The sequence below is a fragment of the Lygodium microphyllum genome, chromosome 5 (assembly GCF_053477565.2).
Source record: "Lygodium microphyllum isolate KBCC chromosome 5, Lygodium_microphyllum_v1.1.10, whole genome shotgun sequence".
In the NCBI taxonomy this organism is placed as follows: domain Eukaryota; kingdom Viridiplantae; phylum Streptophyta; class Polypodiopsida; order Schizaeales; family Lygodiaceae; genus Lygodium; species Lygodium microphyllum.
The window spans coordinates 22088741-22160829 of record NC_141139.1 but is presented as its reverse complement, the minus strand read 5'-3'; positions in this window follow the sequence as shown (position 1 = coordinate 22160829).

Sequence of the window (72089 nt, the reverse complement as noted above, 5' to 3'; positions counted from 1 at the left end):
ACAACCAATGGGACCGCAAACCAAGGGACTGCAACAATGGGAAATGCATCTCTTATGAATCAAGTGCACCCCATTGTATTAGGGAAAAGAAATTTGGAGAAAAGAACATTTACATTAATTATCGCAACTTAATTAAGCATGTTTCCAGATAATGAGCATACTAGAAGAATTTTGTTCATTGCATTCATCTTAGGTGATCAATTAAAATTACACTTATAAGCTGTTAAATTGCACATAAATTGCATGGAAATTTCATGCTAATATAGATATGAAAAGTTTTAAGAATACCCATTAAACTGCAATTAAGTCATATAGATTTTATGCACACGTATCTATTTGCTTGGTTGAAATAATAGGAAATCCTATTACATCTCACAAAACATAGATTGAACTTGTGATAGAATACATAGGATTCCTAGGAAGTTGAAAGAATTTTAAACCCTAAAGAGTTGAAAGGATTCTTTTCAAGGCCCATCTTGCTTGAAGCTGAAAGGAATTCAAAGTCCTTAAGTAACTATATGAATTACGTGACAAAACCTAGTTAAAATGAATACATAGGGTTTCTTTATAGGGAAGCCAATGTCCCAAATTGCAATCAACATTGCAAGGATACTCCTTCATTCAAAAGAATGAGGAAATTAAATTAGGTTATCTCTGGAAATCTCAAACAATAATGGGGATAAAGCCGAGACTAGATGCTATTGCGTCAAATTGGAATTTTCTTCGGCAAAAAGAACAAAGAATTGTCTAGTACATATTGTGCACTTCTGTTTGTGTTTGTACTTAGGAATACCTATTTGGAAAAGGAGTCATCTAACAAAGGAATTGATAAGAAGAAAATATCTCAAATTGGATTTAGGTTGAAACACGTGGGAAAGGTGTGTTGAGCACCCCCAGCTAGCCGCCAACCCTATCCAAGGGGTTTTTTTTTGATAGCCACATCGGGAATGTGGGTTGAACCCATCATAAGAGATCTCTTTGTAGAAACGTCTGTTCGTAGGAGAATGCTCGAGTTCTAGGGGGCTCTGGCTATAAATCCCCTACCTCTGAGTACTATTCAGATGGTCTATGTGACTCGGGAAGGAATCTTGAGGTCCTATTGCTAGTGCAAGGGCCAAAACTTGGAGGAAAATAAGACACATCCTTACGGATTGTGGGAACCATCCCATGGATAGGATTTGTATCTCAGTTTAAATTTTAACATAAAGTTTACTTTCAAGGAATTTGTCTGCTCTGTTTTTGTGTTAGTGCATAAAAATTACATAAAGGAACATGTGACTAACGGGTTAATTAAAGAAGCTACTTGTATGTGTTACCACTAATGTGCCCTTAGGTAAGTAGAAAACTAAAGCCATCAAGGAAAGCGGGTGGGTGGAACCCTCGACGACGGGTCCATCCCATACAGTAGGGTGGTCTTAGAGAATTGTGAGACTTCTCAACATTCAAATCATGATGACGTATTGACCTTAGATAATGTAGGATAGAACCCTGACCCATATCGTTTTAGGGGATTGAAATGGGACTTTACCCTATGGGTAGAGAGATTGAGCGATGCATCCCTCTCGTTTCCCATTCTCTTTGAGCCAAGTGCGATATGAGGCCGCTTCGGTTCAGATACTCTGTGCAAAGTGAATCATTTGAAGACCGATGCTAGAAGGCTATAGAGTGACTTGACCAACAGAGACCCATAAGGATTTAGGTCGATCCTAACAGGGTTGGCTAATATGTTCCATTGCGGAGTAGACTCGAAAGTCACTAACCGACAAACCCTATGACAGTCCGTGGGAGTGCCAGACAACATCTTTTAGACTTAACTCCCGATGGACTACTAAAACATGTTGAGACCTAGGTAGATTACAAATGCTAAAGAGATTTAGCACCCATGGCTTATAGTGTGCAAAGCTTGGAGTTGGGTACAACAATATTTTACCTCAATTTTTTGCATTGGTAGCTAAAGTCACACCCATACATATCTAAAGAGTAAACTAATCAATCCCACATAACTACCAATAAATTGATTAATTTTGGGTAACTACCATTTGTATTTTCTACATTGAATAAATGAATCATATAATTACGTTTACATTTCTAATGATGCAAATCATAGATGTGGGATTTCGATGATGGTAGTGCAACATCCTCCAAGCTTGATGCTAGAATATTGAGAATAGACAAGGCATATTTGATGTATTGGAAATGGAATATGGAATAGTGAGAATAGACAAGGCATATTTGATGTATTGGGAATGGAATATGAAGTAGAAGAACGAAAGAGGTAATGTACATAACCTATATACGCAAAAGCATAAAACTATACAAGAATGGGAATCCACACTAAGAATCAAGAAACAAGATATAGTGTTGACTTGCATTCTCCACACCACTAAAGAAGAAGGGGAATCCACACTAAGAATCAAGAAACAAGATATAGTGTTGACTTGCATTCTCCACACCACTATACAAGAATGGGAATCCACACTAAGAATCAAGAAACAAGATATAGTGTTGACATGAATTATCCACACCACTTAAATAGGAGGAGTTGAAATTCTTTTTGTCAAAGTTCAAGTAAAAAAATATAACTTCAACATCATCACAATGCAAAGAAACTGAATTAAGTTATGTTAGGAATTTGTAGTTTTCTAAGAGGTCATAAGGCCGGCATATCTTGATGGAATTGGGGACACTTGTTGTTGCTATAAAAATACAAAAAGGGGCATTGACACATCACAATCAAGCATATTCCACTCTTGCAAAGGGCCATAGCTAGTTTTCATCCCATCTATAATAAAACCCCCTATCCGTGTCCCATAGAACCCCCCTAAAAATAATTAAAATTATTTGAAATGGTTTTACTTCCCCCCGTTGATGCCACCTTTTTGGGAGGGAGGGGAAGTTGAAGAGTATGACGACGACAATAATGAAGATGATGATGATGAGGGGGGAGGCCCCATGGCCTCCCCCCTAGCCCTCTTGACCAGTCCTCGAGCCACTTGGGGAACCTGAGAACCCCCGCCGCCATGTAAACAGAAAGGTGGTGGGTGGGATGTGATATCACCACCACCACTCCATACCACTTCCTCCCCCCTCCCATTATAAACTCTCCCCCCATCAAAATGAAAAAGGAAGGAGAAGACGCTCGGCCTACTGCTGACACACAGAGAGAGAGAGAGAGAGAGAGAGAGAGAGAGAGAGAGAGAGAGAGAGAGAGAGAGAGAGAGAGAGAGAGAGAGAGAGAGAGAGAGAGAGAGAGAGAGAGAGAGAGAGAGAGAGAGAGAGAGAGAGAGAGAGAGAGAGAGAGAGAGAGAGAGAGAGAGAGAGAGAGAGAGAGAGAGAGAGAGAGTTATATTAACATCTTCTAAAGACCAAAACTGGCCTATGAGACAAACTGTGATACAACTGATGAGGTCCAGCTATCCAATATAAAAGTGCTGAATGAAAAGCCAAAAACTGGAAACTGAAAATATGGTGCTGTGAGTGTGATAAGTGTCGTGTATGTGTATGTGTGTATGTAGCTCTGGTACTCCAGATAATGGCTACAAAAGGGGAACAAATGTGTGTGTGTGTGTGTGTGTGTGTGTGTGTGTGTGTGTGTGTGTGTGTGAGAGAAGGTTTTAGAAGGGTCTTTTTTCCTCCTCCTTAGAGGGAGATCACACACACCTCCCCTTCCCAACCTTTTCCCCCATTTGCCCCTCTATTGAGCAAGAGGCCATTGAAGTCCTTGTGAGGGGGGGGGGGGGGTTGCACTTAAAGAGAGGAAGATTGAGAATGGCCCTCGATCAGAGAATGTCACATGTGGATGGCAATCCCACAATCAGCAACAAAGCTTCGAGTGTGGGCATCACTGTTAATACAACTACAATACCATATATAAGTAATACATTTCCAAAATTTTAGATGCTTGCTTTGATTTCCGCATGAGATACATTAGGCCCCGTACTATACCACATGAGAATAGTTCATTGAAAAGGATAATTCATCTCAAATATTTGAAAGATCGAGTTTTCAAAATGCACGTATCAAGAGAAGTTAATTGCACCTAGATGCTATGCAATGAACTCATGCATAGCATAGGCAACATATGAGGTTTCAAAGTATTGTAGACTCCCCTTTCTTGCAAATAGTAGGTATGCTTTCACCACATTGAAGGTATATGTTGTAGCTTGCACACCTGATGGATTGAACGGTAAGCAACCTAGTCTAAAAGAAATTTATCTTAGAAACTCTAGGTCTTTTCCCAAGCTCTTGCTAACATCAAGCAATAATAGCTCAAGTTTGATAGTTTGGGATCTTGATGATGTGCATACTTAGTACAAACAATGACCATAAGGATTAAAACTAAGATGCCTTGAGATCCGTCAGCTAATTACTAGTTTCATCAATCCAATTTGGAGTGAAGCTAGATACAAACAACAACTCGAGGCCTCAAAGGCAAGTGGAGAGCTCAAGGATTAGGAAATCCTAAGTCAAAGGAAAGACTAGACCTTAACATATGCCTTAGCCAAAGGAAGGGAGTGTTAAGTGAAATTTTGCATAGTATTGCTCTTAGATCCCAAGGGGGGGAGAGTGAATATGTGGATGGAAATGTAATCGTGTCTATTCTTGCATTGTTTGGAAAACTACGATTGGTTTTGTTGGTTGATCAAACAACATCCTAAATGCTTTTACATTCAACTAATTGTTGGATCTTTGTTTGGATGATTATTCCAAGTGCTTATGATTGATGGTAAATTCATGGCAGGGGTTTGTGATGACAAATTGCCATGGGGATAACGGAATGTTTTCCTGGAAGATGATATTAGGGCTGACTGCCCTTATTGTGCCTAATTCTTTAATGAATTAATTAAGGAAATGTTCTATGCACTGGTGGATCACCTGCATGATCGCACCGCGGATCAACCCGAAAAGGGCATTGCTCGATTCATGGGCCGAAGGTCGAGTAGTGAAAAATGCCAACCATAAAAAATAATGTTTCACTCCTAGACAGCTTGCAGGTCAGGGGAGCTCTAGATACCCCTTGCCAAGTATGGAATGGAGTTGAAAGACCTAAGTGGCCCCAACGTTTGTGGTGTTGGAAGATCTTATTCTTGATAAAGGATGAAAATTGTGGTGCCATGTGATTTGGACCAGCTACTTTTGCATGGCAAAAGGGACATGTAATCTCTCTTGTATGGGCAGGAGACAAATATTAAATTGAAGATAAGCTCGTAATATTCCATGGGAGTGCCAGGCAGCAACACTTAGGTTAAGATAAGCCCGTAATATTCCATGGGAGTGCCAAACACTTTGTATTAGAGTAAAACTTCATAATGGTATGTGATTGCTTAATGTATGGATCATAGACATATCCTAAACAGAATAACCTAAGTGGTATGGCTTGATTGTTAGGCACCTTCTGCATCGATGAATACTGACATGTAGGAGAAGAAATTCCTTCTCAAGAAAATTAAGGCACTCGAGTTTGGTGGAAAAGGGATAGACATCGTAGGAGGTGGAAACATGGATTGAGTCGATGAATGATTATTTCTCTGCTATGGAAACTGCTTTTGCCAATCAAGCAATGATAGCCAAACTTAAGTTAGTTGGCTAGGCTTGGATATGGTGGAAGCAATGGTGCAAAGATCAAGGTATTTTTGAAACTGTTGTCACTTGGGTTCAGCTGAAAGATGCTGTACGCAGACGATACCTTCTGCCAACCTACCAGACTTTGAGGATGAATGGATTCTTCAAGTTAAAGCAGCTAGAATTAACAAAGTTTGTAACCCATCACCTATGGATATTGTGCAGCAAGTATCCAAGTTTTGCCATGGCTTGAACACTCCTCTAAACCACCGTTTTGAAGCAGTGCATCCAACAGACTTGCAAAATGCATTACTTCAAGCAAAGCCAATCATCCAAGAAGTTAAATTAGGTAATTGTGACAAAGATGATTCCTGAGATCAGGACAAGAGATGCCACATGTACGGAGACATAGGGCACGTCCGTAAGAGATGATGTCCCAACCATCAATGCTTCCACTACAATGAGCTAGGGCACGTCCAAGCACATTGCTGTGACTTAAGTCTAGAAGATATTGTGCCTCCAAGAAAACAAAGCTACACAAGTGCAGTCTTTGGGTATATAGAGGAATCAGATGAAGACGAAGACCTAGAACCCACTATACCTCTTCAGGATGATTAGAAACCCTAGAAATTTTAATGACATGTAATACAACTTGTATTAGAATAAACCTTACTCTTGTAACTATAGTTAACCTGAGTAATATGAGTTGCATCAAATTTGAGATTAGAACTTATAAGTAATCAGAGATACTTTAGCAAGGTATGATAGTTATAACTTACAATGAAAATTTCTTAAGTTGTTTCTTCTCAACTAATATAGATTGGGTCTTACCAGAATGTTAAAGTTTGGGAGTATTCTTTAGTATTACAAGAAAATTTGATTGTCCATGGATCTCAGTCTAGATCTAAGAAGAGGAAATTCAGTCTACTAAAAGGATCCCAGGGAAATTTGTTCTAAAGAAGAAAATCCTGCCAAAGACAACCAAGAATCTTGTGACCCCAAGTGATAAAGCTCTGCATTGTTTCTATTGCAAGGAGCTAGGACATTTCAAAAGGGAATGTCCAAAGCACCCTAAACATCGATGCTTATAGTGCCACAACATTGGACATATCCATGTCAATTGTCCCAAAGAGAACTTGAACTTACAAGAAATGAAGTTGTATAAGCTTCAGGGATTTAGAACCTACCAGGAAATTATTAGATACTTAGGAAAAAACCTAGAGGATATTCATGAGATGTAACTACAATAGACTTTTCTCTTGTAATCCAGACTCGGATATATCAAATATAATAAGTTGTTCATGAGATGTAGCTATAACAAACTTTTCTCTTGTAATCCAGACTCGGATATATCAAATAATGTTTATGAGTGGTCAAAGTGTCGCAATGAATGCGTGATGGGTCCTACCGCACATGTTTCAAAATGAAGCCCCTATTTTCTTTTGAGATGAGGACATCTCAAGTTCTCTAAGGGGGAGAGGATGTAATGAACCCCCCTATCCGCGTCCCATAGGACCCCCCACCCCCCCCCAAAAAAAAAAGTTTTTTACTTTCCCCTGTTGATGCCGCCAGCTCTGGCAAGAGGGAGGGTAAGTTGAAGAGGACGAAGATGGCGATAATGAAGATCACGATGATGAAGGGGGAGGCCACATGGCCTACCACCCCCCTGGCCCTCTCGATAGGGGGGCTGAGAACCCCTGCCACCATGCAAACGGACAGGTGGTGGGTGGAGTGTGACACCACCACACCACTCCATACCACTTCATCCCCCCTCCTTCCATCATAAAATCCCCCCCCCCCCCCCCCCCCCCATCAAAATGAAAAAGGAAGGAGAAGACCCTCAGCCTGCTGCTGAGAGAGAGAGAGAGAGAGAGAGAGAGAGAGAGAGAGAGAGAGAGAGAGAGAGAGAGAGAGAGAGAGAGAGAGAGAGAGAGAGAGAGAGAGAGAGAGAGAGAGAGAGAGAGAGAGAGAGAGAGTTTTAGAAGGTCTTTTTCCCCCTTCCCTTCTATCCCACGAACCTTTTCCCACATTTACCCCTCTATTGAGCAAGAGGCTAGTAAAGTCCATGTGGGGGGGAGGGGGGTTGCACTTAAAGAGAGGAAGATCGAGAATGGCCCCCAAGTAGAGAATATCACGTGTAGATCGCAATCCCACAACCATCAACGAAGCTTCTAGTGTGGGCATCACTGTTAATACAACTACATTAGCAGATATAAGTAATACATTTCCAAATTGTTAGATGCTTGCTTTGATTCCCGCATGAGATACATTAGGCCCTGTACTATACCACATGAGAATAGTTCATTGAAAAGGATAAATTTCATCTCAAATATTTGAAAGATTGAGTTTTCAAAATGCATGTTTCAAGAGAAGTTAATTGCACCTAGATGCTATGCAATGAACTCATGCATAGCATAGGCAGCATATAAGGTTTCAAAGTATTGTAGACTCCCCTTTCTTGCAAATAGTAGGTATGCTTTCACCACATTGAAGGTATATGTTGTAGCTTGCACACCTGATGGATTGCACGGTAAGCAACCTAGTCTAAAAGAAATTCATCTTAAAAACTCTAGGTCTTTGCCCAAGCTCTTGCTAACATTAGGAACTAATAGCTCAAGTTTGATAGTTTGGGATCTTGACACATCATACTTAGTACAAACAATGACCATAAGGATTAAAACTAAGATGCCTTGAGATCTGTCAGCTAATTACTAGTTTCATCAATTCAATTTGGAGTAAAGCTAGATACAAACAACAACTCGAGACCTCAAAGGCAAGTGGAGAGCTCAAGGATTAGGAAACCCTAAGTCAAAGGAAAGATAAATAATTTTATACTTTTTGGGAAGAGGGTTGGGTTGTCGATCAATGTAAGTGATCAATAGACTTACATCTTGTATAGTTGTATGAGACCTTAACATATGCCTTAGCCGAAGGAAGGGAGTGTTAGATAAAATTTTGCATATTATCACTCTTAGATCCCAAGGGAGAGAGCGAATATGTGGAAATGTTATCGCATCTATTCTTGCATTGTTTGGAAAAATATGATTGGTTTTGTTTGTTGATCAAACAACATCCTAAATGCTTTTACATTCAACTGATTATTGGATTGTTGTTTGGATGATTATTCCAAGTGCTTGTGATTGCATGGCAGGGGTCTGTGATGACAAATTAACATGGGGATAAATGAATGTTTTCTTGGAAGATGATATTAGGCCTGACTGCCTTGACTGTGCCCAATTATTAAATGAATTATTAAGGAAAGGTTCTATGCATGGGTGGATCACCTCCATGATCGCACCATGGATCAACCCGAAAAGGGCAATACTCGATTCACGGGCCAAAGGTCGAGTGGTGAGAAGGCCAACCACAGAAAATAATGTTTCACTCCTAGGTAGCTTGCAGGTTAGGGGAGCTTTGGACACCCCTTGCAAAGTCTAAAATGGAGTTGAAAGACCTATGTGGCCCCAATGTCTTTGGCATTGGAAGATCCTATTCTAGATAAAGGATGGAAATTGTGGTGCCATGTGATTTGGACCAGCTACTTCTGCAGGGCAGAAGGGACATGTAATTTCTCCTGTGTGGGCAGGAGACAAATATTAACTTGAAGATAAGTTAAGAAACCTATTATTCAAAAGGACTTCTTGCTCAGTTTTCGTGTTGGTGCTATAAATTACACGAATGAACCATGCTCCCTAAAAGGCTTAATTAAGGAAGCTAACTTTAAATGTCACACATAATTGTGGTAGGACCTAATAAAATAACTAAAGAATGCCTATTGAGGAAAGTAGGTGGGTGGAACCCCCGACGGGTCAAGGTGGTCCCAGAAAACTAGGAGGGTTCTCACAAGGTTTTACCAATGATGGACCTTTAGTAATTGTTAGGTTAGAACCCTAATTCATGGCATTTTAGGGGATCAGAATGGGACTATGCCCTATGGGTAGAGAGATTGAGTGGCGCATCCCTCTCGTTTCCCATTCTCTTTTAACCAAATGCGGCATGGATCTACTTCGGTTTAGATATCTCTGTGTAAAGTAGGATATCTAGGACTCGACACTAGAATGTTGTCAAGAGACCTTGACCATTAGGAACCCAAATTTCAAGTCGATCCCAGTGGGTTCAGCCACGAACGTTCCATTGTGCGGCAACCCTAGGTGACAAACCCATAACATTCCATGGGAGTGCTAGTTAATGACGCTTAGATTCCTCTCGATGGACAGCTAAAAACATGCTTAGATAGTCGATCAGGCATGTTACACCATCTACTCTACTCTTTTCAATCATAGGATGATAGCATCTTAGATATGAAGAACCACCTAGCCCCAAGCTTGCCCATGATCCAAATTGTCTCAAAATTATGTGTTCGTGAATGCCTTATTTGGTGAAGGTTACCCAATGAATTAGAGCTCACTTTTCTTAACAAGTCTATATTGTCTATTACAGGTATGCTTTGCATGTGTAGTTTGAGTTACCAAAAACATCAGTGAAATTTGGCTTGTTTCAATAATTCTCTAATGTATTTGATTTCCATGAAAAACTACAATAATTTTCTATTATTATCAATTTTATTTCAAGATTTACATTCTTGAACTATATCATACATTTCTTTTGTAGAATTAGGCATATGTATAAAGTATCCCATCTATATTGAAGCTTAGAGAGTTGGAAATTTTCATTGCCAAATCCACTTTTTACAAGAAGTTCATCCCTCAATGGTGGAGACACATCACTATCTTAATGTGGACTCTTTGACAGACTTTTCCCACTATCTTTTGAAGCTATAAAGAGCTATATCATTCTAGCCAACTATCTTCTAGAAAACCGAAGAAGGAAAAATAGAGAGAATGATCATCAATGGAAGATTTGGCTTTCATTGAGGAGTTTCTACACATTATTAAAAGGGAAATTGTGAAGAAGCCCTAGGATTCATGGTCAATAGAGATCCATATAGAAATTAGAAAGAAAAGAGCTGGGACTTGTTGGGGGGCGCACAATAGTAAGACACATGGGATGCTTGGTTCACTGACAATCTTCTGTTTGTCCAATTGGCAACCCACTGGTCCCCTTCTTCCTAGCCACATCCGTTCTGAAAATATTGATGGTGACAAGCTAGAAAATATAGTCACGTTGCCAATTTTCAAGGGAAAATACAATGAAGACCATGATCTTTATGTGGCGGAGTTGATGGTAGCCTATGTAGCCAACAACACAAGAACCTAGAGCATTAGTTGGCAATATTACCTACCACATTCAAAGGTGTAGTATTTCAATGGTATAAGAGACAAGCAATAGGAACTTTCAACACATGGAAATATTGATGGTGACAAGCTAGCAAATATAGTCCCTATTGCCAATTTTCAAGGGAAAATACAATGAAGACCATGATCTTTATGTAGTTGAGTGGATGATAGCCTATGTAGCCAACAACGAAAGAACCCAGAGCATTAGTTGGCAATATCACCTACCACATTCAAAGGTGTAGTATTTCAGTGGTATAAGAGACAAGCAATATGAACTTTCAACACATGGGACAAACTAGGCCTTTCTCATCACCAAATTGAGGTATGAAGGTTTTGAAGAGTAGATACGGGAGGAGTTCATGAATTCAAATTAATCCTTTGGAGAATGAATGTAATCATATGTCTCTAGAATGGAATCCATACTTAAGAGATAGAGCAACCATAACTTGGATGAATGTCAAGATTGTGGGAGAGAAGGAAGGAGTCTCGCTTGAAGCTTTCTTGCTTGCACAATGGGGGAAGACACACAAGGGTGGAGGCTGAAAACTGTTTTTCTCTTCTTAGTTGTGTAAGCCAAAAGAACTCTAGTACAAAGAAATAGAAGAACCCTAGATATGGGTCTCAAACCAAACTCAACTAACTAAGGTGGCATACTAACCAAGCCACGAACTAGAGTAGATAAGGATAGCTATCATGTAGCTATTATTCATGGGCGGTATACCAACCGCATCTGCAACTAACACATCGGTGACATAAATGCACAACGGTCACCCTGGCATATCACGAGTGGAGCTCGATATCTCAACACTCCCCCTCGAGCTCAATCCCAATTCCTGCACACCAAGCAGGTCTCTGAACTTGCGCAGCTTCTCTGCGCCCAATGCCTTCGTGAATATGTCAGCTACCTGATCCTCTGTGCTGACATAAACTAGATCAATAAGACCTAGTAAAACCCTCTCTCGCACATAGTGATAATGCACCTCAATGTGCTTTGTTCTAGCATGATAGACTGGGTTATTTGCCAAGTGTATACTACTCATGTTGTCACAATAAATGACAACTGGCCCATCTGTAGACTGATGCATATCATAAAGTAGCTTATGCAACCAAGCTACCTCACATGCAGCCATTGCTGCACCCCTGTACTCAGCCTCTGTGCTCGACAAGGCAACTGTAGGCTGTTTCTTGCTGCTCCAAGTGACTGCAGCACTCCCAAAAGAGAACACATATCCAGTGGTAGATCGTCTATCAGAAATACTACCAGCCCAATCAGCATCAGTGTATCCATGCAACTGTATCTGAACCCCAGTCTCATAAAATAGTCCATACTGCAATGTGGACTTCACATACCTGAGTATGCGTCTAGCCGCATCCAAATGTGGTTTCCTTGGAGCCTGCATAAACTGACTTACCAATCCAACAGCATAGCTCAAATCTGGCCTGGTAATAGTCATATAAATCAAGCTTCCTACTATGCGTCTGTACATAGTAGGGTCTTCCAGAAGCTCACCTGCATCTGCGCTCAGCTTCACATTCTGCTCCAAAGGAACTGAAATAGGCTTACAGCCTGTCATCCCATATTTGGACAGCATGTCCAATCCATACTGCCTCTGCAAGAGCTGTATCCCACTTGGTGATCTAATCACCTCAATGCCCAAGAAATAACGCAGCTCTCCCAAATCCTTCATCTCAAACTTTTGCTTCAATAGCATTTTCACATGAAGGATATCTTCATCACTGTCACCTGTCATAATCAAATCATCAACATAAATGACAAGTAGCATAATACCTTTCTCTGTTTTTCTCACATAAAGTGAGAAATCTGCCTTGGAAATCTGAAAGCCAATAGTGACAAGATACTGTCCTATCTTGTCAGACCATGCTCTAGGTGCTTGCTTCAAGCCATACAAGGCTTTCTTCAACCTGCAAACAAACTCAGGATGAACAGCATGCACATAACCTGGTGGCTGCTCCATATAGACCTCTTCTTGCAAATCACCATGCAAGAAGGCATTCTTTACATCCATCTGATGTAAAGACCATCCCTTTGATGCAGCCATAGCAATGACTGCTCTTACGGTTGCCATCCTTGCAACCGGACTGAATGTTTCTTCATAGTCAATGCCATATGTTTGTGCATACCCCTTGACCACTAATCTTGCCTTGTATCTGTTCACAGAACCATCTGCATTGTGCTTCACCTTATAAACCCACTTACAGCCAATTGCATTCTTACCTTTAGGAAAAGGTACCAATTCCCATGTAGCATTTGCTTCCAAGGCATCCATTTCTTCATCCATGGCTTTCTCCCATTTTTCTTTTCCCATGGCTTGCTCAAAAGAAGTGGGTTCTGGTTCCTGTATCACCTTGACCATATATGCATAGTGAATGGCTGTAAATCCATCATATTTCAGCCTATCCACAGGATACCTAACTCTGGTAGACCTGCGCAAAGTGGGTTCACTCCCAGGTTCTCTCAAAACATCCCTGGTCTTCCTTACTCCAGGTGTAACAATAGAAGGAATACCCAACTCATCATCAATGCTCTGTTCTGAGCCACTGGATTCACCATCCACATAAGAGTGACCTGCATTCACATCAAACATGGGCTGATCTACCTTCTCTTTTCCTTTTCGTGATACCTGCATACCACTATCTGCATTGCTTTGAGAAGAATCTCCTGATCTCAATCTGCCTGTCCATGGCGAAGAATGTGAACCACTGCTAGAGGACGCTCCAGGTCCACTAATATTTTGTGACTGCTGTTGTGAATTCTGTGCAGCATTACCATTTTGTGCATCTACATCATCAATCACATTTACTGGTTTATACCAGCTACTCATCTCATCAAAAACAACATCTCTGCTCACTGTAAACTTACGAGTAGAAGGGTTATAGCATCTATACCCTTTTTGCTGCAGAGAGTAACCAATAAAGATGCACTTCTCAGCTTTTGGATCCAACTTGGATCTCAACTCATCTGGCACATGTACATAGGCAATGCAACCAAAAATTTTCAAATGAGAAATATCTGGTTTCCTACCAGTATACCTCTCCTCTGGAGTCATTCCATGTATTGCTGCAGTGGGAGTCCTGTTCATTATGTAGACTGCTGTAGCAACTGCTTCAGCCCAATAAAAATCTGGCAGGTCTTTTTCATTAAGCATGGCACGAGATACCTCTCCAATATGCCTGTTTTTTCTTTCTGCAATTCCATTTTGCTGTGGGGTATGACTGCATGAATATTGCTGCTTTATGCCATGCTCCTGCAGGAACCTTGCAAACTCATTTGAGAGGTACTCTCCCCCTCCATCTGACCTTAGGCATTTTACTTGCAGGCCTGTTTCTTTTTCAACCATAGCTTTAAGAGTTTTGAAATGCCCAAAAACTTCACTTTTCTTTTTCATAAAATACACCCAAACTTTTCTGCTATAGTCATCAATAAAACTGACAAAATAATGACAGCCTCCAAGAGATGCAGCTTTAGTTGTCCACACATCAGAGTGGATTAATTCCAATGGCTTCTCACTCTCTTGAACATGTCTAGGAAATGGTTTCCTTGCCTGTTTTCCAAACTGACAGGCTTCACATACCTTATGCATTTCTGCAACCTTGAATTTCGGCAAACCTGCAACAATATTTTGGGCCTGCATTGATTTAAGTCGCTGTACATTAACATGACCAATGCGTTTATGCCAGATATCAATATCTGCAACTACACCGGTCCCATGTGCAAACATTGCTGCACTCAATTCAGACATGTCTGCATCCAACGTAAACATTCTGCCCTTCTTCTTTCCTTTTGCTATCAAGCGACCTTTATTTTTCATATCCTCAACAAAGCATCCATGAGGATTAAATCTGACCTGCAAGCCCTGCTCAACCATTTGACCAACAGAAACCAGATTCTTGGTGATATTCGGGACATGAAATACATCGGATAGGTATTTCTTTTTCCCATCCTGCATAGACAAAGGAATTTTTCCAATCTGCACAATAGGATGTGCAGTATCATCACCAGTCTCCACAAATCCTGGTTTTTCCATTTTCCTTGCATCCTCCATCCATTCTGCATGACCTGTCATGTGGTTTGATGCACCTGAGTCAACATACCATACATCGTTGCTTTCTTCTGCACTTGTCACAGAATTGTTCATGTGCTGCACCATGAACAAATGCTCATTTCTGTCATCACCCTGTCTGCTAGAAGATGCATAATTCCCTTGTTGCAGTTTTCCATTTATGATGTCATTCTACTTTTTATAGCAGTCTTTAGCCATATGACCCATTTTACCACAGTAGTAGCATTCAACATTACTGTTTGCATTTTGGCCTCTTTGCCATCCACCACGACCTCTTTGGCTCCCCCTGCCTCTAGAGTTACCACGTCCTCCTCCATAGGACTGGTTTTCTTGAGTTTGCTGCATATTCTGATTTCTGCCACGGCCTCCAAATCGGCCTCCTCTACCTCTGCCTCTACCTCTTCCAGCATTTGAGTAGAAGACAGCTTCTTTTGAAGTTCCTCCTGAAGAAGATGCACCACCATTTCTTTGCTCCTCAGAAATTAGAAGAGCAATCAACTCCTCAAAATCAGGAAATCTTTCACGAACTGAAATGGATGTCCGAAACTGTGCATAATCCTTTCCTAGACCATTCAAGGTCACAGAAACTAAATCATCATCTTCCACTGGCGACCCAATGGAAGCAAGTGCATCTGCAATCTTCTTCACCTTCATGTGGTAGTCGTTGATGCTCATATTTTCTCTTTGCACATTATGCAACTCTTGCTTGAGCTGCATTTTCCTGGCTTGAGTATTTGTGCTGTACATTTTTGACAAAGTATCCCATGCCTCCTTTGGCGTACTTGCATCCTGAATATGCACAATCATAGAGTCTGAAATGCTGATAGACAGCCAATACATAACTTTCCTGGCTCTCTCATGCCATGCTTTGAATGCCTGCATTTGCTGTTGATTGGGAACATCAGGAAGAACTGGTTCTTCTTCATTTCCTGCAACAAATTCCCAATATCCTTTTCCCATAAGGAAATTCGTCATTCTAAACTTCCATGCCTGGAAGTTGTTCTTGTCAAGCTTTTCAGTGACAATCTGTGAGAGAGAATCAGACGCCATTACAGAACACTGTGAAAAATTCTGTCACTGCAAAAACTCAGCTTCACCCTCACAAGGGCAAATCTGCAAAACTGGCGAAAGTGGTATTTAACCACACAGTCACTTCCTAGTGGCGATTTTGCATCAACAAGCAACAGGGATGATTCTGTAACTCCCAATGTCTCTGCGCACAAGCATACGATGCGATTTCTACAGTAACTTTTCACTGACCTGTAGAACAGTGGTTGCACAGCATAAAACTGGGCCTTTTTCTGAGTGCGTGCAGAGAACTTCCGCCTCCAAAACAGGCCCCGAAATGGCCTCAAATCAAAAAAACAAGGTCGCCAAGAGCTAAAGCTCTTTCCCGTAGCATATACTGCCCTCTTGCTTCACCGCGAAGGGCGTCTCAACCTGAGACAATGCACTATTGCAATTTCCGGCTGTGCTACCTGGAGAGATCTGCTCCCAAAACAGAAAATGAAAGCAACACTGCTCCTCTTACCAGAACACCGCGAGCTTGGCTTGCTTTCTTGAGCTCCTTACCACGAACAAGGCTCTGATACCATGTCAAGATTGTGGGAGAGAAGGAAGGAGTCTCGCTTGAAGCTTTCTTGCTTGCACAATGGGGGAAGACACACAAGGGTGGAGGCTGAAAACTGTTTTTCTCTTCTTAGTTGTGTAAGCCAAAAGAACTCTAGTACAAAGAAATAGAAGAACCCTAGATATGGGTCTCAAACCAAACTCAACTAACTAAGGTGGCATACTAACCAAGCCACGAACTAGAGTAGATAAGGATAGCTATCATGTAGCTATTATTCATGGGCGGTATACCAACCGCATCTGCAACTAACACATCGGTGACATAAATGCACAACGGTCACCCTGGCATATCACGAGTGGAGCTCGATATCTCAACAATGAAGGCATATGGAAGGGACTCTTTCTCAGATATCTACAACTAGAGGCTCGTTAGCTCATGGAATTGAGAAGAATAGCTAATCTAGAAGCCACAGTGAAAGGTGCAAGACTATATGATAAAGTTAAGACATGTAACGTGTCCCCCTTGTCCATTTGTAGGACACATCTTAGCAGCCCATCGAGAAGAGAGTCTAGAAAGCGCCGCCCGACACTCCCAAGGAATGTCACAGGGTTTGTGATCTAGGTCTTCCCGAATCTTCCACGAAACCAGAAGCATTCTGGCCATTCCCACATAGGACTATCAGGGTTTTCCTAATTGTCAAGTTCCTACAAGGTAGCTAGCGTCGAGCCCCAGATGAACTACTTTGCGCAAAAACATCAGGGTCGAAGCAGATTTATACTGCACTTGGTTCAAGGAGAATGGGAAACGAGAGGGATGCGAAGCTTGACCTCTCTGCCCGTAAGGCATAGTCCCATTCCGTTCCCCTAAAATAGCACAAATGGGGACTCTAGCTCTATAGATTCTAGGTCATTGTTACCTCGCTGTCAAATCCTTTGAGAAAAGTTCCTAGCCAATCGGGACCACCCTTTCGTAGGACAGACCCAGAGTCACATCCACCGCACTTTCCTCGGGTTGCTTTAGTTATCTAATTATCTATCACATTTAGTTTGACAAGTAAAAACAACTTCCTTAATTAACCAAATTAATCACTCGTTCCTTCACGTAACTTAAGCACTGACATAGAAAAACAATGTCAAGCAAGTTCATTTTCAACATTTGATCTTTATTTATCAGTCTTTGGAATACATCAGATAAACTTGCTCGAAGGCTATCCCAGCAATCCTCAAGGATCGCTATTCCAAGTTCTGTCCCTTGACTAGTATGCGGGCCTCGAGATCCCATCTCGAGTCACATCGGCCTCTTGTGCACGATCCAGAGGCAAGGGATTTACGGCCAGAGCCTCCCCTGGCACCCAAGCGTCCTCCTGCTCCAAGTAGCACCCACGGAGAGACCTCTCATGGCGGGTTTGGTCCACGTACCCGGCGGGCTAGCAACCCCCTTTGATAGGGTTGGACAGACAGTCGGAGGTAACTGGTACTGCCTCTCCCTCCAGGCTTTCAACCTGAAGCATTAGTTAGTTTTCCTGAATTAGTTCCTTGAGCAAAGAAGTACAAACAATGCATCTAAATGTACAATCATGAGCATTCCAGTGGTTGTTTGTATGGCCAACTGCTAAGGTATAATTCCTTCTCCTCGAATGCTTCTAGCATTTGATCATGGATCAATCGCGACTTGGCAAGATCCCAAGGGTTTCGTAAGCTGAGTTGCTTGTTTTCCCTCTTTCCTTGGGTTAGGGTTTATATCTTGTTGACCCAAATTGTCAATACCTTAGGTTTCCTTATATTAAGGTCAATAAATCCTGGGCAATCTTGTCGCCCTAACTTAGTTGGTTAGTTGCTTCATTGCCAATTCATTACTACCCTGGCTTCACAAATCAGTCTTCAAGGAAGAGTGTCGAAGCAGGACAACTACTCAATTTCTAGAAAAATTAGACTTGTAATTGAACTCGTCATACTTGATCTAAGGTGTAGCCATGCTATTTCATGATTTAGACGCAAGAGCATATATCATTGTAGCTTGTGCACAAGATAGGTGTCAATATCTAACTTGTGGGGATCATATCTTTCTTTGTACCGTATTACTTGATCAAGAATACCTTTGATCAAGATGTAGGGTTTGGGAGTCCTATTGACCCAATCCAAATCCCTAACCCTACTAGATTTGATAAATGATTTGGCCCTAGGGTCCCTAAATTCCTTGCAAGAGTCTAGCATTTGGTCAACCGATCGGTGAGAAAAGAGGAGGAGAAAATGAAGAGAGATTTCAGCGTTTGGCCCTAGCGTCCTCAGTGTGGTGGGAAGTAGTGGGATAGATGATGCTATTGCTAGGTGTAACAGGTGGGTAGAGGACACTGAGGCTTGTGAATCTCTCTTCATCTTCTCCTCCTCTTTTCTCTTCTCTTGTCTCGTACGTGGCTATGGAGGATGAAGCTCATGGGAGAGGGATTGAGGTTGCTTGAGCTTGCCTCAAGGATCGTGGAGCTGCAGGGGTGCAAGAGAGAGGAAGGTACTCAATCGAGCATCAAGGTAAGCTCACTACACCCGTAAGGTAGGCATTGCGTGACGGCTATGTGAGAGGTAGCCATGGCTGCTCGGTTCAAAACACTTGAGCAATAAGTGGTCCGTAGGTCTCGGGGTAGAGCTCGAAGGGCTCCCACAATAACCATAGAAGCCCATTAAATAATGTCCAAATAGTCACAATGTTTGGAAGGGTTTATGTACTTTGCAAATTGCATGCGATGATAGTTACATTTTAGGTTGGGTTAAGTGCTAAAGGAAGGATTAAATCAATTATGGACTCATGGCATTCGCTCATGCATGGAGTTCTTTGATCAAAGTTTGAATGCATCTTCATTAAAAATATTAAAGCTTTGATTTCATTGCATCAATGTTAGGGCTTATAAGAGTTAGCTCTGAATGCCAATCATTATAGTATAGGGCAAGGGAAAGAAAGATCTCTGTAGATCCTTTAGTTGCATAAAGGCAAAAAGGTCTTTGGTCTTGAAATTGCATGGAATGATACATCTCTCGTCTTGCAGTTACTTACACCTTTTAGAAAGTATTTACATCTTTAAAAGGGAAGATCATCTTAATTCATGGATTGGTTAGATCAACTAAGTAATTCGCATATAATTGAGTAGCTTACATGAGAATCCTAAAGGTATGATTAGTTAACATATGACGATCACCTCAATGAGGGAGATGGGCTTCCTCTGCAGCAGGTTTCTGGAGCAGCAGGAATTTGAGAAGTTGGAGGTAATTACAAGTGGTTAAGAATGCTGGATCGGGGCAGGAAGAGAAATCTACAAGGAAACGATTTATGGAGGGAAGCAGATCTTCTATTCTAAATACTAAGCACTCCTCTGGTCTTCTAGCATTTACATTATAGATTCTCGGGAAGTCAAAATCCCCATGCAAATCTCTATTGTAATCCACTCCATGCCTACGGGGGTAGGGCATGTAGATGGGATCATTGCGCTCTTCGAGGAGGGAGCTACAAAATGTGGTCCAGGCATCAAAATTGGTGTCCCAAATCCTTCTCCGCCATTTCGGCTGTGCCTCGTAGCCTTGGATGGATTTGGGAACCAAACTGACCTTGTCTTCCCAGTATTCTCGTGGCTCTTGTCTCCACCTGGTTATTATCATGCTTCTCTCTTCCATCCATCTGTTTGCGAGTTCATTAGCCAGATCTTTGATCTTGGCTACGACTCCTAGAGGTAGGTCCCGGTCCAGGGAGCGTGGAAAAGTGAATGAAAGCTCAAATGGCCTCTTATGTAGCTCTCTCTGGTGCCATATGATCAACTCCTGGGGCCAATCTACAGGATGTGTATCATTTTGCAGTGGCATGGGCTCCTCAGGAAGTTGTTGTGGAAGTATGCGTGCTCGGCGTTGGGCCTCCTCTGCTAACTCTTGCCTCCTTCTCCTCGCTGCAATTATGCGTTCAGGGAGCTCGGCATCGGCAGGTTCCTCCTGTGGGATCTCTGGTTGAGGCGGACTCGACATCCTTTGTGGCTCTTCATCCTCATCTTGCTCGAAGTCCGGGCCCTCTTCGACATTTCACTCCACCACAAGAGGAACGACTGGTGGTGGTGGAGGTGGCTGCTCCTGCTCCTGAAAACCCAACTCCTTGAGCTCCGCAGTGGAAAGGCCTGTACAGCGCAGGTAGTAGAACTGTTGCTCTTTAGTTATTCCTATACTTGTTGGAAGCTCCCGCTCTTGAAGGCCATATCGTAGCGCCCGGGTGCTTAGCTCCAACTTTCTTTTTACCTGTTCCACTGTATCATCGCCCTCGGCTTGCGTCACGTGGAGCACCGTGTTGAGAAAGGCCTATCGCTAGGTCTTAGTGGTTATCTTTGCAGCCTCGGCCAGCATTCTTTCACACTTTGCCATCGCAAGCCATTCTGTTAAATCCCTCACCCTGTCAAAGTTCTTTCTTTCCCACTTTATGGCTCTCTTCTCCATCTTTTGCCTTTGTTCCTCTAGCTGGCCCGCAAGGGTGGTTACCACCTGTTGCAGCTCATTTGATAAGAACCATAACTAGTTTCTTTCTTTTAGTTTCTGAGCAAGCTGTTCTTCAGCGATCCCTCTTGCTTGATCAACAATGTTGAGCCTGTGGTGCGCTTTAGTCAGGATTTTAGATTTCTCTTGGACCAATTGTTCTAGGCTCTGGATCTTAGCGCGGAGCAGCCTCTTCTGATTAAAGGTCATGGCCATGAGGGCTTCCACGTCTTCTTGGGAGGTCTCTAGCGCATCTTGCAATCTCTGCACTTCATCTTATAGTCGTTTTGCTTCAGCTCTGCTAAGACCCCCGGCCCTTCATTTTTCAAGAATTCGATTTCCCTGATTAGCCTGTCCTATTCTTCTTGCTCGTGCCATGATTAGGGCTCCGCTGCATGTTCTTGTGGAATAGTGGCTTCGCCTTCCTGAATCTCCCGGTAGAGCTTTTCCACTTGGGCCACCCTTTGCTGGAGATCACTGTATTGCTGCATCAAAAGTTTTATGTTCCTTTGTTCCGCCACCAGGCTCTGCTCCTCATCCTCCAGCCTTTGCCTAAGGCGGCTTTCATTGGTTTGGGCTTGCTTCGTTTTCTCTTCTAGCTGGTCTTGCAGGGCCTTTATCTCTCTCCGTTTGTCAGCTTCTTGCCTTGAGACCTCTAGCATGAGGGCCGCTGACGTCTCCTTTTCTTTCTCTAGTTCTAATAGGGCCACCTTCTTTTCTTCTTTTGCCTTGTCCAGTTGAGTCAGTAACTCGGCCACATATGTGTCATAGTCTGCGGCAGGTATGGGAGTATTGGGCGTGGTGGTCAATGCCTCCAGCCTCTATCATTTGGGATCTTGCCGTGACTCTGCATCTGCGGTGGCAGGCCTTTTCAATTGAGTTTCAGGGACAATTTTGGCCACCTTGCTCATGAGCATCTGCATCATGGTCATGAGCTGTGCCGTGTCGAGAGGAGGCGTGGGTTGTGCAGCAGTTGCGGTCGTAATTTGAGCTGTTGTTGGCACAAAGGAGGGAGGGAGTTTATGTAGGAGGGACTTGCCCTTGCCTACGACCACCGGTGCTGCTTCCACACTTGCGTTGGCTTTGGCTTTATGGCCAGGGCTTGCAGGTTTGAGTTTTCCACCCCCATGGGTCTCTTCCACTGACCTTCGCGTGGCTTCTGCCAGTTTGGCCAGTTCCTTGAGTCGCTGCTCCTCGGCTTCTTCCTCTACCCTCCTTTTCCTATCCTCTTCCGCCTTCTTTGACTCCTCTCCTATTCTGGCGAGGTTCTCCTCCTCTTTCCTCCTCCTTTCTTCCTCGGCCCTTCGAGACTCTTTCTTAGCCTTTTTGATGTTAGCCCGTTCTTCCTTACTTAATTTCTCTTTTTTCTCCTTCTGTCTCCTATCACTTTTGCTTTGTTCTGCGGGTTTGGTTGCCTCTTGGAGGCGGCACTTCCTGCTCTCCCTTGTCGCTTACTATTCTTTCGCTCGATTCCCCTCCGCCGTGGTGAGCTGAGCTTTGATGCGCCACTTCCTCCTCCATGACGCCCTCATTATTTATTGCTTCGTCTATGATGGCTATCAGGATGCCCCCGTATCTGATTGTTGCCACTTTCGACGCAGGTTTCTTCCTTGCGGAGTGCGCTGTTGAGGCAGGGGACTCTCCTTCTGCTGGTGCTTCTGCTGGAGTGAGGAGGGCAGCTGAACTTTGAATGGTCTTCTGTACGAATCCATTCCAGTCTATTTCTTCAGGGGTTCCTGTTGCTATGCTTTCCAATAGTGGGACCCTGATCCTGTTCATCAACGCATTGTAACGTTGGCTCGAGAAGAGGGTATGGATCATTTTTGCTTGTAGTTTCACCGCTGGGTCCGGGATGTCAGCCAAGTTGATTCCATCCACAGTATGCACTGCTTCTTTCTTGACCCCTAGCATGGTGTAAACATCTCGCCTCGGCCTTCTCAACAAGTCCCAGGGCCTTTTCTATGATCGTTGCATTGAGGGGCACTTCGATTCTCCTTTCTTACTCCCCTGTCCTTACTGTGATGGTGCCACAGTTCCTGGTTTTGTCGAAATTCCTTAGGAAATCCGTGCACATACTGTAATCCACCGCTTGCCCCACCTTCTCCACGTACTTGTGGAGATGACATCTGTCCACTAAGTCTTTGATTGTGGGTTCCTCCATGATGGCTTCGTCCAGATTCAGTGTGTGCTTGAAAGTGAAGTGACTGAATCCGTGCGTCTCGATGGCGATGCTAAATTTGGTCATTTCCTCTTCTGAGAATGGTAGTTTGCCTCCTTTGTCATGTCCTGCCATGGTGGTGACCTATCAACACACCATGCCAACATTTAATGCCTAACAATCGGCGCATTTCTAATTAGAACTAAGTTTGAGAGAAAAATAGATGGGCTTAAAGTGGGCACACTTGCTTAGAGGCTTGACCATTGCTATTGTGTTATTCTGCAATATTCTTCCATAGAAACTTTCTTAATTATAACAATCTGCTAGCTAGATAACATAACTTTTCATCTTTGCTCTGCTCTTGGTCACCTTGCTCCCCCCTCCGTCAAGAATCTTTCAAAGAATCCTTCCTAGGATTAGCACAGGAAGGGCGAGGTAAGCACTTGTTCACGTGGGTTGACTTACCTAGCCAATAGCCAATCATAGAAGTTTGGGTTGTATTCGAGTTGGGCATGACAATCCAGAGTGGATGGTTGGATGGAGACTTGGGAAATGTAGGTCAAAACGTCGTGGAAGAGATCTCTGGTACTGAGGCGACTGGCAACATGTAATTCCTCTTGGGTGAGGAATTGGTCAATGCAGGGGTGGGCAAGCACATGGTCGTCCAAATGCTGATCACGGGTGATGGTCAAGACCCTAAACGAGATAGGTGCCACGTACATGGGGTCATATTCGATAGTTTTGATTGCCCTGCGTTGCTCAGCATTGGTCATTATGCGACAACCTTTTTTCTCCCATTGGATCCTTAGCGTAAACCACTGCTGCAAGAATGTGGAAGGTGAGCTTGCCATCTACGTGAGCTCTTGCAGCTCCTGTTCAGGAGCAGAACACAGAGGCTTTCGATAAGAAGTGATAAGCCTTATGAGTACAGCTTGATCCTTCGAGATTTCATCGTTTGCTATCAGTTCGACAGCAATTTTGGGAACGTTAGTGGTCATAAGTTCGTATTCCTCCCAAGTGCATGGTAATGCACGAACATTCGAAGCAAGCGTTTCGTTAAGAAGACCTAGGTCTAGCCTCTCGTAGCTTCTAGCAAATGTAGTGAAAGTTTCATTTAACATTTTAATGCAGGTTATTAAATCGTCCCTAGAAGTTGCGGCAAGGTCCTTAGCCAAAGAGAGGAAAGGTCGTATTGCGTATGAAGGTTTAAGACCCTCTCGTGGGGTTGGTGCAAGTGGACTAGATAGTTGCGACTTCCTCATCGGTGTCACCGGTCAGGCCTCACAATGGGAAGCCCTTTGAGATGCTGTAGGAAGCTCTAGAGGCATGGGGGCTGTACTTGGTTCTGAGTGAGCAGTCATTGTGGTTTGTAAGTTCTCAAGATTAGGTAGGTTTAGGGTCTGGGGCATTTTCTTTGGTCGATAGATGAGCTGAGGCTTGTTAGCTACCACTGGCCTTGGCCTGTTAATTGTGTTCTGGGTGCCACTTGTGCAAACCTTTCTGATTAGGGTGAGATTTCTTGTAGATGAGCTTCCCAGCTGGCCCTTTTTAGGCACCCAAATCCAGGGATTGCCCTCGTGGTATCCTTGTGCCCGCAAGAGGGCTTTGGGAATCTAGCGCGGCGATTGTGCATCTACAATGATAGCGCCTAGACTGCCTCTTGGTTCGGGACGGTTGATAATTTGGACGTTTAGGATCATACTTGGGTGGTTTACCCGGATATGGTTTTTGCCGTTTCGGCACCCATAGAAACTTGGACTCTTTGGCCTTGTGACCACTCGTGGTGGGCATGGGTTTGGGGTTGAGAACTCGGTACGAGGCCGTAGTTTCCATTTGTTTAGACTCAGGCTGAAGCGTGGTCGTAGGGGTTTCTATCGGCGGCTTCGTAAAAGTGGGGGAGTTAGGGCAACCCTTGCTAAAAGTCGTCACTATGCGCACATTTCCGATGGCAAGATGTATGTGATTTAGGTTGTAATCCACATTACAGTTGGTTTGTTTCTTGAAAGTGCGACCTAATAGTGATACATTACCAGCGTCCTTAGTGTCAGGCAACACATGGAAGAAGGCCAGTAAACTTTCAGACTCGATGGAAACGACCACCTTGCATTTCCCTAGGAGTGGGTAAGCGGTACCCCCAAACGGGGTGAGTTGAGCGTTAGTGGGCTGTAGTTGCGGTTGACCAATGCGTGTCCAATGGTCATGTGTTAGGATGTTGTAGTCAGCACCTTCATCAATCAAGGCGTCAAAAGAATACACCGCTCCTGCTACAACTGTGATCTGCAGGTATGCCGATGCCACTACGTCTTCGTCCTAAACTGTCAGGTCAGTTACAGTAGCAATGTGGACATTTAGTGGGGGTTCTAGCATGGGTGGCTCGTGTAACGGATGTGAAGGAGGATAGTACTTCTTAATGCGGCTGCCATTAAAAAAGCCTATTCCCTCACCGTCAAGTGTCTCCAACTCGACATTTCCGGTCCTACCGATTACGCGTACCCTGAAAGGCCCTAGCCTCCGAAACTTCATCTTCTGTTTATGTCCTTTTACCAAGTACAGCAGAACAAGGTCCCCTTGTTCGAAGTCTCGCTGCGTGACATGCTTGTCAAACCACATCTTTCGTCGAGCCTTTTCACAAATCAGAGAGTGAGTGGCGAGGAGTTGGGTCTCCGTTAAGTGCTCAAGTTCTACTAAGCAGTTGGTCCAAGCCTCTCTTCCCTCCCAACGTTCCTGGACTGCTAGCCTCAAACTAGGGATGAAGAATTCTATGGGCAAAATGGCTTCAGTTCCATAACTCAGCCTAAAGGGTGTCTATCCTATAGTCGTTTTATAAGCTGTGTGATAGGCCCACAAGGCCGCCATTAGCTTGTTATTCCAGTCACTTCTCAAAGTAGACAGACTTTTGTAAGCACATTGACTAGAATTTTGTTTGTGGATTCAGCTTGGCCATTAGCTTGAGGGTAATAGGGAGAGGACTTCCGATGAATTATTAGGAAGGAAGAGAGCAAGTGGGCAATCACTTCATTAATGAAGTGCGTGCCTTGGTCACTTACAAGTTTGATTGGACAACCAAACCGTGAAATGACCTTCTCCCACAAGAATTTTGCGGTGGTCCTAGCATCGTTCTTCCTCGTGGCTCGTGCCTCTGCCCATTTCGTTAAATAGTCGGTTGCCACTATGATGTATCGAGCTTGGGAATATTGTGCTGCAGGACTCACAGGCCCAATAAAATTGATGCCCCATTTTTCAAAGGGTTGTCAGGCTATGACAGGGGTCATCTCCATCTTGTCCTTTCGCACAGGCACTTTGGTCCTTTGGCACTCATCGCAGTGCTTTACAAATTTAGCTGCATCGCAGAATAGGGTGGGCTACCATAGCTGGGATTGTAGCACCTTTCGGACTGTTGTGTCCCCACTAAAATGCCTGCCAGCGATTCCGCCATGTGCTTCGTTTAATGTGTCGTGCATCTCGTGCTCACACACACATCTGCGCAATAAATCGTCTTGTTCCATCCTGTAGAGTTGGCCAGCTATCAGTTGGTAGGGCTGAATTTTTAGATAAGTCTCTTCAGCCTGGCCTTCTCAATGGGTCGCTCTAGTAGTCCATTTTCTAGCACTTGCACTGTGTCATCGGCCCAATATGGCATCAGATCCGCTCTAAACAATTCTCGTTCACTAGACAAGTTAAAAAGATGGGCGTCTGGTAAATCATCAGGTACGCCTTGTCCAGTGGCTTCTCCTCTGGGTATGCGGGACATGTGGTCAGCCATGTAGTGCTGCTTTCCTTTGCGTACAACCACAGAGAAGTCAAACTCCAGTAAAAGGAGTAACCATCTAGCTATGCACCCCGTAGCGCAAGGCTTGTTCACAAGATACAATAGGGCTTGATGGTCAACAAAGAAGACAAAGGGAGTGGCCAACAGGTAATGCCTAAATTTCTTTACCGCAAAGACCATGGCCAACCCCTCCCTTTTTGTCGTGGAATAGTTCATCTCGGTTTGTGTGAGCTGCATGCTGGCAAAACTCACCGAGTAATCCAAGTTATGCTCACCAGGCTGGCATAGCATGGCTCCAATAGCGAACTTAGAGGCGTCTATGTGTACATGGAACATTACGTTCCAGTCTGGGGCTCGCAAGATTGGTGCAGTCGTAAGAGCCTTTTTCAATTCTTCATATGCACGTTGGCATTCCTCCGTCCACTCAAACACTATCAATAGCTTGTACAAAGGTCTAGCTATTAATGCATAATTTAGCACGAATCGTCGATAGTATCCAGTGTGTCCCAAGAAGCACTGAACTCCCTTGTAGTTGTCAGGTGGCGGTAGGTCAACAATGACTTTGACTTTGGAAAAGTCAGTGGCAATGCCGTTTCTTGACACTATGTGCCCCAAGATGCATCCGTGTTTTACCCAGAACTGGCACTTTAAGGGGTTTAGCGAGAGGTGGTACAGCCTACACCTTTCAAAGACAGCTCGCAATTTCTTCAAGTGTTTGTCCCAACTAGATTGTAAACATAGGTCATCTACGAACACTTCCAGTTCGCGCCTAAGCATGTCTTTAAAGATAGTGCACACTAGGTGCTAGAAAGTTGCGGGTGCATTCATTAGCCCAAAAGGCATGACAATGTAGGCGAATACGCCCCATTCCGTGGCAAAGGCAGTCTTGTGCGTGTCGTCGGGGTGCACTTACACCTAATTGTAACCCAAGAAGCCATCCAGAAAACTATAGGCTTCCTTCCCTGCTACCCTCTCCAGCATGTGCTCGGTATAAGGTAAAGGATAATTATCCCTTTTCGTAGCGGCATTCACTTTTTTGTAGTTTAGGCACACTCAAATTTTTCTATTTTTCTTCATGACAATCACGATAGGTGACACCCAGTCCGTGTGCTCAATCTCATATATGAAACCTACCCTCATGAGTTTTTCAATCTCCTCCTTCACTGCATGGGCATGTTTAGGATTCATGGGGTAAGGTCTTTGTTTTGTTGGCACTGCATCTGGAATCATTGGGATGTTATGAGTCACGACCCTAGGGTCGACTCCCTTAAGTGGCAAACACGCCGATGTACTCTTGCAAGAGCGCAACAAGTTTGGTCTCTTCCTCTTCCGCCAAGTCGTCTGCGATGAATACCGGTCTTGGTTTTTCACCTTTCCCAGCCAAGTTAACCTCTTTGACTTTGGCAGGTCCCTCTATCGGTTCACTAGTCTGACCTTGTCTTTTTGCACCTAGCAGGACCACCACTCTGTCACCCTTTTTAAATTTTGTAAACCGTTTGGGTAGATTCTGTGGTTTCCTCTGCCTTTCCGCTTCCGAGCCCCTTGCTTTCTTCTTGGCCTCCTCTTTTAGCCTCCAGCCCCTCAGGTGGACTGGCAAGCCTCCCTTGGTGCGTTTGACCTCAGAGGGTTGCGGTATCTCGGGATCACTCTTAGTAATAACTTCCGACTCTGAGTTGAACTCGCATCCTTCACTTGAGGAAGGTGTTTCCCTAGGGGGTCTTAGTTCCGTAGGTGAATCTGTCTTGAGCACTGGGATTACCATCGTTGTGCTACTCCAACTTGCTCGTAATCTACGGCTTCTATTCGTTCCAGCCAGGATCTGTCACACTCCATTAGTATGACTCCTTTTTCATTTCGACTGAGCCCTTCTTTCCTAGGCCTTAAGTCTGCCCTGATTTGCTCTATCGCTTTTCCCTCCGTGTTGTACTCTATCGTGTCTACCTCTTCTTCACTCTCTTCTCCCGCAGAGCGACAGTCCTCATACTCCTCATTGTCCAGATCCTGTTCTTCTGACTGCTCATCATCCCCTAAGCTTCCCTGTTCACTCTCCTTGTCGTCAGTAACTAAAGCCCAATTATATAACAAGTTCAGGTCATGGACTTTGTTCCATTTCCATTCTGGTTTAGCTAAAAGGTCACGTAGATGCTTTAAGTTAGGGGCCAAATTTCCGTTCAATTTATGGGTCAGATACTCTACGATCTCCTGAAGCTCTAGTTTGTTGTTGGGGATGCAAGACGAGGCCGGTTCGCCTGGGTTGAGCGAGCTTCCTACCATCATGCAAAGCGGCACAACTAGCTCCTCAGTTGGCATGGTGGCGGTTTTAGCAGTCTGCTGATGTGGTCCTTCCTCATTCGGAAATGGTAGGTCAATGGTTGCTAGCACGTGCATTCAATCCATCTCATCCTCAGGGCAAGGAATATATCTAGCTAGCGATCCATAGGGCTTGGTCGGTTGAGTATTGCCTTTTAGCATGGCTGAGATGGCAGCTAGGTCAACATATATCGTCGTCCAAGTGTCCATCTCTACCTTCACTGCACTAGTTCTGCTCCCTAGGAAAATCAATCCATTGCCCCAATCCTCTATGACTTGTGCATTCCTCATCCAAGGTCGGCCTAATAGTATGTCGTAATCCACTCCCTTCATGACAATGAAGTTTACCGAGAATTGCACACCGGCAATCTTTACCGGCCAATTCTTTAAGACCCCAAATGGTCTTACCTTCATTCCGTTTGCTAGCATGACATTGAATCTAGCGGTCTCTATGGGAGGGTTTCCCCATGCCTCTAGGACCACATGGTTTAGCACACTAACACCGGCGCCTGTGTCTACAATTCCCTTCTGAGTCATGTCTCCTAAGGCTAGGACGGGCAAAACTGCGTGCATTTCAGTGCCCTCCCAAAAAGCATTGATGTGCAAAGACTTAGGATCTGCATGTAGAGTTAGACTTGGGATCCGTGTAACTACGTCGTGATCTTGCGGATCAATGCCCACAAGTTCCGTGTGTCCCTTGATTGAGTCTTTTAACTCCTGCCACAAGGAGTGATTTTGCCTAAGCAGATCCTCCAGGCTTAGAGTTACTGGGGTGGACAGCAAAGTCGTGAGGAGGCTATTGGACCCTTGTCTTCCTCTGAGGCTGACAGTTCTAGGCCATGCATCTTGTCTGCCCTAGTAAGCTTCCCCCCGGCCCTGCTGCTGAGCCGCTTTTAGTGGTGCATGCATGTTCCCAGCCTGAGGATGTGAGGGTAAGACTGGTGTGCTAACACTGAAGAAGTCATCCATAGGGTCTTCCAATATGGGTTCAGCATCTTCAAGGTGCTTTTGGGCGTCCTTGACCCACTCCTTGACCTTGGCTATAGCTTCAAGTTGTCGTTTGGGATGGGGATATTCCCCCACCTTGGCACTCCCTAGCTCTGCTGTCTTAGGAGCCGAGGTCTCTGCCTTTGCGTCTATGACCCTCTTTCCCGTTACCAGCGTAGTCATTTCCTTGGTTTTAAGGGTTGTCTTCGCATCAGTTCTCTTTTTCCGTCTCCTCCGGCTTTTCTTCCCTATTGAGGTTGCATCAAGGTTACTTGGCCCTGGTAAGGAGATGCCTGCTTGTTTCGTTTGAGCTCGTGTCATAGCATGTAGTGGGATGGGCATATCCTCACTATCGAAAGTTTAAACTCCAAAGAGCCCCAAGGGCACCAATGGCATGTTGGCAGCTCTCGTTGATGGCTTCCACCTAGGACAGTCAGGAAACAGATGTGTGATTCCACACTCTGTGCATCGGAGATCTGCTTTGTCCTTGTTAGCTTGTTCTCGCTCTGGGTAGCGTGATGAAATGTGGCCTGGGTGGCCGCAAGTCCAGCATGTGACCGGATCTTGGCTTGGCCCTCCAAAGCCTCTGCCTCGTCCTCTTCCTAAGGCCATCACTGGTACTGGCCGATAGTCCATCAGGACTGGGTTGCCCTCCTCGTCGTAGGATACATAAGGATTGACATATGCCTCTTCCTCATTGGGCTCCTCCACAAAGTGAATAGGAGCATCGCTATGTGGGTGAGTCACAAAAGGCCCTGGTGGCCTAGGTATACCAGTTGGGTTCATCTCCAGCCTAGGCACGCAGGTCTTGGGTCAGTTGGTGCTGGAAGAGCTAACTGGGTTCCTCTGCCAAAGAAATTAGGTGGCCTATTACCTAAGTATGGAGGGTTGTACTACTGCATATATGGGAGTCTCCTCGGCATTCTGCAATGCATTGCATCATGTTCGAATCTACCGTAATTTGAGCACGGCCGAGATCTAGGATCTTGGCACTCCACTGGGAGGTGATTGCCACCGCAGTACACACATTGTACATGCGATCTCATAGGCTTTCTAACGAGCTCTTGCAATCGTGCAATCTCCAGTTTCATCTCTGCCATCCCTCGGTCGTGGTCTACACTCTTTCCCTTGTCCTACGCACTAGTAGTTACTTTTTTCCCTGAGATGGCTAATCTCTCAGGGTCCCTCTGGCTCACACGATCTCGGTTGGTAATCCTCATGCTACGTTCCCTGAGTTGATCATCTACGCGTATTTCCTCCTCGAAGACTCGAGCTAGCATGTCTCGTTGTAAGGTGGAGTTACTTGCCAAAGCCTTGTAGAGCTCCTCACTTCGAATCCCGTTCATGAACACTGTAGATATTGCCCTCTCGGTGGGTCGCTCATTGGCAGGGATTCTCTTATAGAGACTGCGCACCTGGGTAATGTAATCCATAACGTCCTCCTTCTCCCTTTGACTGATATTCATCAACCTAACAATGAGGTTGTCCGAGTACCCTGCCTCCAAAAACCTCTTGATGAAGAGGCCCTTAAGAGGAGCGAAGTTTGTACATTTTGCATCATCCAGACTAGAGTACCAGGTCCTCCCCTTGTTGCCTAAGCACAGGCTAAAAGCTTGAGCTCGCTGTGCAGGGTCAGTAAGACCGTTCGCCTCACATACTTGCTCGAACTGCTCCATGAAGCTGTACGGGTCACTGCTAGGTTCGTATCGAGCTAGTTGTTTCGCTACTATGGGGATTCTAGCCTGCCCTTTAGCTCCTTGCATGACTCCCAATCCTGACAGTAGCGACAACATCATGCCAGCCTCTGCTGTCCATTCCCTCTCTACATTCGGTCCGGACTTGGCTGTCCCAGCTAGGTTTAGCATTCGTCTAGCCTCGTACATATCCACGTCTTGCTGTAGCCTTCTAGCCCTTTGCTCATGGTTGTAGGCAATTATGCCTTCCAATGCTCTCTTGATAGCTCTTCTCTCTTCTTCTAGGTTAGCCACCACTTCTTCTACAGGTCTACCTTGGATCTCAGTCCTGGTGAGTAGATCGTAGTCGTGTACCAGTTCTTGGACCGAAGTTGGAAATTCTCCTAAGTCTAATTGGTCTTCCCCTTGATCGCCTCTTGATCCCGACATTGTTTCTGCTTCCAGCTCCATGAGGTTGTCGATGAATCCAATCAGCTCCGATATCTTCCACTCCTCTATCTTGTTGCTTCCCGTGTCTTTGTGTTTTCTCCAGGCACTACTAGTAGGGCGCTCAGGCACCTGTCTAAGTCTTGGGGTCTCCTCCTACTAGTGGGTTCCTTAATGTTATTAGGTATCCAGATGTGTTCCTTGTTATTTGAAAGCAGCGTCGATCCTTACTCACACATTGTGCTTAGTGCTTTCGTGGTGCTTGGTGCAAAAACAGGCTTTTCTCTTTTCTTGCTGTGCAGGTTTAGTGGAGCACAAAAGTGAAATGACGATGCAAAAAGAGTTTAATGCAAACTCCACCTTGTTTATACCCACGTTCTGAGCCTAATTTGAGTTTTCAACTCGGTTCCCGGCTATTCTATGGTCCTTTCGCACCCTGAGTTCGATAAACCTCTGAGGTTCTAATGGCCAAATTGGGTTCTGGGGGTGTTCAGGGTTGCGTCCTGGGGTCAGGTCTGTGGTTATGTCCGCAAAAGATCCTTATCTTTGTGTTTTGGCAAGATGGTCCGATTTTGGGAATCGGATCGGGATGGTCCGACTCTGAGAGTCGGACGGTCCGATTCTGGACTGGTCCGAGTCAAATAGGGGTGGGTCCGATTTCTTTGATTGGATGAGGTGTCTGATCGGACAGGCTGGTCCGAGTGGTTCGATCGGACAGGATGGTCCGATCGGACAGTTGAGTGTCCGATTATAAGGGGCAGTCCGAGTGCCATGTGGCATGTCGAATTGGGCTGGTCCGATTTTGGTAATCGCACAAGACTGGTCCGACTCACTCTTAGTCGGACAGTTCGATTCTGGAAGTCGGACAGTCCGACTCCAGAACTCGGGTGGTCCGATTCTGGAAATCGGACCACTGTAGGTTGGTCCGACTGCGTCTGCGGCGGGCACGATTCCGGGGCGTTTGAATCCTTCCTAATGCCCATTGCACTCAATCATCACAAAACATCCCATAGCTGATCGGAGCGCTACTGGAACACACTGGACTCACCTGAAGTAGCACGAATCGAATGCACCTAGAATCGGGGTTGTGTTTCCTTGTCCTGTGAACCAGAAACTCTCTCTCTCTCACACAAACAAAGCCAACTAAGAAAATGAGGTCTGTCCTGGCCTCCCAGGCCTCTTAAGGTTCTTTCCCAGCACTGCAACACCTTATAGCCAGTTCCCTGTCCCTGTTTCACCCAGAAGCTTGAATCTGGTCCCTTGTCTTCCTGTTTCTAGCATCAGCCAGAACCTCTGTTTTCTCTGGTTTTACCCTAATCTAACCTCAATCTAGTGCAGCCAATATGAAAAATAGAAATGCAGAACAATAGTCCTAATCTAATGCTTCCAACAAACCCAAATACTTACCTATTCCTCAGATTAAAACCTCTTAAGTCTCCTAGTTATCGCGAGCACTGGTTCAGGCTACAAACCCTACTTCCATGCTCGATCTGATGCACGCGGCGCTCAAAGCTTGATTCCGTAGGTCCCGGCAATGGAACCAAAATGTGGGAGCCCTTCGAGCTCTACCCCGAGACCTACCGACCACTTATTGCTCAAGTGTTTCGAACCGAGCAGCCATGGCTACCTCTCACATAGCCATCGCACAATGCCTACCTTACGGGTGTAGTGAGCTTACCTTGATGCTCGATCGAGTACCTTCCTCTCCCTTGCACCCCTGCAGCTCCACGATCCTTGAGCCAAGCTCAAGCAACCTCAATTCCTCTCCCATGAGCTTCATCCTCCATAGCCACGTACGAGACAAGAGAAGAGAAGAGAGGAGGAGAAGATGAAGAGAGAAGATGGAGAGCTTCTTCTCCAAGATCCCTCACCCTCACACGATCACTCCCTCACTCCCTCACACTCTCTCAATCCCTCTCTCAAGCACAAGCAAGGAGGCAAGAAGGCAAGAAACAAGAGGAGAAGAAGAAGACGCTGTCTGCCACACACGAGAATGAGCTTCTCATTCACTTTTTAACTTTATATACATGCCCTATTTTCCATGGGCGATCATCCCCCCTTTTTTTAGATGGCCAGCCATTAGCCTAGGCCCCTTTTCTCATTGTCCATCTATCCTCCCAGCTTCCTTTCCACCGCCTAGCTACATTTACAAATTGCATGGGTGAGAGCCCGGCGCTCTTTTACAAGATTTCAGGGTGTGCCTTTTCCATTTTAAAATGCGCCTTTCCCCTTCGGCATTTTCCTTGGACTTTTAAGGTTTCCCTTGCGATTTTGGTCTTTTTTCCTCTTCTTTCTTCAGTTGGGCTACCTTTTTTCCGCCTTTGCCCTGTGTTTTTTCCGCTTTCTTTTGCTTTTTTTGTGTTGGGGTTAACAGTTATCTTATACATGAGTCATAACTAGGGAATTATTACATAAGTGTATTATGTGTTATATGTCTTGTCCTTTGCGCAATGCAATAGGGATGCCTTTGCACAATTTTGTATTTTTACTTATGCTTCATACGTTCAGAATTGCAACTACCCTTGACTACGGAAGTGCAAGCAATTGCAAATACACAACATGGAACTAAACTTTATAGATCGAATGAGTACATAAATTTCCCAATGCATTTAAACTTCCCTACTAGAATTAAAACATGCTTTATGCAACTATTCCATGCGGGTCTATTTTCGGAACCTGGGCATTCATTATCGGGGCGTTGTCCACTCTCGTACTTTGGGTGGAAGCTCCTGCGTGTGTGCTCCTCTCGCCTTTTGCTTAAGAGCCATTGACGCAACAGATTTCGATTCAGCAAACTTCCCCTTGGCTCTCTTATGCGTTACGAAGTCACTTCTGCCCGAGATTACTTCCCTACATAGAAATTGGGCCTTGCAAGACACAGTTTTAAGAAAATCGGAGGCACGGGGTGAACTAGGCCTATGGAGGCTTCAATTAGAACCTTCCAATAGAAGCTTCCAAGCTTCTGGAAGAAGTAGGAAGATGATGTGGATGGGGAGATGATTGTGAAGATGACGATGAGGGAGGTGATGACAATGATGATGATGATGGTGGCGATGATGAAGATGGTAGCCTGGCGGCGTGACCAGGGTGGCGGCAGCAACGACAGCACACGATCAATCAATCCCCCCCTCAAGCTTGGGGAGGGTAGTTCATATAGGGTGAAGATTGGGGGGGTAGCCACACAAGTGGCGGGTTGCATGCTTCCTCTCCCCATGCCCTTCCACCACTCAAGCTCATACTCCCTCTCCCCGCCATGAAACGGTTGAAGGGGAGGGAGTTAATACATAACACTTTTTTTGCAAAAATTATCCCTTTTTCCTTTTTCCCTTGAAGGGGTGTTCCCGCGGTGAACTATGGATTTGGAGCCACAGCTTCCTATACATGACGTGGGGCTAGTGTTTGTTGATGCACGCGGAAGGAGCACTTAGCCCAAGGTTTTTTTGTTGTGGGAGATTACTTTGAACCACTTTTACGCGAGATCAAGAATCGTTAATATTTCGTTGCAAAAATATTACAAAACAAGATTTTTTATGACCTTAGGAAGAGGAGTCATGCCTTCTCCAATGCTAAGAATGGTGTATCCACCAAATGCAGACCTAGGGACTGTTCCCTACCTCTACCCATAGATACCAACATTGTTGTAGTACAATGTATCAAATCCATGGTAGCTATAGATAGTGCCTCCAATGATGGTCCAATCACAATAACAATGTCCTCAAATAGTTTTCCCAATGGCAAATCACCAATAATAGTGGAACCCTACCAGCTAGAATCAATAATTAATAGTCCAAACAAGAGCTTTGAATTATAATTAGAATAGAGACTCCTTTGCATCAACCCAACCAACCTATGTATTGGTTATAGAGACCCTCTAAAAAACTATTGCAAGTGCTCCAAGATGAGAAAATATGAAGGATTACTTGTCCAACTCAATTGCAAATATCAAGAAGGAGTTGATGGATGTGATTACAAAATAGTTTATATACACTAAAAGCAAATACCGCCAGCCTATCAAACATTGCAAGAGAAGGAAGAAATATCATGCTATCAAAACTTGGTTAGGAAAATGGCATCAAGTAAGACATTTAGCCACTAAATGTACCTAAAAGCCAACCATCCTTAAAGTCGTGTGTTCTTATTACCTAAGAAAGAACCACACAAAGGATATCTGCTCTCTAAAGAGATGCATGAAAAAAGGAAGAAATATGAAGAAGCAAGGTCTAACTTGCTAGAATCCAAGATGACAACCCAAGATATTGGTCCAAAGCCTAAAGATTTTGGTCCTAATTTTGATCCAAAGAGATTCTTCTCCCAAAGTTAGAGAGGAAGACAATCTGGTGGTGGACATAGATATGAAATGGAATGCTATAGATGAGGAGAGAAGGGTTAGATCTCCCCAATCTATACAAACCCTAGAAGATCCATGGATTACAAGCCCCTTTTTTAGTTGATGCAAAGGATAAGACCACACTGCTAAAGATTATCCCTATCTACCAACCCATGTCAAGGCTAATGATATAGATAGTCAATAGAAGAATAAAAAACCTACCCTTTTAAGGGCTAATGCTAGAGATAGTCAATAGATGAATCAAAAACCTACCTCCAATCTAGTAGAATTGGCAATAACAATAAATAACATGAGTCAAGAAAAGAGAACCTACTATTCCAAAAGAAAATGTTTCACCTACAAAAAGCTGTGAAGTTCAAGCTCCCAACAAAGCCACATAATACCACAATACATGACAATTTAGTGCAAAGAACTTTGCTATCAAAGAAGAATACAAAGGCATCCCAAGACAAAGAACTAGAAGTCCGAGATGAAAGAGGTGGATGTACAAATAGAAGAAGTAGTGATGCAACCACTAATTGAAAAAAGATGAAAAATCAAAGTGAGTATTGTCCCATTTCCTAACCACTTGGAGAAACCAGTGGATCCCATAAAAGAGTATAACTTGGTGAAATACCTAGATATCTTCCATCACAATTTAAGATTTCGGCAACTATTGATGTTGTCTCCCAATTGTAGAAAGAGGTTTAAAAGCATTCTCATATGAAGACATGGCCTAAGGATTTCCCACCTTGCAATTGCTACCAAAACCAATAAGGCCCTAGAGAATGTGAAAGAAGTGGATGTGGCCAACGCCTTCTTAGATCCTAGCATAGCAAAGATTTGCGTCTAGATAGAAGAATGCTTCATTGCAAGTGCATTGATAGATGAAGTCGCTTTACTAAATATCATGATGGATGCGATGATGAAAGATTTGGGCTTACAAGGCATGCAACTGACACAATGGCTTATCAAACTAGCAGATCAAAGCAAAATCAAGCCCTCAAGCATCATTCCTTATATCAAGATTAGAGTTGTTGTAGGACAAGATTACTTTGGCTCACATACTTAGTGGTGAAGCCAAACTCTAATGGAACATCACTTTGTTGAAGCTCTTTAGTTTGGAAAAAGTACATGGATCCACCTCCATAGAAGTCTCATCTGACTCTTCCAATGAAGCACAGATGGAACATCAGCCAAAGAAGATGCTATCAAGAAATTTTTTTCAAAGAAACCTAAGGCACAATCTCTAACAATGGGCACTATAAGCCATCTTGTGAAAGATGCCAAGTCATTGTCAACGAATAAACTCCTCCTACGTAAGCTAGGAATGACTTCTAAAGTCAACTCTAATAGTGAGATAGAAGCATGGATGTACTATTCCCTTTGTCACATGGCCAAAAATAGAGCCAAAGACAGAAGTTAAAGTTGAAACAAAAAGCATCTTCTTCTCTTATAGGGCCTCCAGAGAGAAACAAAGATAGAGCCTCAAGAGGAAGACAATGAATTTAAATATGAAGACAATGAAAGCAATGAAGAGCAAGAATCCCTAAAACTTGAAGAGGATGATCATGATAAGGACATGCCAAAGGATTTAGATTATTGATGCAAATGGCACATAATGACATCTCAAAGTGGGTAGCAGTCTTCCAGAAGAGGAGCTATTGAATCTTTGTAACTTGCTAAAGGAGAACTTGGATGTGTTTGCTTAATCTTACAAAGATTTGAAGAGGATTGATCCCAATGTGTGTCAGTATCACATCGACTTGGAGTCTAATACCAAGCCTATATGGTAGTGTTAGAGATGTATGAATTTCAATTATTCTGCCCTAGTTAAGATGATATAGTTGCTGAAACTCTTAAAAGTTAAATTCATCTACTTAGTGGCCTATAGTAAATGGGTTTTGCCCATTGTGGTTGTACCAAAGAAGAATAAAAAGCTACATATCTGTGTGGATTTTCATAAGTTGAATTCCAAAATGAAGAAGGATCATTTCCTATCTCGTTCACCAATCAATTGTTAGATACATAAGAAAAAAATGAACTATATTCCTTGCTAGATGATTTTAGTGGATAAAATGAACTGTAGATTGCAAAAAAAGACTAATCTAAGACAAATTTTACAATAGAATGGGATACTTATGCCAAGAGAGTGATGTCGTTTGGGCTCTGCAAATCCCCTACTATCTTTCAACGAGTCATGATGGCCACATTGCAAAACCACATGCATAATTTCATTGAGGTATATCTATACGATTTATGTATCTTCAATCTACTTTTTTAGCATTGGGAACACTTGGAGCAATGCTTTGATCAATGCTAGGAGTATGGGATATCTCTCAATCCTAACAAATTGTAAAACTTCCATGCAATTAAAAGTTAGTTGGTTAGTTTGAAAGTTACTTTGCCAATTAGTAAGCTAGTAAGGTTACTAACTAAAGACTAATTAAAGTAAAAACTAACTAACGTCAATAACTAACTAACAATTTAAAAAAAAACTCGAGGATCGTAACCCATTTTTTTGGATTGACAAGGATTGTAGCCACCCATCATGGAAGTTACCATGTGAACGAGAGTTATGAGCCATATTAGTCATTAGTGTCAGTGTGTATAGTATGGATACTGAAAAAATACTAGATTTTTGGACAAAACTAGTATATTTTCTATATTTTGGATATTATTTATTGTAAATATCCTAAAAGGCTATGAAAATCTCTAGAATAGGGTGTCATGTAAAAAAAGCAAGTGACTTTTTTAGTCAATTTTGGAGATTTAATGAAAAAAAGAAGGATTGGCGAAATCGCACATGTCGCAATTGCAGTTTACAAGGAGCAAACAACACTTTGAACATGGAGAAGAAGAAGGAGTGATTTGGAAGATTTATAAGTAGATGTCCTGAGATTTTACCCTCCTTTTGGAGCCAATGGAACCATTAGATTTGTGATTTGAGCATTAGATTACATCCTAGAAGTTTCACATAATTGATTTTGCTAAGATCCCCTCCATAAAGAGCTCTTCTTCTCAGCCACAACCCGTCTTCTCTAATTTTGCTATAAATAAAAGGCATGGGGATAGTTTAGAGAGGCACAAGGAGACTCCAAGAGGCTGCAAGAAGGAGGTAGAGAGAGGGAGATAGAAGGATACCCTCCAAGAGGCTGGGAGAGAGAGAGAGAGAGAGAGGAGTTACCTCGAGAGGCTACGAGGGAGAGAGTTAGCTCAATTCCCCAGTCTCAGTCTTTGACTAAGCCACCTTCTCTTACACTCTCCCATCTTGAATTTATTGTGCCTTGGAGCCCCGAGAGGAACACCAAGGAAAAGGGAATTCTCTTGCAAGAAAATCTATCTTGTAACATCAACAAGCTTGTTTATCATATTTCATATAATCACAATGAAGGAAAGAACACCAGGCACAACAAATCTTCATGCAGCGTCATGTAGATCTCCCACGGTTTTTAATAGAATCACCCATATTTTTCAATATCTTCATAAAATCCATCAATAGAACAAAGAAAGCAAAGAAGTACACCATCTTGAATGGAAATACATCACATAGTATTCATTTTCAATATCTTCATAGTCTTCTCTCTCAATTTCTCATATGCAATCACTCTGTTTGAGTAGAATTGGCTATCTCTGACTCTCTCTCTCTCACTCCATCAATAATACACCATATCCTCACTACAATCTCTCAAAAATTACTCTCAATAATCACTCTTAGGTCGTGGATACCCCTCCCAAGAGGTATGTCTGATATGAAGAGTCACCAGAGCCACTACAGTGTCTCTTCACAGCTCACTACTGTCACTTCACTCTAGTCTTCTCTTGAGTCTTCAACAGCTACTTCTTCCACTTCTTTCAACTCTTTTGCACTTGTATTCACCTCTTTCCAAGGCTAGAAAACTTTCCCCAAAGTCATACATACATTCCACAGAACACTTACAGAAGCATACAGAACAGTCTACAGAACAGTACCAGAACAGCTACAGTACAGAACAGAACAGAAACAGAACAGAAGCAGAAGCTCTACAGAAGACCTACAGAAGGTTACAGAAGGTCATCAAAACCACATCACTCATTCTCAACCCATTTCAAACTCTCACAAACCATTCACTAAGCTTTCACAATATCTCATTCTTCATCAATCAATACTCCATCCCTCCTTACAGAAGACAATCAGAACAAAACAGAGCAAAACAGAAGGTATACAGAACCATTCAGAACCTATCATAACATCACAGAACCATCAACAAACATCATGAACTTCCAAAACACAATCAATATCATCCAAAACACTCTCAATCCACTTCCAAATCAACCAATCATCCCATAAAATCAACCATTCAGCTCTCAAAAACAACAAAAATCAGCCAAAAAACAAGTCATTTCAACACTCAACATGCCTTCCCTATCTCTCAAACATGCTCACGGATGATGTCTTCAAAGTGATGAGGTGGAAAGATCACGGGAAGCACCGCAACAAGTAAAGGAATGCGTATTGCCATAGATATGAGAGTGTCTGAGGTTGTCGCAGTTGCCACTACCAATGGAACATTGTGTGTGGCAAACGCAAGTGCAAACAAATACAAACTTCCCAATGTTGTCATGCCAAACCAGGTTATTCATTACTAGGTTATTATTTCACCACATAGAATAATAAGGTTTATGCTGAATTTTTACATAAATATTAGCTTTCATATTTTTCACTTACACAAATTGACAATTTTATCTAGAGAGTGTGTTAATACACGCATAAATGGTTAACTACTACCTATGATTTGTAGTTAGATTAATCAAGATTATAATTCATAAGATCATGATTAAAAGAGTTGCAGGAGGATATTGCATGAAGTGAGCACACTTGAGATTAATAAAATAACTCAATACATTGTCAATGCGATAAGGTTAAGGTTAATTAACACTTGTTATGAAAAGTGAATGTCTATTTAAGGGTTTTGTAAATCATCTCGTTAAATTACATTCGCACTATTTTTTCTAAAGGAAATTATTCGCTTATGTTGGGTAAGTTACCCCCAAACGGTAAATTCATGTCTTGCTTAACATGTTGTAAGAGATGTACTCAACACTTCTTTATGGGGAGGAGAATCCTAATTAGAATGTAAGGTTACCTTAGAATAAGGTCTATCTTGACTATGGAAGCTATGAGCTACATGATCATGTGATTGTCATTGCATCATTTGATATATGTTTGAAAGGATTGTTTGTGTTTGCTAGAATCTAGATCTCTGTGTAACGTGTCCCCCTGTCCACTTGTAAGACACGTCTTAGCAGCCCCATCGCGAAGAGAGTCTAGAAAGTGCCGCTCTCTCGACACTCCCAAGGAATGTCACAGGTTTTGTGATCTAGGTCTTCCCGAATCGGCCACGAAACCGGAAGCATTCTGGGCGTTCCCACATAGGATCAGGGTTTTCCTAATGGTCAAGTTCCTAGAAGGTAGCTAGCGTCGAGCCCCAGACGAACTACTTTGCGCAGAAATATCAGGGTCGAAGCAGATTTATATTGCACTTGGTTCAAGGAGAATGGGAAATGAGAGGGATGCGAAGCTTGACCTCTCTGCCCATAAAGGCATAGTCCCATTCCGTTCCCCTAAAATAGCACAAATCGGGACTCTAGCTCTATAGATTCTAGGTCATTGTTACCTCGCTGTCAAATCCTTTGAGAAAAGTTCCCAGCCAACTGGGGCCACCCTTCCATAGGATGGACCTAGAGTCACGTCCACTTCACTTTCCTCGGGTTGCTTTAGTTATCTAATTATCTATCGCATTTAGTTTGACAAGTAAAAACAGCTTCCTTAATTAACCAAATTAATCACTGGTTGCTTCACGTAACTTAAGCACTGACATAAAAAAACAATGTCAAGCAAGTTCATTTTTCAACATTTGATCTTTATTTATCAGTCTTTGAAATACATCAAATAAACCTTCCCGAAGGCTATTCCAGAAATCCTCAAGGATCGCTATTCCAAGTTCTGCCCGTTGACTAGTATGCGGGCCTCGAGATCCCATCTCGAGTCACGTTGGACTCTTGTGCACGATCCGGAGAGGCAAGGGATTTATGGCCAGAGCCTCCCATGGCACCCAAGCATCCTCCTACTCCAAGTAGCACCCATGAAGAGGCCTCTCGCGACCGGTTCGGTCCATGTCCCGGTACGGCTAACAACCCCCTTGGATAGGGTCATGCGAACAATTGGAGGTAATTGGTACTGCCTCTCCCTCTAGGCTTTCAACCTGAAGCATTAGTTATTTTTCCTAAATTAGTTCCTTGAGCAAAGAAGTACAAACAGTGCACCTAAGTGTATAATCACGAGCATTCCAGTGGTCGTTTGTACGGCCAACTACTAAGGTGTGATTCCTTCTCCCCGAATGCTTCCAACATTTGATCTTGGATCAATCACGACTTGGCCAGATCCCAAGGGTTTCGTAAGCTGAATTGCTTATTTACCCTCTTTCCTTGGGTTAGGGTTTATACCTTGTTGACCCAAATTGTCAATACCTTAGGTTTCCTTATATTAAGGTCAATAAACCATGGGCAACCTCGTCGCCCTAACTTGGTTGGTCAACTACTTTCTTGGCAAATTCGTAACTCTCCTAGCTTGGCAGATAAGTCCCAAGGAAGAATGATGTAGTAGGATGGCTACTCATCCTCTAGAAAATTAGACTTGCACTTAGAACTCGCCAAACCTGGTCTAAGGAGTGGCAATACTATTTTGTGATTTAGACACAAGACCATATGACGTTGCAGCTTGTTGCACGAGATAGGTGTCAACACCTAACTTGTGGGATTATTTTTCTCATCACACGGTATTCCTTGGTCAAGAATACCTTTGATCAAGATGTAGGGTTTGGGAGTCCTATTGACTCAATCCAAATCCCTAACCCTACTAGGTTTGATAAACGATTTGGCCCTAGGGTCCCTAAATTCCTTGCGGGAGTCTAGCATTTGGTCAACTGATCCTTAGGGTGAGAACCTAGATTATTCTTGCACAGTGATTAAATAATCCTAACATTTCGTGGATGTGGGTAGGACCTTTAAGATTAGAAATATTAAATCGGCACTCCAAGTACGATGCTAGGCAGCATTTTATCATAGCTTAACCCTACCTAGCACATTGAGGTGATCGTCATATGCTAACTAATCATACCTTTATACTCAATTGTACGTGAATTACTTAGTTGATCTAACCAACCCACGATTTAAGATGATCATCCCTTTTAAAGATGCAAATACTTTCTTCTAAATTGGCAAGTACTTTCCCCTAAAAGATGTAAGTAACTGCAAGATAGGTGAGATGCATCATTCCATGCAATTTTGAGACCATAGACCTTTTTGCCTTTATGTAACTTAAAGGATCTACAGAGATGTTTCTTTTCCTTGCCCTATACTATAATGATTGACATTTAGAGGTAACTCTTATAAACCCTACGTTGATGCATTGAAATCAAAGCTTTAATATTTTTAATGAAGATGCATTCAAACTTTGATAAAAGAGCTCCATGCATGAGCGAATACTATGAGTCCATCATTGATTTAATCCTTCCTTTAGCCCTTAACCCAACCTAGAATATAACTATCATCCCATGCAATTTGCAAAGTTCATAAATCCTTTCCATGCATTGCAACTATTCAGACATCATTTAATGATCGTCTGCGATTATCTTCTACATGAGTCAGGATTTTATTTCATAAGTGCACTATGTGTCATAAACCCTGTCCTTTGCGTAAAGCAGCAAGGATGCCTTTGCACAATTCCATCTTTTAACTTATGCATCATACGATAAAAAATGCAACTACCCTTGACCACGGAAGTGCAAGTAAATTCAAATACTCGAAATGTAACTAAACTTTGTAGATCAAAAGAGTATATAAATTTCCCAATGCATTTAAACTTCCCTATGAGAATTAGAACATGCTTAATGCAACCTTTCCATGCGGGGTTAATTTTCGAAACCTGGGCATTCAACACCAGGGCGTTGTCCACTCTCGTAATTTGGGTGGAAGCTCCCACGTCTGCTCCTCTTGTCTTTTGCTTAGGAGCCATTGACGCAATAGATTTCGACTCCACGAATCTTCCTTGGCTCCTTTACGCACTTCGAGGTTACTACTGTCCGAGATTCTCCTCTTCCGTGCAAGAATTTGGGCCTTACAGATACTGTTTTGAAAAAACCCGAGACGTACTGGTGGTGAACTATGTCTATGGAAGCGTCAATAGAAGCTTCCAAGCTTCTGTAACACAGGGAGATGACGTGGGATGGGGAAGATGATGAGGATGATGACGAAGAAGAAGAAGAAGAAGAAGAAGAAGAAGAAGAAGAAGAAGAAGAAGAAGAAGAAGAAGAAGAAGAAGAAGAAGAAGAAGATGATGATGATGATGATGATGATGATGATGATGATGAACGCGGTGGGGCGGCAGCAGCCTAGTGGCGCGACAATAGTAGGCGGACGACGACAGGTAGTAGCAGCAAAGCCAATCAATCCCCCCCTCAAGCTTGGGGAGGGGGGGGTTCATATAGGGTGAAGATGGCGGGGGGAGGGTGGCCACACAAGTGGCAGGATGCATGCTTCCCCTCCCCATGCCCTTCCACCACTCAAGCTCGTACTCCCTCTCCCCACTATGCAACCACTGAAGGGGAGGGAGTTTTTAAAAAAATAAAAAATTTGTAAATAATCCTTTATCCTTTTTCCCTTGGAGGGGTGTTCCCGCAGTGAACTATAGCTTTTGAGCCATGGATTCTTATGCACAACACAATCATGGTAATGATAATGTGCGAGAATGGAGCACTTAGCCCAAGGTTTTTCTGTAGCGGGAGGTCACTCGAAATTGCTTATGCGCGGGATCAAGAGTTGTTAATATTTCCTTGCGAAAATATTACATTCTCTCCCCCTTAGAGGAATCGAGATGTCCTCATCTCAAGAAAAATCAGGGGGTATTGTTGGTTGAGAGTACCTTCATCCATCCAAGTGGCATCCTCTTCGGGGTAATCTTTCCATTGGATAAGGTATTCTCTCAAGGTCCTGGATCTCAAATGCCGCTATAGAAAAACCATGAGCTAAGTGCTCCATCCTCGCGCATTATCATTACCATGCCCGCTTTGTGCATAAGAATCCGTGGCTCAAAAGCCGTAGCTCACCTCGGGAACACCCCTCCAAGGGAAAAAGGATAAAGGATTATTTGCAATTTAAAAAAAAAACTCCCTCCCCTTCAGCCATTGCATAGCAGGGAGAGGGAGTATGAGCTTGAGTGGTGGAAGGGCATGGGGAGGGGAAGCATGCACCCTGCCACTTGTGTGGGCCCCCCCCCCCATCTTCACCCTATATGAACCCCCCCTCCACAAGCTTGAGGGGGGGATTGATTGGCCGTACTGTTGCTGTCCGCCGTGGCAATCGTACTGCCCACCGCCGTCCGCTTGCTGCCACCGCGTCACTAGGCTATTGCTGCCCCGCCGCCTTCATCATCATCATCATCATCATCATCATCATCATCATCATCAACAACATCTTCATCGTTGTCATCCTCATCATCTTCCCCATCCCACGTTATTCCTGCACGGAAGAGGAGAATCTCAGATAGTAGTAACTTCGAAGTGCGTAAGGGATCCAAGGAAGATTCGTGGAGTCGAAATCTACTGCATCAATGGCTCCTTAGCAAAATACAAGAGGAGCACACGCGGGAGCTTCCACCCAAAGTACGAGAGTGGACAATGCCCCGGTGTTGAATGCCCAGGTTCTGAAAATTAACCTCGCATGGAAAGGTTTCATTAAGCATGTTCTAATTCTCGTAGGGAAGTTTAAATGCATTGGGAAATTTATATACTCTTTCGATCTACAAAGTTTAGTTACATTTCTAGTATTTGCATTTACTTGCACTTCCGTGGTCAAGGGTAGTTGCATTTTTGATTGTATGATGCATAAGTTAAAAGACGAAATTGTGCAAAGACGTCCTTGCTGCTTTATGCAAAGGACAGGGTTTATGACACATAGTGCACTTATGAAATAAATTTCTGGTTGTGACTCGTGTAGAAGATAATCATAGACGATCATTAAATGATGTCCGAATAGTTGCAATGCATGGAAAGGATTTATGAACTTTGAAAATTGCATGCAATGATAGTTATATTCTAGGTTGGGTTAAGTGCTAAAGGAAGGATTAAATCAATGATGGACTCATGGCATTCGCTCATGCATGGAGTTCTTTTATCAAAGTTTGAATGCATCTTCATTAAAAATATTAAAGCTTTGATTTCAATGCATCAACGTAGGGTTTATAAGAGTTAGCTTTGAATGTCAATCATTATAGTATAGGGCAACGAAAAGAAAGATCTCTGTAGATCCTTGAAGTTGCATAAAGGCAAAAAGGTCTATGGTCTCGAAATTGCATGGAATGATGCATCTCACCTATATTGCAATTACTTACATCTTTTAGGGGAAAGTACTTGCCAATTTAGAAGAAAGTATTTGCATCTTTAAAAGGGAATATCATCTTTTATCATGGGTTGGTTAGATCAACTAAGTAATTCGCGTATAATTGAGTAGCTTACATGAGAATCATAAAGGTATGATTAGTTAGCATATGACGATCACCTCAATGTGCTAGGTAGGGTTAAGCTATGATAAAATTCTGCCTAGTATCGCACTTGGAATGCCAATTTAATACTTCCAATCTTAAAGGTCCTACCCACATCCACAAAATGTTAGGATTATTTAATCACCGTGCAAGAATGATCTAGGGTTCTCACCCTAAGGATCGGTTGACCAAATGCTAGACTCCCGCAAGGAATTTAGGGACCCTAGGGCCAAATCGTTTATCAAACCTAGTAGGGTTAGGGATTTGGATTGAGTCAATAGGACTCCCAAACCCTACATCTTGATCAAAGGTATTCTTGACCAAGGAATACCATGTGATGAGAAAAATAATCCCACAAGTTAGGTCTTGACACCTATCTCATGGAACAAGCTGCAACATCGCCTGGTCTTGTGTCTAAATCACAAAATAGTATTGCAACTTCTTAGACCATGTTTGGTGAGTTTTAAGTGCAAGTCTAATTTTCTAGAAGATGAGTAGCTATCCTGCTACATCACTCTTCCTTGGGATTTATCTGCCAAGCTAGGAGAGTTACGAATTTGCCAAGAAAGCAGTTGACCAACCAAGTTAGGGTGACAAGGTTGCGTAGGATTTATTGACCTTAATATAAGAAAACCTAAGGTATTGACAATTTGGGTCAACAGGGTATAAACCCTAACCTAAGGAAAGAGGGCAAACAAGCAACTCAGCTTGCAAAACCCTTGGGATCTTGCCAAGTCACGATTGATCCAGGATCGAATGCTGGAAGCATTCGGGGAGAAGGAATCACACCTTAGTAGTTGGCCATACAAACGACCGCTGGAATGCTCATGATTGTACACTTAGGTGCACTATTTGTACTTCTTTGCTCAAGGAACTAATTCAGGAAAAATAACTAATGCTTAGTACCAGTTACCTTCGACTGTCTTCCTGACCCTATCCAAGGGGGTTGTTTGCCACACTAGGTATGTGGACCGAACCCGCCACGAGAGGTCTCTTCGTGGATGCTACTTGGAGCAGGAGGACGCTTGGGTGCCAGGGGAGGCTCTGGCCATAAATCCCTTGCCTTCGGATCCTACACAAGAGGCTGACATGACTCGAGATGGGATCTTGAGGCCCGCATACTAGTCAACGGGCGGAACTTGGAATAGTGATCCCTGAGGATTGCTGGAATAGCCTTCAGGTAGTTTTATTTGATGTATTCCAAAGACTGATAAATAAAGATCAAATGTTGAAAAAGGAACTTGCTTGACATTGTTTTTCTATGTCAGTGCTTAAGTTACGTGAAGGAACGAGTGATTAATTTGGTTAATTAATGAAGCTCTTTTTACTTATCAAACTAAATGTGGTAGATAATTAGATAACTAAAGCAACACGAGGAAAGTGCGGTGGACGTGACTCTGGGTCTGTGCTACAGAAGGGTGGTCCCGATTAGCCGAGAACTTTTCTCAAAGGATTTGACAGCGAGGTAACAATGACCTAGAATCTATAGAGCTAGAGTTCTGATTTGTGCTCTTTTAGGGGAACGGAATGGGAGTATGCCTTACGGGCAGAGAGGTCAAGCTTCGTATCCCTCTCGTTTTCCATTCTCCTTGAACCAAGTGTAGTATAAATCCGCTTTGACCATGATGTTTCTACACAAAGTAGCTCGTTTGGGGCTTGACGCTAGCTACCTTCTAGGAACTTGACCATTAGGAAAACCCTGATACAGGTCTGTCCTAAGTGGGAATGGCCGGAATGCTTTCGCTTCGTGGAAAACTCGAGAATACCTAGATCGTAAGCCCCGTGACATTCCTTGGGAGTGCCGAGCGGTGCTTTCTAGACTCTTTTCCCGATGGGCCGCTAAGATGTGTCCTACAAGTGGATAGGGGGACATGTTACAGTTGGTATCAGAGTGAACCAACACAATCTAATATTTAGAAGGAAACTTAATGAGGGGAAGTAGAGCAATGTTGCCGTTAAAAACATTTCCTTACTTGCTTATGGATGCTGGCCTGTAGAGTAGAGAAGCATAGAACAAATTCTTGGTGTTCCAGGTTATGTTTATGACTGCAATGCGTGCTTCGGATTATCGACGGAGGCTAGGCATGATGAATATTCTAGACCGTATCTACAATCCTTCACCCCTGTACATGGAACGGAGATGGACAGGTGAATTAGGAATATATTACATAGCGGCCCACCGACTTGCATACCTTCAGACCAACTTGAAGAGAATCAAGTGGATGGAGGATTTAAAGATTGTGAAGCTATTCGTCTTTGTCGAGGCTCACGCAAATGCAACCCTACATGTCGGAGGTCGAAAGGTCAAGCAGAACAAGTATGTATACAAGGAAGTGACTCGGATAATCCCTGCCAACATAATCAAGGTTCTGGGATGTTATGAGAAGAACGGGTATCAAAGGAAGGGATACCTCAAGCTTCCTATGACCTATCATTTCTTGAAAATTCATGACCCCTCTCCATATTATTACTTAGTTCCCGTAGCCGAATGTAACACAATCTTATTTTCCCCAAACTGATGTGCCAATCAGCTTGTTCTACCTTCCCAAAATAAATGTACTTGAAAGGGCTATGCCCACATGAATGAAATAGATTTTTATCACTGTCTGTCATGGTCGTAAGTGTTGGTAAAGGAGTTAAGTGATTAGGTCACTTGGCTAAAAGCTGAACTGGGCATATTAATGTAATGTGAGAAACGTTTAGCAAGTTCTTAACGTAAAGAATCTTATTGCCCAGGTGCAACCCCAAGTGCAGATTCCTAGTCCGACCCCTACACTAAATACGGCTGTAATTCAAGAGAAGAAGTTACTTCTCAAACAAATCAAGCCACCTGAACTCGATGGCAAGGGAACGAACATCCAAACTGACGCTGAGGTCTGGATTGAATCCATGGAGGATTACTTCGAAGCAGCATGTATTGCACCCACCAACCAAGCTATGCTCGCCAAACTAAAGCTTACCGGTGAAGCAAGACTTTGGTGAAAACAATGGTGCAGAGACCAAGGGATCTTGGAAGGGTCAGTTACTTGGGAGAAGCTTAAAAGAGCTATGCAAGGGAGATATCTGCCACTTGCCTACCACACACAGAAGATGAACAAATTTTATGAATTAAAGCAGCTTGGACTATCCCTAGATGCATACTATTCAAAGTTTGTCTCTCTCTTAAAGTACGTGCCACAAATGGATATGACACAACAAGTGTCAAAGTTTTGTGCCAGATTAAATCCACCCATAAACACCTGCCTAGAATCAATGCGCCCAACGGACCTACAAGACACGCTCATTCAAGTTGTGCCAATAATATAGGAGGTGCAGACCAAACCAAGGAATAACAGCACTTGGTCTTACAGGGATCAGAATAAGGGAATGCTTAGGTCTCAGGCCAAGAGAGCGTAGGGCCAAAACCATGGACAAAGGAAGAAAGCTAGGGCAAACACTATCAACAACTTCGGTCCTACACAAGGTAATGGCCACAATCTCTGTTGCTTCCATTGCAACAAGCCTGGTCACTTTAAAAGGTAGTGTCCCAAGCTTAGCAGAGGACAATGTCAAGGGCCATCCCAAGGTGCCGTCCATGGCCAAGGAGCCACCGTCATGGCCAGAGGGAGAACCTCTAGTGTTGCAAACAAGGAGCTTCGTGATGAAGAAGACCCATCCATGGAAGCTGACATTGAGAGGGCAACGGTCCATGCCACTCTTCACAAAAAAGGCCCGAGTCGCCAATTATCGGTCATTCAAACTCCTTCAGATTATCAAGGTAAAAGCTTCAAAACCTTGATTGATTGTGGCAATACACATTCCTTCATTTCACCGGTCTATGCAAAGAGATTAGGAATATCCACAAAAGATGCACCTACCTTACTTGTGGAATTAGCAAATGGTCGTGAGGTCTCTTGTACCAGGCAAACTGCTAAGGTAAAATTCCTACTGGATGGAAAGTCGACTTCGATCCAATTCAAGGTAATGAACCTAGGTGTCCAAGAATGTTTGCTCGGTATGGATTGGCTAATACCTAATGACACCCACATTCATTATGGAAAGGGCCAAGTCTCCTTCCGAAATTCCGAAGGGGAATTAGTCACAACTCAAGGAGAGGCTAGTAAGCCAAAAATTCAGCTTGGCAAAAGCAACACGGATCATAAAAGGGGTTAGGAAGGGGCTACCTATCTATTTGATTAAGCTAAATAAGCTAGATCAGAATCAGGAATCTAGGGAAGAACCTTCATGGTTAAAGGAATACACATACATATTTCCTAAAGAGCTGACAAAACTTCCTCCTCAAAGGGAAGTCGATCACAAAATCAAGCTAGCGCCAGGAGCTGCACCAATCACAAATAGACCATATAGGATGTCCATCCCGGAAGCGATTGAGCTGAAGGAGCAACTCAAGCAACTATTAGACCAAGGCTACATCCATCCTAGCAGTTCACCATGGTGCTCCAGTGCTATTCTAGAAGAAGAAATATGGAACGCTGCTATACATTGATTATAGAGGGTTGAATCAATCAACCATTAAGAACAAATACCCCATTCCAAGAATAGATGAACTTCTTGACCATCTTCAAGGTGCGAATATCTTCTCTAAGATAGATCTCAGATTGGATATTATCAAATAAGGATCAAGGAAGAAGATATCCCGAAGACTGCATTCAGTACAAGATATGGACACTTTGAATTCCTAGTCATGTCATTCAGGCTGACAAATGCTCCTGCTACCTTCCACAGGTTAATGCAGGATATCTTTAGGCCCTATCTTGATGACTTGGTACTCATCTTCTTTGACGATACCCTAGTTTACTCCAAGCAGGAAAAAGATTATGAACCCCAGCTTCGCATTGTCCTTGAAACAATGAGGGAACACAAGCTTTATGCAAAGAAGAAGAAGTGTGCATTTTTCAAGCGACAGATTGAATATCTGGGATTCATTGTAATAGCGGAAGGAATTTTACTAGATCCCAAAGACGTTTTGGAATGGCCAACACCAACTTCTGTCAAACAAATACATAGTTTTCTTAGATTTACAAGATGGTACAGGATCTTTATAAAAAACTATGCTTTGATTGCAGCACCTCTCTGACTGATCTACTAAAGAAGCAAGTATCAATTGTATGGTCACCTGCTGAACAGACCGAGTTTGACAAACTTAAGCAAAGCTTGGTATCAGCACCCATCCTAAAACTTATTGGTCTTAGTAAGAAGTTTGAAGTGATAATTGATGCTAAGGCACTTGCCTTAGGATGTGTGCTCATGCAAGAAGGTCATCCTGTAGCATACTCTTCAAGGAAACTGAAGAGCCATGAAAGAAACTATGCTACCCACAATCTGGAGCTGTTGGTTGTCATCCATGCTCTCAAACTTTGGAGACACTACTTGCTGGGTAGCAAATTTACCCTAGTGACGGACCACAAAAGTCTTAAATGGATTTTCGCCCAGAATGAGCTCAATATGAGGCAACATCGATGGATTGAAGTACTAGAAGAATTTGACTTTGAAATCAAATACCGGCCTGGAAAGGAGAATGTAGTTGCCAATGCACTCAGTCGCAAGGCATTTCTAAATTCTCTAATTTTGCAAGACCCATCAACGGCAAGATCTCTGGCCACAAAGGTATCCATGCCAAACAACCCAATTCTTGAGCTAATTAGAGAAGAGGCATGCCATGACCCAACCTATTAGAAATTGCTAAGGGAGATCCCCATCAAAGATCAAGACCCGAAGCAAGAAACGAAGTATCAATAATTCTCTATCCATAATGGACTTGTCTACTTTAGGACAAGATTATGTATCCCGGCAAGCCAATCACTCAAGTAGAAGATACTTTGGGAAGCCCATGACTCCCCTTTCTCAGGACACCTTGGCTATGCCAAGACCCTTAATGCGGTCAGGAAGAGCTATTATTGGGATAGGCTCAAAGGTGACGTTCTCAAATATGTCACAGAATGTTTGTCTTGTCAATGCATTAAGGCCGAACATGTCAAAATGCCATGGAAATCTCATCCACTTGACATTTCCCAAATGAAATGGAAATTCATTAGTATGGACTTTGTTGTTGGCTTGCCCCAAGTTCAAGGAGGATACAAATCCATTATGGTCGTGGTGGATATGCTCACCAAGGTTGCACATCTTATCCCTATTAAGACAAACTATAAAGCCTCAAACATCGCAAGGTTATTCATCAAGGAGATTTTCAAACTACACGGGTTACCCAGAAGAATCATTCATGATCGTGACTCTCTCTTCACATCACACTTCTAGAGGGCTATCTTCGAGGCCATTGGGACTCAACTTTGTTTCAGTACAGCTTGTCATCCCCAAACTGATGGTCAAACAGAACGAGTCAACCAAGTCATTGAAGATATGCTTAGGGCACACTGCTGTTGCGAACCCAAAAAGTGGATTCAATATTTGCCACTGGTTGAGTTTGCCTACAATGCTTCTTACCAACAAAGCATTCAGATGACCCCTTTTCAAGCATTGTATGGGCATGATTGTCGTACTCCTTTGAGTTTTTCGGATCCAATCTTGAGGGTTGAAGCTTCAAGGAAGATGCTGGAAGACATGGATGACCAAATCAAATCAATAAGACAAGACATCCAAGCCACCAAGGACAGACAGAAGGCTTACACAGACTTGAAATGGCAAGACAAATCCTTCGTTGAAGGTGATATGGTCTTCATTCACGTATGTCCAAAGAAGAGTTTCCTATCCTTGGGTGAATGCAAAAAGCTAAGTCCAAGGTACTGTGGACCCTACAAGATTCTCAAGTGCCTAAGGCCTAATGCTTACAGACTGCAACTCCCTAAAAACCTAAAAGTTCATAATGTATTCCATATCAGTCTATTGAAAAAGTATGTGCCTAACCCTAGTCATGTGCTTGATGATCAACAAATTGTAATGCCCAGCCAAGGAGTCCTTGAGCTACGGCCTGACAGGATCTTAGATGTTAGGGAGAGGCATTTGAGATCCGGGACCTTGAGAGAATACCTCATCTAGTGGAAAGATTACCCCGAAGAGGATGCCACTTGGATGGATGAAAGTACTCTCAACCGACAATACCCCCAGATTTTTCTCGAGATGAGGACATCTCGATTCCTCTAAGGGGGAGAGAATGTAATATTTTCGCAAGGAAATATTAACAACTCTTGATCCCGCGCATAAGCAATTTCGAGTGACCTCGTGCTACAGAAAAACCTTGGGCTAAGTGCTCCATCCTCGCACATTATCATTACCATGCCCACGTTGTGCATAAGAATCCGTGGCTCAAAAGTTGTAGTTCACCGCCGGAACACCCCTCAAGGGAAAAAGGATAAAGGATAAAGGGAACACCCCTCCAAGGATAAAGGATAAGGAAAAAGGATAAGGGAAAAAGGGTTTTGAGCCACGGATTCTTATGCACAACGCGGGCATGGTAATGATAATGTGCGAGGATGGAGCACTTAGCCCAAGGTTTTTCTGTAGCGGGGGGTCACTCGAAATTGCTTATGTGCGGGATCAAGAGTTGTTAATATTTCGTTGCAGAAATATTACACTCTAATAAAAAACATTAACAAACAGGATAAAAGGAAAGGTTGCGCCAGGCTACCCCCAAGCTAGCTGTGAGACCCTACTCCAAGGGGGTCATGATTATTGCTTCAAGAGGTTTAGACTGGCTCCGTAGTGAAAGGTTTTTCCATAGGGATAGTCTCAGGTAGTAGGATAGTCTTCCCTTTCCCATCAAATTCCACATTACTCCTAGAATCTAATGAGCCCCTTCGTGATCCAGGATGGGATCATGGAACCCTAAATACTAGTTTTAAGGATGGAATCTTGGTGGGCAGACTATCCTCGTGGAATTCTATATATCTTCCACAGGGGTTGAAAAGATGAAAATTGTAATAAACTTCCAATATAGTAAAGAAATCTATTTTACTCAAGGGTTGTTTGAATTTTATGTGTGTCTGTGAGATAAATTACGTGAATGAACCTGTGATTTAACTAACTAATTAAGGAAGTTGATTGTATATGTTCCAATAAATGTGTTCTAGGTAATTAAAAAACTAAAGATGATTCTGTCATCAAAGGAAAGCGGGTGGGCATAACCTCCGACGGGTCCATCCAATAGTAGGGTGGTCCCGTTTAGTTGGGAGCTTTTCTAAATCAGCAATAGAAATATGAAGACGATAAATTGACCAACTAGTCCTGACTTGCATTGTTTTAGGGGGGTAGAATGGGATTTTGCCTTATAGACAGGAGGGTTGATATACCGTACTCCCCTCCATCTCCTATTCTCTTTGAACCAAGTGCAATGGCAAGTCCCCTTCAAATTGAGTAATCTTGTAGAAGTGGGAACTCGAAATTATTGATGTTAGTTGGCTATTAGGAGACACGTCTGATTTTAGAAACCTAGAAATTCAGTTCGATCCTAGTGGGTTCGGCCGGAACTCTTCTGTTGTGCGATGTAGACTTAGTGGGGTCTAAGTGGCAAACCCTGTGATGTTCCCAGGGAGCATCAGGAGGTGTCGTTTGGAAAACCTACTGATGGACTATAAAAAGGTGCACCTTCTTGGAGTGAGCCTGGCAGACACCTCACAAAAATACATCTTTAGAGTCTTCTCGTCATGAGTTATGTTGGGCCACATTGTCTCTACACAAGGAATAACAATGGACCCAACCAAGATAGAAGATTGCGGTCCTAACCACACCAACAAATCTAAAGTAGTTGAGAGGATTCCTTGGCCATCTAGACTACTACAAGAGGTTCATTGCACATTTTGCAACTAAGGTAGCCCCTTTGCATAAGCTTCTAAGGAAATATACAGAGATCATTTGGAGAGATGATTATGAAGAAGCTTTCAAAACCCTAAAGTAGTGCCTAATCAAAGCACCTATCTTGCAATCTCCTGATTGCACAAAGGAATTCAATGTGCATACTAATGCATCGGTTGAAGAGCTAGATATTGATCTTTGCCAAAAAGATGCTTAAAGCTCAACTAGCCTAGTTATTATGCAAGTCAAAAAGTCACTGATAGGGAGAGATACAATACAGTGACAGAGCTTGAGTGCTTGGCAATAGTGTTTGCCTTGGAGAAGTTTTGGCATTACCTTCTATCAATGCACCCTACTACTCAAGAGCCAATGGCCAAGTTGAAGTTATTGGAGAGCCCTCTTAGGCTGAAATCAGACTTAGATTAGAGATTTTTTTTCTTATAATCTAAAAAATAAAAATACAAAAAATATAAACACTCAGTAGCTATGAATAGAAATACCCACTTGCCTATCATTAAACTTTATAGTTTTTAATGAAAATATATTGTACTTGTTGATTTCTACCTAGTTTAGGGCAAATGACCTCATCATTTGAATAATATATTGTTTGTGCTACAACAAAAATGACCAACAATGATGACCACAATACTGGAGATCAAGAGACACATCTCAATTAGTGTGTCCCATATCCCTGCACCCAATGTAAGCTTACAATTCGCTAAAAACATCATTATTCTATAGACCATTTGCAACATTACAGATAAGTTTCAGTTAGAAATCATTGATTAAGTAATCTTGGAATTTGAGTTATCAATGAGCAAAGGATACACTAATTATGCTTTACAATCAAACTTTTACTAAAATAATTTTCAATAATACTGTAATATTTCCGCATGAAATATTAATGACCCTAGACCCTGCACATCCCGCACAAGAGCAATTTCGAGTGATCTCCTGCAACAAAAAAACTTTGAGTTAAGTGCTCCCTCTATGTGCATCAACAAACACTAGCCCCGCATCATGTATAGGAAGCCATGGCTAAAAACCATAGCTCACGCGGGAACACCCCTTCATGGGACAAAAGGATAATGAATTAAGTGTAAATTTTTTTATTATTAAACCCCCCTCCCCTTCAGCCGTTGCATGGCGGGGAGAGGGAGTATGAGTAATGTCATGGAGGGGCATGGGGGAGGGAGATATGCAGCCCGCCACTTGTATGGCTATCCCCCCCCCCTTCAATCCTATGAACCCCCCCAAGCTAGAGAGAGGGAGAAAGGAGGAGATTGTGCTACCTGTTGCTGCTGACATCGTGCTACTGTCGCCATCAGGCCATGCTGCCAGGCTGCTACACTTTGTCATCATCATTACCATCATCAACATCACCATCTTCATCATCATCGTCGTCATCCTCTCCATCATCACTCTCTCTCCCCACGTCATCTGCCTGTGACAGAAGCTTGGAAGCTTCTATCAAGGCTTCCATAGACCCTGTTCACTCGTGCCTTCCTCGGGTTTTTCAAAACTGTGACTGCAAGGCCCCATTTCCTATGCGGAAGAGGAGACTCTCGGGCAGAGTGACTTCGAAACATGTAAAGGGAAGCTCGCTAAGACGAAAGCTACTGCATCAATGGCTCCGAAGCAAAAGTCGAGAGGAGCACATGCGAGAGCTTCCACCCCGAGTACACGAGTGGACAACACCCCGATTCTTACTGCCTAGGTTCCGATAATATTCCCGCAAGAAAAGGATGCACTAAGCATGTTTAATTCTTGTAGGCAAGTTTAAATACATTGGGAAATTTATTTGCTTGCCCAATTTACAAAATTTAGTTGCATGTCAAGTATTTGCAATTGCTTGCACTTTCGTGGAAGGGTAGTTGAAATTCCGAACGTATGATGCATAAGTAAAAAGATGAAAATGTGCAAAGGCATCTTTGTTGCACTGCACATAGGACATGGCATATAGCACATAATGTATAGTTGTGACTCGTGTATAAGATAATTGTAGATGTCCATTAAATGATGTCCAAGTGGTTGCAATGCATGGAAAGGATTTATGAACCTTGCAATTTGCATACGATGATAATTACACTCTTGGTTGGGTTAAGTAAAAAAGGATGGATTAAATCAATGAAGGACTCATGGCATTCGCTCATGCATGGAGTTCTTTTATCAAAGTTTGAATTTGGGAAAGGATGCATCTTCATATTAAATTTTGAATTCGATGCATAAAACGTAGGGTTTTAAAGAACAAGCTCTGAATGTCAACCAATATCGCATAGGGCAAGGAAAAGAAAGATCACTATACGTTGCATAAAAGCAGAAGGTCTATGTTTTGAAGTTGCATACTCACATGGAATGATACATCTCTTACATCTTGCAGTCATTTACATCTTTTAGGGAAAGTATTTGCATCTCTAAGGAAAGATCACCTCTTGTCGTAATACAATTAGATCAATTAGGTAAATCACTTGTAATTGTGTAACTCACATGGGATTCATAAAGGCGTAAATAGTTGGTACGACGAACACCTCAATGTGCTAGAGAGGGTTAAGCTATGTTAAAATTCTACCTAGCATCGCACTTAGGATGCCAACCTAATATTTCTGATCGCAAAGGTCCTATCCACATTCAGGGAATGTTAGGGCTAACTAAATGCCCATGCAAGAATGGTCTAGGGTTCTCACCCTAAGGATCAATTGACCAAATACTAGAATTCTGTATGAATTTAGGAACCCTAGGGCCAAAGCATTATCGGCCTAGTAGGGTTAAGGTTGGGTTGGGTCAAGAGGACTCCCAAGCCCTTACCTTGACCAAAGGTTTTCTTGATCAAGAAAGACCGTACGAAGAAAGATATATCCCACAAGTCAAATACTAACACAAGCTGCAACGCCGTATGATCTTGTGTCTAAATCACAAAATAGTATTGCTACTCCTTAGACCAAGTTTGGCAAGTCCTAAGTACAAGTCTAATTTTTCTAGAAGTTGAGTAGTTATCTTGCTACTACACTCTTCCTTGGGATTGATTTTCCAAGCTGGGAGAAATTATGAATTTCCTGGTAAGCAATTGACCAATCAAGTGAGGACAATGAGGTTGCCCAGGAATTATTGACCATAATATATGGAAACCTAAAGTAGTGACAATTTGGGTTAACAGGGTATAAACCCTAACCCAAGGAAAGAGAGTAAACAAGCAACTCAGCTTACGAAACCCTTGGGATCTTGCCAAGTCGAAATTGATCCAGGATCGAATGCTGGAAGCATTCGGGGAGAAGGAATCACACCTTAGCAGATGGACGTACAAATGACCACTGGAATGCTCGTGATTGTACACTTAGGAGCACTGTTTGTTCTTCTTTACTCAAGGAACTAATGTTGGAAAATAACTAATGCTTCAGGTTGAAAGCCTGGAGGAAGAGGCAACATCAGTTACCTCCGACTGTTTTCCTGACCCTATCCAAGGGGATTGTTAGCTGCGTCGGATATGTGGACTGAACCCACTGCGAGAGGTCTCTTTGTGGGTGCTACTTGGAGTAGGAGGATACTTGGGTGCCAAGGGAGGCTCTGGCCGTAAATCCCTTGCCTCTGGATCCTGCACAAGAGGCCGACGTGACTCGAGATAGGATCTCGAGGCCCGCATACTAGTCAACGGGCGGAACTTGGAATAGCGATCCCTGAGGATTGCTGGAATAGCCCTCGGGCGGATTATATGATGTATTCCAAAGACTGATAAATGAAGATCAAATGTTGAAAAGGAACTTGCTTGACATTGTTTTTCTGTGTCAGTGATTAAGTTACATGAAGGAACCAACGATTAATTGGTTAATTAAAGAAGCTATTTTTGCTTGTCAAACTAAATGTGGTAGGTAATTAGATAACTAAAGCAACCCAAGGAAAGTGCAGTGGATGTGACCCTGGGTCCATCCTACGGAAGGGTGGTCCCGCTTGTCCAGGAACTTTTCTCAAAGGAATTGATAGCGAGGTAACAATGACCTAGACTCAATAGAGCTGGAGTTCCGATTTATATTGTTTTAGGGGAACAGAATGGGACTATGCCTCCTTACGGGCAGAGAGGTCAAGCTTCCCATCCCTCTCATTTCCCATTCTCCTTGAACCAAGTGCAGTATAAATCCGCTTCGACCCTGATGTTTCTGCGCAAAAGTAGTTTATCTGGGGCTTGATGCTAGCTACCTTCTAGGAACTTGACCATTAGAGAAACCCTGATTCAGGTCGGTCCTAAGTGGGAATGGCCAGAATGCTTCCGCTTCGTAGCAGACTCGGGAAGACCTAGATTGCAAACCCCATGACATTCCTTGGGAGTGCTGGTCGGCGCTTTCTGGACTCTCTTCCCGATGGGCTGCTAAGACGTGTCCCACAAGCGGACAGGGGGACACGTTACAAATACTATTCATTTATGAAAAATATCCATAGGAAAATATCGGTACACCTAAAGCAATGGATTTTTTATGGCCAATATGAAGAGTTTGTGAGCATATGATAAAAAAAGAAGCACCCAAGTTGATAAACCCTTTATAAGGCACTTTGTCTAGTGTGACTTCTATTGGAAAACATATTGGGGATGTACTAGAGCTCCCTCAATTCTTGGAGCCTAAGATAGAAGTGATGATTAAGGCATTACTATCCGTGGATGCTAAATTATCTAATCTATTGAGAGAGGAGGCATCCATACCATTGTATGATTGGTGTTCGATATGCTGAAAGATCCTTCTTGTACTCCTAAGTATACAAGCAAAGTCTGGATGGAGTGATGCAAGTGTGATCAAGTTGTTCAAGCACATAGTACACTCTTTTTTCTACTACATAAAATTTCTTCAATATTTTGGGATCTTTTACATTACTAAAATGTCACATATTTCCATCTAATAACACGATTCTCAAGTCTCGTGATGATATATGATAAGTGTTGCAAAAGCTATGTATGGATTATAAGAGCATATATGCATGTACCCATGATTATGTGCTCTTTCGAGGAGAATATGAGTCCATGGCAACATATTCAAAGTGTGGTGCTTATAAATATCAAGAAGACATGTAGGGTCAAATAGTCCCCCAAAAGATTCTAAGACACTTTTTGCTCATAGTGCATATCCACTATATGTTTCACATGTCGGTACAGTAAGCTTGATAACTTGACATATACAAAATAGATCCATAGATGGTTTCAATGTGCATCAATAGACTTGTAAACATGGCATCACATTGATTCCCCCTACTTTGCACAAGAGGTAAGAAATCTTTCTTACTACAGATGGCATAAATCCATTTTGACTCTACTCAACCTCTTATGGTGTGTGGCTAGTAGTCCTTTGTTAACTACAATATTCTACCATGGCTTTTTACTAAGAAAGGACATCGAATCCATAGCTTGCTCATGTCTAGATGCTATAAAGTCAAGAACATTGATATCTATCTCTTCACATTGGTTGACAAGCTTAAGTAGTCTATCTCTTTGAGAAGTATTTACCCACAAGCATGCTCACGATACAAACTCGCCTCCTAGACTTATATCTTGTAGACAAAGTGGAGATTGCAAGACTAGCCCATACTTGGAAGATGTTCTTTTTGGAGCCCTTTATGAAAACTGTGAGATCTTATGCAATAGCAAGATCATCTAGAGAGTAGCATGGCTAAATTTTAGGTAGTATTGAGGGCATTGGTACATATTTCTATGTGGTTGCCAATGGTAGATATAGACTCGATATAGAGAACATGATACTATGTATGTTGAAGGGTGATGAAATACTAATTGAAGATGTGGTAGTTGGAAATGGGATAGAGAAGATGATGGATGGAGCCATGGAGGAAAAGATGCATTATTTTTTAATACTATATCATGCATCCATGAAGAAGGGGATGAATATTTACAAGAATTCCAAAAGGTAGTGAGAGGCAATGCAATTGAAGTTTTAGCATAGTGCATATCAATGGGCTACTCGATACGTTGAGGGTTTTGAGGAGTTTCCGTAGTTCATGACTGCAAGGTGGTTGCATGATATACAAACAAGAACTTCATGTTAAGGGGAGGAAGCCAGTAGAGAGGATTGTAAGTTCTCCACAAGATATAGTCCAAAGGTAAACATGTGCTTTCATTGGTGTTGTATCTAGCAACTGTAAGTGACAACTAATCCAAAAGTTTCAACGTACAATACAAAATATATAGTGCAGTATGGTCATGTGGACAATAGTTTCAAGTAGAGTGCATCAATAAATTGTGCTCAACAATAGATGTGGTATCATGGTGATGTTTGAGTAAGAAAGTCAACAATAAGCAACATATTCGAATATTGTAGTGGATGAGATGGAGTACTTTGGAAACTTGCAAAGCATGATTTCAATATATTATCTTAGCTTCTCTATGATCATATTTTATGTATAGTCTTTTAAAGTGATATTGGAAGGAATGGGATAATTGTTTGAGGAGGATCCTTTAGGTTCTTAGAGGTAGATGCCAAGAAAAGATGGAACAATTTGAGAGACATATTTGTCTTACTGGGACATTGTGAGTAGGTGTATGGATTTTCTTTATTTTAATTGATAGTTTGAGGGCATGAATTAGAGCAAATAGCTCTACAATATGAGTAGCATAATTTTTATCATGAGTATTTAGCTTCCTAGAAAAATAGGCTATTAGATGTTCTTCTTCCGTGAGTATACAAGCTAATGTAAGGGAGCTTGCATACGTTACAACTTCAAATTATTGGCTCAAGTCAAGTAATCTTAGGATAGGAGCTATGAAAAATCTTTTTTTAAGCTTCTCAAAGTTAACTTATTCAGTGGAATTTCACACAATAGTAACCTCATTTTTTGAGTTAATTGGTTAGGGGTGTAGCAATCAAGGCATAGTCCTTGATAAAGATCTTGTACCATCTCCTTAAGCCCACAAAGATTTCTACTTCCTTAAACATTGTTGGAGAGGAACAACTGTTGCACATTCCTAACTTTGGCAAGGTCTACCACAATCCCTTCATCAAATACTATGAACCCAAGATATTCAATCTGCCTCTTGAAGAAGACACATTTCTTCTTCTTGGCATAAAGCTTATGGGTCCTCATTATTTCAAGGAGGACTCAAAGTTACAGTTCATGATCTTTGTCCTTCTTTGAGTAGGTCAAGATATCATCAAAGAACACAAGGAAAAAGTCGTCTCAAGGTGGGGCAAAAAATTATCTTGCATTAACTTGTTGAAGGTAGTGTGTTGGTTAATCCAAAAGATATCATGATAAATTCGTAATGGCCATATATTATATTGAAGAAAATATTTGAAATGTCTTCTTCTTTGATCGTGATCTAGTAATAGCATGATCTTAGATTAATTTTTTAGAAAATCTTTGTCCCCTAAAGATGGTCAAGTAGTTCTTGTCTATCCTTGGAATTGGATACTTGTTCTTGATTGTCACCAAATTTAGCATTGAGGCTCCCCATGGTGAGTTACTTGGCCTAATGTATCCTTGATCTAAGAGTTGATTGAGTTGCTCTTTTAGCTCAATGGCTTTTGTAATAGATATACGATAAGGTATTTTCACTACCAAAGCAGCTCCTAGTGTTAACTTGATTTCATGATCAACTTCTCTTTGTGGTGGAAGTCCAATTAGATCCTCCAAGAACACATCTGTAGATTCCTTTAGCCAGGATTGCCCTTCTTCAAATTTCTTTCCTTGCTCAACCTTATTAAGTTTGATTAGGTAGACAAGTAGTCCTCTTCTTAGCCCCTTTACAATTCAAGAAGCTTTTGCTAGTTGGATCCTAGTTTTTTTAGCTTCTTGATGAGTGGTTACTAGCTCTCTCTTTTTATTTTAGAATCTGATTTGGCTTCTCTCATGAGCATCATTGGGGATCAACTAGTTCATCCCTAGAAAACACTCATAAGCTCCTAGGTTTGTAACTTTCAACCCCATGTCAAAAAAATTACCTCCTCTTTGGAAAAATATCATAGTAAGATAGAGATTGATAAGATGCTTGTGACATGATCTTTGGAAAGGTTGTTGATGGATACGACAGTGTAAAATAGAAAGTGATTGATGATAAATTACAAGAATATTTTCTTTGTTGAGAGGACTCCAAGAGTTGAGTATCACATCTTCAATAATAGCATACTTAGTGTGAATATGCTCTTTTATCCATACAAAGTTTTACTAAATAAAATACAATTTTCTTTGAACTTACATGGTATCTTACATGTTTTATAAGGTGGACTTCCCGATGATAAATGAGTGGGTGCTTCCATAGGCAATCAAAATCTTAAAGGATTTACCTTGGTAGGTTGGCGGGGGTCTACATGATTGAGAATTGGTGATTTGGAACCTTTTTATTGAGGGAAGCATATACTATTGCTCTCTCCATATCCGCTTCCAAGGTAGGATCTTTGCCTTCTTCTATCCCCTTGAAGCTTACTTTAGCAACTTTTTACTTGGCCATAGTTGCTAGATTTTGGACATGAGACTATCCTTGGTGGATTTTTTGGCCTATCTTTGGGCACTATCTTTTGAAATGGCAAGGCTTCTTGCAATGGAAACACCTTGGTACTTCATTGTTGTCAACTATAGGTACAAAGTTTCCAACTGCATTTGTCTTAGCAATTTTTCTTTGACTAGCCTGTCTAGTATTGTCCTTGGATCCTTTTGACATAACCATGTGGTCCTTTGTATGGACAACTCTATCCCCAAAATATACTACTCTTGGGTTTTTTTTAAAGCTCCTAGATAATTAGACTAGCTTGAATTAATGTCTTTTGCAAATTAGATGGGCACATTACTTTGAGGCAAGTATCCAGTGGAGGGTTCAGTAAAGCTTTGATATTTGTTGGGAGATGTCCATGGGTGGGGTGTATTTCAAAAGGGATACAAATCTGGAATAGTATTATAGCCTCCTTTAGCTTCTTCTAGGTGATGGTCACTTCAAAAGCCCGTTGGTTCTTACACCATTACTTCCACCAAAGCCAGGCATCACTTATCAATTGTAGGGGCGATTGAGCTCAAGCTCATCCGCCAAGACCTCAACCGTCAAGACCGAGCTCAAGCTCAACCACCAAGACCCACGGACCGCTTATTGTTCAAGAGTTTCAAGCCAAGCACTAATGGCTACCTCTCACATAGCCGATGTGCTATCTCTCTCTACGAGTGTAGTGAGCTTACCTCCATGCTCGATTGAGTTGCCTCCTCTCCTGAGCACTCCGGTAGCTCCATGATCCAAGTGCAAGCTAGAAGTAAGCTCGATCCTCAAGCTCCATGCTCCAAGCTCCATTTCCGCAAACAAGAGAAGAGAAGGGAAGAGAAGAGAAGAGAAGAAAAGAAAAGAAGAGAGGAGAAGATGGAGAGCTTCTCCACCATAGTCCCTCACCCTCACACACTCATTCCCTCACACTCTCACACTCCCTCTCTCAAGCACAAGCTCAAGCAAGCAAGCAAGCAAGAAGAAGAAGAAGAAGAAGAAGAAGAAGAAGAGGATGAGGAGAGCTACTTTTGGCAAAATATAAGAATGAGCTTCTCATTCACTTTTCAACTTTATATACAAAACCCTAAATCCCTTTTGGGCGGTCATCCCCTTATCCCCTTTTTTAAGTGCGCGACCATGGCCTAGGCCCTTTTTCCCATTGTCCTCCTATCTTCCTAAATTCCTTCCCACCGCCCATCTACCTTTACAATTTGCATGGGTGAGAGCCCAATGCTCTTAAATAAATCATGATGCGCCTTCGTGCTCTTTTACAAAAGTATTTACTTGCGCTTTTTCTTGTGTGTCTTTCTCCTTGATTTAGGACATTTCTGCACTTCTTGTGTTTCTATATTTTTCTTGGTACGCCTTCGACTTCCATTTCACTTTTGCCTTGGCCTTGTCTTCTACTTTAGATTTTCTGAATTTTCCACCTTCTTCGTCTAAGGGTTAACATTACCTCCCTCCTAGATGAGTACCAATCTCATGGCACTTGCCACCGTAGGTATCAAGCTTGACATGCACCAAAGACGTGGGTGGAAGGGACTGTTGTGGTTTGCCTTGGAGGAGTTTTGGTGGTGGTGCAGATGAACATTGTTGGTTGGGGCCATGTTGTTGGCATGGTTGGCTAGTGATTGGGTTATTGGAGTTGGTGATTGGGCTGTTCTTTATTGGGAATTGCACTCATGGCTGGCACAAGCGTTGGTTTTTGGGGATTCTACGCATGATGATTCTTTGGTGGGCTTGCATGATGATAAAGGACAAGTGTTAAGAGTTGAGTGTTGATTGTACTTTCGTTGGAGTCTTTAATACCTGCAATTGAAAACCTCTCACATGGTCTCTCCCTAGGGGATAGTGTGTCTTCTTATCGTTGCACAAGACGTAGTTTGTTGAGTTTGGGAGACACGTCGAGAACTCTAAGCAAGCTGAGAGTATTGTCTTGCACTTGAGGACCCAAACTATGTATAGATTGTGGTGTAGATATTATGTGAGTGCACGTGCATACTTAGATAGTACGTAGTTAAAAGATTGCTAGTCAAGTTCCTTGTAGCAATGTGTGGATGAAGCGAGGGTTCAATGGGGTGGGAAAAATTTTCGATGTTGAGGAGAAGTACACTCGAAGACTTCTTGAGATATTAATTGTGCTTTTGACAACACGATGTAGCATAATTGAGCTCATTGATGCCAAGATTAGATTGTGGAGGCCAAGATTAGATTTGATCAGATAGTGGGGGCCTTCAATGTCGGTGGTGGTTAATTACCATTGTTGAGTATACCTGGAAAAAGAGAAAGAAAGTGCACTACCTGGGGGTGCATCTACCTCACTGTACAATGTTGCATGGTGTCTGTGCTAATAAAACTCGGAGTTGGGTCGAGCCTCAAGAAAGCCTGTGGTGTTGTCCCACACTTAAGGACCCAGTTTGTGTATAGGGGAGGTGCTGTGGGTGTCACTTAGGGAGATAGATCTAACCATAGGCGAGCATAAGCTCCCTAGGTGTGTCCTGTCCTTGATGTGCCCTAAGTGTGAAGTGGGGGGACAGGAAAGGCTAGGGAGTTAGGCATGGAGCCGGCTAACCAAGGCCACCAAACATGCCTAACCTGAGGACCCCTAGATGCATTGTTTCTGACACTCAGATATACATGTAAAAGCTCATTGTTTCTTTCCATTTTCTTTGTGTGAGTCTTTGTTTGTTTGCTCTTTCTCTTTTTTTTTTCTTTTTCTTTCTCTTTTTGTTTGTTTGTTTTGGAGATGCATTGGGAGGGGGCATGCTAGACATCATCTTGATGCTCTACAATAGTTACATTCCGAGGGGGCCTAAGAGATTTACCAAAAGGAATGCATGGCTTGGCATGGGGCCATTTTCTCTTTTGACTATACTTGTGGCCATGGAGGGGGCTTGGTTCCTACACTCATTCTTTCTTTCCTTGATCTAATTTAGAGTCACACCCTTCTTCATGGACCAACTCTAGTGGCTTCTGTTGAGGTGGTTGCATTTGTTGTTTTGGCTCCCCAAGCCCCTAGCAAGGAGAGTTATTGTGAGGTTCAACTAGTTGAGATTAGGGGTGCGCATTGCTCCTCTACTCCTAATCCAGTGTTAGACTTGGGTGTCATGGTATGGAGTCCATATTGCAGCAATGTGCCAGCTTGTAGGCTAAATCTTTGATTCCATCTTTATTAGAGTAATCTCCTCCTCCCTTTTTACCTTAGTCGTTCTTCCTCCTCTTCTAGTGTTTTCTTGCGCTCTTCTTCTAATCTCTTTGATTCCTCCTCCACCCTTTTCAGCTCTCTATTTTCTTTGGAGGTAGATCGAGTTTTTCTTATGGGGATTTTGAGAGTGTGATATTTCTTGTCTGCTTGACTTGACAATTTTTTAGCCTTGCTGCTCACGGATTGTCCTCTTTCTCTCTTGTTGTTGAGATGGTTGGTCATTCTCCTTCTTATTAATAACTCTCTCCATGTTGTGATATTGTTCCTTGTGGACTTTGTCTCCCTCTTGTTCTTGGATTGGTGACAGCTCACCCCTAGCATATTATCCACATCTCTCCTTGGGTGTTTCTCAGTCTTGCTATTGGCTAATAAACCCAAGGCCTTCTCCATCATTGCAGGGCTCAACTCCACCTCTACTTGAAGAGATTATTCTCCTCTTCTTATCATTACCATGCTAAGTTTCTTTCAGCATCAAAGCTCCTTGGAAATTCTACGCACTTGCTATAATCGATAGCCTGCTTGACCTTCTCTACATACTTTTGTAGACTGCACTTGTCCACGAGTTGTTTTATGGTTGGCCCCTCCATAATGGTGTCTTTTAGGTTTAGGGTAAGCTTAAATGTAAACTAGCTAAAACCCCTTGTTTCCACCATTAAGTTGTATTTTGCTTGCTTTTCCATCGTGAATGGGAGCTTGCCACCTTAATCTTGCCCCAGATGTAGAGTCTAGCCAAGAAAGAGAGAGTAGCCAATGACTATGCTTTGGGCCATGCTCAAATGCAATGTGTGCTTTCTACTATAGGGGTGACTTTCTCTTCCAGCAGTGGGGCTTCCATCATGGATCTTTGTTCTTAGTATTTATGTCACTTTCTCCATAATGGTTCTTTGTGGGGTTTGTTTCCTTGTGGTGACTTGGACATTGAACGCTTTCGTATAGAGACTTGTGTCGTCCTGCATTCACTTGGCAACTTGTGAGAGTACATGCAAGTCATATGCTTCAACCACCATAATTAATAGGTGCAGCTCAAAGAGAATCACTTATCTGAATCCCATGGTGTTGACTTCGATACATATCACCTGTGCTTGATTATCATTGCTTGTGTGTAGCTTTGCTTTTTTGGTATTATCTATACACAGTTACAAAACTCATTGTTTATTTATGTACAAGTTTATGGATCCATGCCACTTCATGAGGATAAAAACCAATTGTAGAACTTAGGATTGTATTGGAATGTGGCACATGCATTCAGGAATCATAGTAGCCTACTCAATAACAACATATATTTTGCAACATCGAGTAGCATGGTACCTTGTCCAAGTCTACTCGCAACATGTAGCTCGTCAGTGAGAATTTTATAAATTAGAGAGGTTTATTGGCTAGTTTCGGCTAAGTCCATACCCTAAACGATAGTCAGTACTCAAAAGGAAGTTGGTGCCACATAGGTCGAAGTCTAAGACTACTGCCATTATCTGGGATCCAAGCTTGGCCATTGTAGCGTGGTTTTCAAACCAATGTTTTTCAAATTGACTTCAACCCTCTGATTGTCACTTTAGTTGCTCTATCTCTAAGAGATTTGGTCGGCAAAGTGCTTCGTTGAATGCCGCAGTTAAGCGTAGTTTGTTGGTCTCCTCGTCAGAGATGAGTTGCATGTATTCATGTAGGAGCTTTTCATACTACTCGTTAAGATATTCTTGCCCTTCCCAGGATAGTGGATATGGCAAGTATTCCTCAAGCTTCTCCCTAGGGACTGTGCCCATGTCTACAAGGACATAAGCACGTGGGAATAATTTGAGTTTAGTCTCCAACTCAGTCAAGCACTCTGTGGCACTTCTATGTTCTATAAAGGCTTGCTCGGTTGCTATCTCATGCAAGGTTGTGGGAGATTCCCTAGGCTTTAGCATAGCTGGGGACTCAGGCCTAGATGAGCAAGATTAGTCAATGCTAGGATTGCTTATGTCCTCCGGGTTTTCATATTTCTCTTGAGGCTTTGTTGTTATTGTGTCATGGTTCTCCTCGGATGTGACTGGTATAGTTTTGTTAACTTGTTGTGACAGTGTCTTTTCCACTCTTGATTGGTCAGTGCAAGTTCTATTGTTAGTGGATTGAGTGTTGCAAACAACCATTGATGATAATGGTTGCTTTACTTATTAGAATACATGGATTTTTATGAGGTTTCACCGCTGCTAGGAGAGATGGCAATGGGTTCATTCTTGGGTGGACTCAATGCATTATTCCTCAGCTCTTCATTAGCACTCTTGGTCTCAATCTTCTTGGCATCTACAACCACTTGCAACTGCCGTTATTTTCATTGTTTTCTCCTCTTTTTCTTGGGGGAAATTGAGGTGTATCCTTTAAAGACTCAGGACCTTGAACTAGGTCAACCGTTGATGTGCTTGGTTGGGCCTCAGCATTCTCTTTCTCTAATGTGTCCTCATGGGACATAGTTGTGGCCTGCTAAACAACCTCGCTAGATTGTGAGGGTATAACTGCCTCTCCTCTTGGAGAGTCTAGCTCTTCAGCTAATTCCCCTCCATCTAGCCACTCATCTGATTACATTGGCAGTTGCTCCTGGTTGGTAATTTTCTCTAGACTCTTGTTCTCCTTACCCATTGGAACATGCCTCCATTGCTTCTTATCAGAGCGGGTGTTGTGTTTAGAGATTTTTTTCTCTTGCTCAGGAGGTTTGAGTCACTCTAGTGTAGAACCAAGAGATGGTTTAGGATTCTTGTCATGTAGGCTTGGATAAAGCTAAGTGAAGAATTCAGGGTTGTATTGATAGGAAGCATAGAGATCTAGGATTGCAGGGTCTTGAATGAGGCAGAAGACATATGCACTAACATCAAGTACCATGCTCCCTACTCCTAGCCTGCTAGCCACGTGTAGATCTTCTTCTAGAAGCACTTTATCATACAAAGGATGTTTTTGGATAGTGGTAGAAAGCTGGACCTCATGGACCATTGCCAACACTCTTAATGAGGTTGGGGTAATGTATGTGGGATCATGTATTGAGGTCCAAAGGGCTTTCCTTTGTTCAACAAGTGTCATTAGTCAGTGGCCAAGTTTGGCTACCAAGGAGTATCATTTCTGCACAAAGTTACCTTGTCCTTCCCCTTTTTGTTTGATTACTTTGAGCTTTTCCTTGTTTCTCTCACATTGAGCAGTATAGAGTGAGGGTATCGAGTGCAATTCTCTAGATGTGGCTTTTGGGATGTCCTTTATGACTTCTTTAGCAACAATAGCTTCATAGTGGGAGCAAAGATGTTGTTGCTTGTCCCAAGTCAAGGGTTTGCCTATGAGTTTTGTGTGGTCTGGTGTTGGCCTTCCAATGTCCACATGACGTACGCATGTGTGACGGCTATCAACTTGTAATCAAGCTTCATCAGGCACTTTATCTTTGGCTCGTTGGTCATATGTGCCTTCTCCTTGTCCAAATCTTCCAGATATTTCTCCTCAAGCCTAGGCTTTAGGTGCTTCAAAAGTGCTCGAGGTGTCAAGGATGTTGGTTGCGACACCTCTTCCACATGTGAATTACTAAGGACACGTTTTGCAAGGGGCGTCGTCACGGCCAAAGGCTGTGACAGCTATGATTCCTGATTGGAAGTAGTAGCGGCTAGTTCAGTGGACTGGCCACTATTGGTAGACTACAGTGTCAAGTCCTTAAGCAAATCAGAAGTGGTCATGTTTTTTGTTGCCCTTTTCTCATTTACTTGTGCAGATCAAGCATCAATTGAGCTAGTCACGGTGGATTGCACATACATATCCTTAGGTTGACAACTAAGGGTGGTGTCATATCCCGTATCTTGGATATTTGGAAGCTTAGATGAAGATATACATTGGGATTGAGTAGCTGCACTTGACGACTATTGTTGTGCTTTCTATGTCCGTTTAGGGAAAGAGGGTGTAGGAGATTTGGGACTTCTAGGTGGACTTGGCACTGGCTGAAATATTTGCTCATGGCTATTAGATGATTCTGCCATTCACTTTGTTGAGCAATCAACCTTATCATGAGCAGCATTGTGCCTATGGTGCTCATTATCCTCTTGGAAAGCCAAAGACTCCTTGGGCACTAGTGGTCTTTGTGCACACTCGACGATTATACCTGACACCTACTTGTTAGGAAAGTTAGATTGAGGATCTACCTTTCGAATAGTCATGTTTCGTTTCTTGATTTCAATCATGAGAGGCTCAGTCACTCCGATGTTGTTGACTTGAGACTTGGATTTTTATTTAGATTTCCTCCTACGCTTCTTTACTTTTGATACGATCTGGCCTTCAATAGATAAAGGTGGTTTAGCAAGGGGACTTTGGCACCCAAATCCATCGGTTACATGTGTAATATCCTTGAGCACATAGCAACGCTTTGGATATCCATCGCAACGTTGTGTTGGCTCTCCATTGATAACTTTGTCTATAAGGCTTGGGCTTATTTTGTGGTCTTCTATGATATTTGTAAGTCTAAAGCCTATCCTTGGCATTGTCTCCTGATCTTCTTG